Source organism: Stegastes partitus, unplaced genomic scaffold, assembly GCF_000690725.1.
Source record: "Stegastes partitus isolate 25-593 unplaced genomic scaffold, Stegastes_partitus-1.0.2 Scaffold1678, whole genome shotgun sequence".
NCBI lineage: Eukaryota > Metazoa > Chordata > Actinopteri > Pomacentridae > Stegastes > Stegastes partitus.
In genome coordinates this window covers 8,473-80,561 of record NW_007579409.1, presented here as the reverse complement: position 1 = coordinate 80,561, position 72,089 = coordinate 8,473, and the positions used below count along the sequence as shown (strand labels likewise).

Genomic DNA, 72,089 nt, shown 5'->3' with positions numbered 1-72,089 from the left:
AATCGCAAAGAAATAGAGTGAATATAAATGCGACAAGAACCATGACTCTATATGACTGCTTATACTGCTGTGTCCGCTAAATACGCAGGCTGTGTCCGAAATCACCCACTATATCCTATATAGTGCACTATAGTTACCATTTTGTAGTGCTGTCCGAATGTTAACTTACAAATGTTACACCCTACATAGTGCACTCAAAATATCCCACAATGCACCGTGAAAAGTAGTGTACAGCCGATGGTCACTAACCAAGCAATATGGAGCATTATGCAATGCCCAAAAGGAAATGTAAAGACGAACGAAAGGGTGAAAACTTGTCATTAAAATGTAAGTAGGTTCCCATTTATGCTTTGTTAATTTTTATTTTACCCGTTTCTTAGCTACGCAATGAACTGTGTGTTTGTACTACGCTGTTACGGCACAAATCGTGGCTAGCTCGAGTAGTGTCCGAAATGTTACTTTGCCGAGGTGCTCCCTACATAGGTCACGACATAGTTCATTATATGGTGGTGCCTGGATGATTTTGGACACAACTGCCGTTTTTCCAAATTATAGATTGAAGCACTTTTCATTGTGTGCCACAATAGTTGGGGACAGGAAGTGCAATGTAAAGGAATGCAAATTAATTCAAGTTTTTTAGTTTTTTTTACCCCGCTGTTCTGCTTGATTCTCATTTTATACAACTAATTTTCTAGAGAAATAAAAATTTGCAAAAAATAAACTGCCTACCTCAACCGGACTCTTTTAAAAAACACAAAAAAACTCAGCTACAACCAACAATCAAATTAAAAAAAATAAATAAATAAAAAATGGAGGGACTTTTTGGCTGAACTGCAGGCTGTGTTTACTCGGAGCATAGAACTAATATAGTAATGAGAATACAAAGCAAAAATGCAAACAGTAAAATATCTACACTAAGTAGAGCCACACTCTTTTCCCAGTATTGGTAAAAACCTGCGGACACTGCATAAATATGCAACATGCAAAATGTCGAACACAGTGGTTCCATGTTTTTTTTCAGTTTTTGTAAAATAAATAATCAACGAAATTCAACTTCACTTCATTTAATGGCCTTTTCCTGGATAAGATATTTGTTTGAGTTCTGTCTACTTCTAGTCATAGTATTTCAATGCAGGTTGCAAGACTTTAGAATGCAGTTAAAAATGAGCCTACAGTGAATAAAAATGTGACTGGAGCAAATAAACACTCTAAACTACTTGGAGTTCAGAAGGTTAGGGCGATTTCTTCCCAGCATCCCTATATAATAACATGTTGCTATTCATGCCTTGCCTTGACATTTAAACAATAAGCCACCCCTTATTATGACGGAGGGAGTTCATGAAGTGCCATTAGGATATGAATCCAAGTTTATTGTTATTACTTGTTATCCAGCCCATTATTTCATATCTAAATGCCGACACAACAATAGGTGGAAATGCAGATAAAGTTGAGAAGTCAAAGAGACACTTCAAGGACTGAAACAGTTCAGATGTGACGTGTAGGTCAGGCTGCACGCAAGTATAAGATAAATATTTTGTACATTCACAGTTCTAACCCTCTGCTATTTTTAAACCACCAGGAAGTTCCATTAAGAGACATTTTCTGCAAACCAAGTCAGTGATTAAAGAGATTTTTCAGACAAGTCAGGGGCACTGAGGTCACACCTGCAGCACAGACCGAGTGACGTAAGTTCAGCCAGGGGTTTATGGTAACGCGAAGCTGCATTAATGACATTTGAAAGTAAACACAGACAGTAATGGCCGGTGCACTGAACAATTGTCGGTGCGTACCTGGATTGTGCCAGCTTCTGTTGGAGATTTCCTGTTTCTCAGTTCCCCGCTACATTCTTGGGCGATAAGCTCATGCCAACACACACACACAGAAACACACAAAGGGTTGATACACTCCAAAATAATACACCGCTAATATACTATTCCAGTTTGTCACGTTCACTCCAGACAATTGTCTTCACTTTACGTGCTTTTTTTACTGTGCTGTTGGTCTCTTTCTCGCATTTTTAAATGTGTGCATGATTTTCTCCTTGTCCACATGACATGATGTCATTCCTCCGCGCTCTATTTTTACACCACAGATCGGGTTGGTTTGGAGAAACTGGTTTAAATCAGGTGGCTGAGGTGGAAGAGGATTCACACAAAAGAAGGGACAGAGAAAAAAAAAGAAGACATTCAGAAGGATTTAGAACCAAAGCACCCAAACCACACAGCAGAGCTAACCAAAAGCTGAAGGATAACTATGATATTTTCTTATTGGTAACAAATGCCAACAAAAACCAACAACAAACCGATCCTACTACCATGCCTGTGCAAAGCCAGATTCCTCAGTGCCGTAAAACTCAATTATTGTACATATCAATTAGCCTGCACGTATCTGATTCAAAACAGTCCCCACAATTCACTCCTGTTTGAGCTGATTTGCTGGCCTTACGAAAAACACCAGCCTCGACCCGACGCCAACCAAAAGTCTTACCCATAAAAATGTAATGTTTACCCTGCGCGGACAAAATTATGTGACTCTGTGGACGGATTCACGTTCCCACAACGTGAAGCGATCGCACACAGTTTTCCTTGGCTGCCGCGCCGGCCTCAACTCTGCCTCCCGACTCCGGACTGCGTGACACAACTTCATTTTGAATTTCAATGTTTCCATAGTGATCAAACATGGAATTGGCAGCTTGGATGGAAGAAAATGATGTGTTGCTGTACGCGCTCGGGTGTCGTGACACAGCAAGAATATTTATTGCTGAACAACCGACTAAAGACATGCAGCAACAATGTCCTCAGAGCCGGCTGACGTCAGCCAGACCTCATTTATTTTGCTCCAACCTGTGTGGATACTGGCTCGCTTCCTGTCAGCCATTGTTCAGCTCCCATCAGATAACATTTTTTACGTTGTTGATAGCCAAGTATCACTATTGCCTGCTCTAAAGAATTGGACCCACATAGTACTTTGTGTAACTGTAGACTATCTGCATGGTATCTACTAAGTTTGCCTGTGCAGCCTTGAGCATGAACAACAAAAGAGCAGAAAGCACAGATAATCATAACTTCATTGATACTTGTTCGAAGGACGTACAGTGGCACTTGAAAGTTTACGATCCCTAAAAAATATTCAGTATTTTTTTGTAAATATGCCTTAATGCATAATTAGATTTTGATACAAGTCCTAGAAGTACACAAAGAGAACCTGATTCAACAAAAAGAGACCAAAATTGTATGCTTGGTAATTTAAAAAGGTTCCAATATTACACATCTGTGAGCAACAAAAGCAAGTGGACCTCGAATATTAGCAACACTCCAATGACAGTGGACGCCTTGTTTTTTCTCCCAAAATCTGGTCTCCACAACCTGCGATTGTAAAAGTGTATTAACGCATGACTAAAAGAGACCTCAGAAAAGGAGTTTATGATGTCAAACAGGCTGGAAAGGCTTACAAACCATCTCCTAAGAATTTGGACTCCACTAACCCACAGTCAGACAAACTGTTTACAAATGGAGGAAATTTAGGCTACTGTTAAACTCCCCAGGAGCAGAAGATCACTCCAAAAGCAAAGCGTGTAACAGTCCACGAGGTCACAGAACAACCCAAGCTACCTCTAAGCAACTAAAGGCCTCTTACATTGGCTGATAGTGATGCTACCATTATGAGAACAATAAACAATAGAGATGTGCACGGGGTTGTGCAAGAGTTGCAAGGAGAAAGTTATTGCTCTCATAAAAGAACATTGCAGCACATCTGCTGTTAACTAAAGATCACGCTGATAAGCCAGAAGACCTTTGAAAATGTGTTTTGTGGATGGATAAGATAGAAGTAGAACTTTCAAGTTTAAATTAGAGAAAGGAAAACTGCACTTCAGCTGAAGACCTGCATTTTCTGTAGGGCATGGTGGTGGCAGTGTCATGACTCAGACCTGTGAGGCCAGGAAGGCTTGTCAACAATGCAACAATGAATTCTGAATTACACCAGCGAATTCTGCAGGAAAATGTCACAACATCCATTCATGAACTTAATCTCAAGTGAGAGAAAGCCAACGACCCCAAGCACAAGAGTCCTTCTACCGATGATTGGTTAAAGAAGAAATGAGTTAATGTTTTGAAATGGCCATGTAATAGTTCTGGCCCTAAACTTAATAGAAATGCTGTGGAAGGACCTGAAGGGACCATTTCATGTGAGGAAACCTGTCCAAATCCCAGAGATTAATCTGTTCTGAATGGAGGAATGGGGTAAAATCTTTTCAAACAGATCAACAGTTAACAGACATTTAGTTGCAGTTCTTGCTGTAGAAACACTGGAAGCAGCGTTTTGCACACGCCTAAAATTAAATAAATGGCCAAGTATAATATTTTTGTCTCAGTGTTTATTTGGGTTCTCTTTTTCTACTAGAAGACTTGTGTGAAAATCAGGTGATGTTTTACATCTTAATTATACAGAAATATAAAACACTCTACAGGCTTCATAAGCTTTGAAGCAACACCATCAAAAACAACAGGACGCTGAAGTGAGAATAACAGATAACAGACTATCAGTCCTTGCCGTCTTCCAATGGAGATGGATGAGTAACCTCACCCACTCCACAAATAAACCAGCTACCGGTTTTTCCATTAATAAGTGACGAATTAGCAGGACACTGAAAGGAAGATGTATGTCCACTCCACATGGTGTATGGCCTCGGTTTGCGAGGAGACAAGACCACAAAAGAAGTTATTTCATCAACTTTATTAACAGCAGCACCTTTAACCTCGACCGCATACCTCAGTGTGACTCTGGGTGACAAAGTCACATCAGGTGGACTGTTTACATCTATCTTACTATATGTTGTGCTGCCAATGTGAAATATGGAATGAAATAGTTTTCTCTCTGACGACATACAAATCTGTGAAAGTGCAGAACCCTTGAGTGGCCGTAGAGAAAAAAAGGAACTGTGGTAACTGTAGTACAACCAGAGGAAGGTCATTGATGTGTGATGTGAGTTTGGTGGCACTACAAACGATAAATGTAACGTTATTGAGTTTTTTTCAAAGCATTTCCTCTCGCCGTGGTAATTTGTTGACGGTCCCTGAGCTGCACGTAAAGATCAATGTAATTCATAAAGAACGGAGGACGTCTCATTTTGGGGGGAAAAAAACGATTTTGGCCGGTTGTAGGTTGTCGTCTGTATTATAACATTTGGAAAGAGGTGCCATTTGATTTAAAATGTCGATTTGCTTTAGAGTTATAAATGCCGGAAGTTCGAATCTTTGAATATCTTTCCAACTTTACTGAACTCTGGAAGTGACATTGGTAAAAAAAAAATGAAATAATGTGTGTGAACGAGATAATAACTTGTGACCTCAAGTTAATGACGCGTGGGAACGAGATAATTTAACCAAATAACTTGTGGCCATGAGATAATAACATGTGGCCATGAGATATAAAGTCTAAGTGTGTGAATACTTTTTATAGGTGCTGCATGTCGTCACTCAGTCACAAGTCTTTGTAGAACACCTTAGTGAGGGGGTATCCCAGAAAGCCCTGCTCTGGAGTCTCTAGTTTCAGCTCCTCGTGGCCTCTTGATCAGAGATATTATTTATCACAACAGTGTTTATCAGCTTTCTGTGTTAACCCAGGTTTTCTTCTTCTGTGTCTGCTCGCATAAAACGAGACATTTGACGTTTCTCCTGCACAAAGTGAACTGATGGCGTGCCGTGTACTTCAGTTTTTTGATAAATCGGAATGAAAATGTAATTAATTATTCTCTGTCATAAATTCTAATACAATCATTGATTTTTTAATCCGTGTCCTGTTTTCTGTAATGCCAGCAGCGTCATTATGTTCTCCAGAATTTGCTGTCAAAGTGAGACTACAAGTAGAGTAAAGCAGACTTGACAGCAAAACAGGACCAAACATAAAAACAGATTCATGACTTGTCTGCATCACTAACGTAATATTTGTAGGATCCTGTGGCAGTGCAACAAGTGTTTACAGCAAAAGTAAGCGCCTCCATATTTAAAAAAAAAAAAAAGAAAGAAAATACTGATTTTTAAACCCCTTAATTGTTCCTGCCTGATTTTGCCTGATTTCTCTTTTATTTTTAATAACTTTAAGTTCATCGCATAGGGAACTATGTATAATGGCCTAAATTTAATACACTCGCTGTAAGGGAAAAAAATAAAACTTCGAATTAAGATTTCAGGGGCATCTTTTCAGGGTGAATATAGTGTTGTTGCTTTTTTTTGTTTGTTTGTTTGTTTGTTTGGTGATGAAAGATGTTCCAGTTATTTTTAAATGCATCTAAAATGTATTTTAAAGGTTTGCCTGGTGCTAAGAAAAATAGAATGGGGACCTTTAAACGTCTAAATTTTACGCACAGTTTATAAATCATTTTGAGAGCTGCATTCACAAACTGTACATGCTGGTGTTAAATAATGAGCACTTTAGCAGTCAGAGACCAAAAAAGGAGATGCTACTGGGACAAATATGAAGCTCATGAATGCAATTTAAGTGTCTGCCTTTACAAACCAAAACTAGCTTTAACCTCAAATTGTTATGTATGATTTCTTGATGTAAAAAGACAGTTTGTGGGGAGAAATTTTAAAACTACAACAACTTGAAGCTGTAAAAATCAAGCTGTCAGTCCACAGCTACCTCTCTCCGCTGTCAAAGACCACCATGATGATTTTCTATTTCAAAGCCTCCAACAGGTCATCAACATTAACAAACCAACACCTCTCACCTCTTGCATCTAAAAATTTATGTCTAAACCCATCTCTGATTTTTGCTAAAAACTCAAGAGATAGGTTGGCAAATTTGAGCATTTTAACAACACAACCCAAACTTGTGGTGACGTCTTCAGCCAAAACCAGAACTTCCTCGCGAATCTGTGCCGACATGCAGCTCCGTGCAGGAAGCGAACGCTATAGTTTGTGGTTTCCTAGGGAGTGGTTCGTGTAAGAAGTGGAGTGTGAGTGTGTGTGTGTCGGTTCTGTCAAAGAGTTGTCAGCGGTCCAGATCTCACCACATTACTCATACCAGGCATTCCTTCATGTGTTCACCTCACTGTGCAGACACACACACACACACACACATACACACACACACACACACACACACAGTAGTTTGTGAGAATTCCTTGTGGTCAGCCAGCGTGAACTTGATGTGGGAAATAACTCGAGTGAGCAGACTGTATCCATGTCTTCCTCTACATTTCTGCGTGTTTGTGTAGCTGTGATTTTGCCATCTTGTTGCGTATTCTTTACAATCTGAAATCCTGACCCTGTAATCACGGCTCTGTCATCACAGTTTTGGTGGTTCAACGTGGCGATTTTCATTCTATGTTTAGAAAGTTTATGTGCGTTGTATTTTAGGGAGAGTGATTATTGGACTGTGAGAAATCAAGTCAAGTCGATTTATTCTTAGAGTGCGTTTAAAAACACAAAGTTCTTTATCGAAAGTGTTTCCTGATTATAGCAAAAATGAATGAGATGTATGTATATTAGCAAACGAATACAACAAGCAACTACTAATGATGAATCATTAGATTGAGTTTAAAGATATCAGTGGAGGAGGAAGGTTTAATAGTGAGCAGTAAACTATTCCACAGTTAAGAGCTAATAATGCCAGTCATCCCTAGATTTTACCTGAGAGCATAGGAGATGGAAAGACGTGATTGGTCAGCAGGTCTGAGGGGTCTGGAAGTGGAAAAGGGGGCTGAAGAGCTCAGAGACGTAACCGGGTGCCAACATCAGCTCTGTGCTTCAGCAGCGGCCGATGAATAGAGGCCAGCAGGGGGGAAGAGTCCTACATAGTCAAGAAGAGAGGAAATAAAAGCACAAACTGTAACACAGACAGGAATGATTCCAGAAATCAGTTACCCAACTATGCTGCAGATCTGGTTGTTATTACAGCCCACCGTCCAGTTTCAGATTTAACTTAAGGGTGAACACAAAAAATGACTACTTTGGCACGTCTCTGTATGTAACACATCTGGTTTAAAAATATGATCATATTTTTCATCTTCAAATCAAATAACACATTAATCAATTGTCCGCCTCTCACGTCGGCCCTAAACTTTATTACAGGAAGAGATAAGACGTATGAGCGAGGAGGAACAGAGCACACAAGCACCACGACATGAGTGCAAACACGCAGGTGGACACACAAAAAACACAGATAAAGACGCCTGTGTTGCCACGATGTTACACAAAACAAACATTTCTGTGGCTCTGTTCTTGTGTCAGCCTGAGTAATGAAAGGCATCTCATCAGCAAACTGCTTCAGTAAATATCAGCTGTTTGTTTCTCCGCAGTTAGAACGTGCATTCGACAGCGCCCCCGTGTGGTAGTTTTAGGTGGTTTTCTCCAATGAAAAACAAAATGACTAAATCCATGCAGTGACGCTTACACACAGCTGTGAACCAACAGAATGACTACATCTTAAGTCCCTCGACACCAAAAACCTGCAGGTGTGTTTGAAAGGCGCAAATCATCAGTTTCTACTTTACGACGGTGCTTGAACTATCTGTGATGTGTGGACCAGTCAGTGAAAACAACCAAAGCTAAGTTTAATGTTGTGATATTTGATTTAAAATCATTTTACTCTGTATATATCATTCAAGAATTCGCCAAAAAATAAATATATGCTGTAAAAGAAGCCGTTAGTAGCATCACTAAAATTCTGGGAATTTTTTTGGCGAACTTGGCTGAAATACGGGCTGTGTTTGGACTGGACACAAGTATGAACAATAAAAATGTAATCAGTAAAATATCTATGGTACATAATCATTTTTTTCATGTTCATTCCAGGTTTTTTTACATTTTTGTAAAATGAATAATCAAACAAAGTCAACTTTCAGTTTCTCTTTTTTTTTTAAAAAAGATTTATGGCACTCTAACTTTATAACACTGTAGAAAACACATTCATGAGTTTTCCCTCCTTCTAGCCATTGTTGTTCTGTTTCCGTAGAGGTATTGGACTTTATTTAACAGCTAAAAATGAGCGTACATATAGTAAAAATGTGACAGGAGCAAAAAACACCCCAAAACTGCTTAGAGTTCAGAGGGTTAATTGTTTAACATCTGATGTGATCTTGTCTTATTTCCACCAGCAGCTCAAGCAGCACACAGAGCTGAAAATCGCCCCCCCCCCCCTAAAAAATCGATTAATCAGTTAGTGATCACAGAAAACCAATTCACAATCATTCGGATGAATTATTAACTGAACTGTCTTTTCCTCGCTAATATCAGGAATTCTAAAAGTAAATCTCAAATCTGTATAATTCGTACCGTGATGCCTTTATGGTGAGCAGGATTTCAGATTCCCTCTCTTCTTGCTGTAGGTGTGAGTCCAGCGCGACGTGACGATGGCAGACAGCTCTCACTGCTTCTACTGCCGCGAGGACCTCGGGGGGAAGAGGTTTGTTCGTAGTGAGGGCAGGCCGGTGTGCGTTCGCTGCCACACCAAGTTCTGCGCCAACTCCTGCGCCGAGTGCCACCGACCCATCTCTGTGGAAACTAAGGTGCGTTATCAAGCTCAATGTTCACTTTCAAAGTATTGTATCTTTTTTTTTCCACTGAAGAAAACCTCTCTCTCTTTGTCTCGTCCTCCATCAGGAGCTCAGCCACAAGGGCCGATACTGGCATGAGGAGTGTTTCCGCTGTGCAAAGTGCTACAAGCCTCTGGCCAAGGAGCCCTTCAGCACCAAGGATGACCGCATCATGTGTGGGAAGTGCTGCTCCAGAGAGGACGCTCCTCGCTGCCACGGCTGCTACAAGTCCATCCTGGCTGGTACGACCTTCACATCGAGTTTTTGTCCTGTTGGCAGAGAGGCATTGTGATGGAGGAGATTTGGAAAAAAGTGGCCCATTGGTCAACTTTGGTGATTAAAGGACCTAAGACTCATCACCAAAGAAACTCATTTTCATCAGAAAATTCTAGTTTTTAAGCAAAATAAATGTGTGTCTCCAATTATGGTATTAACATTACCATAATAACTTACTACCCCAACCCCCTCCCCCATCCCCACTCTCACCCCAACCGGTTGGGGCAGATGGGCAACTTCCCTGAGCTTGGTTCTGTCTGAGGTCCCCCTCCCTAATCGGGTTATTTTGGTTCCTTCCCACTGTTGCTGACCACTTACTGTGTTAAGCACTATGAGATGACATATGTTGTGAATTGTGCTATATAAATAAAATTGAACACTTTTGCAGTCTGTAAACATTGTTAACACTTAAAACTGGGATCAGTGGATGAAAAATGTCTCTCTACGGGTTGTTTTTAGTCAGAACTAGTACTATTGATCCTTTTCTTGTCTCCTGCAGGCACAGAGAGTGTGGAGTACAAAGGGAACTCATGGCACGACGAATGCTTCACCTGTTTTAACTGTAAACGACCAATAGGATCGCTGAGTTTCCTCTCCAAAGGAAATGACGTTTACTGCAGCCCCTGCTACGACAAGAAATTTGCCAAACATTGCGTCAGCTGCAAGAAGGTAATTGCTTTCAAACATGGAACCCACATATACAGTTGAAACCAGAAGTTTACATACACTGTATAAAAAGACACATAACCTTTTTTTTTCTTCTGACATTAAATCAGACTAAACTTTTCCTGTTTTAGGTCAGTTAGGATTACCATAATTATTTCTATTTGCTAAACGCCAGAATAATGAGAGAGAGAATTTTTTTATCACTTACTTCAAAGTCAGAAGTTTTGATACCCTAAGAATACTATGTCTTCAAGCTATTTAGAAAAGCCCAGATGATGATGTCATGGCTGTGGAAGCTTTTGATAGGTTCACTGACGTTTGAGTTAATTGGAGGCACACCTGTAGATGTATTTTGAGGCACACCTCAAACACTCTGCGTCCTTTTGTGACAATATGGAAAAATCTAAAGAAATCAACCAAGACATCAGGAAGAGAATTGTGGACATCCACACGTCTGGCTCATCCTTGGGTACAATTTCCAGATGCCTGAAGGTTCCCAGAAAGCTTGCAAGCCTGAGAACACCATCCCAACGGTGAAGTACGGGGGTGGCAGCATCATGTTGTGGAGGTTTTTTTCTGCAGGAGGGACTGATGCAATTCACAAAATAGATGGTATCATGAAGAAAGAACATTATGTGGAAATATTGAAGCAACATCTCAAAGCATCAGCCAGGAAGTTAAAGCCTGGGCACAAATGGGTCTTCCAGATGGACAATGACCCAAAGCATACTTCAAGATTAGTTACAAAGCGGTTTCAGGACAACAAAGTCAATGTTTTGGAGTGGCCATCACAAAGCTGTGATCTCAATCCTGGAGAAAATTTGTGGGCAGAGCTGACAAGGTGTGTGGAGCAAGGCAGCTTACAAACTATTGTGAGAAGCTTGTGGAAGGAAACCCAAAACATTTGACCCAAGTCATACAGTTGAAAGGCAATGCTACCAAATACTAAGGAGATGTATGTAAATTTCTGACTTTGAAGAAAGTAATAAAACATTCTCTAAAAAAATCCTTGCTCTCATTATTCTGGCGTTTAGCAAATAGAAATAATTTTGGTAATCCTAACTGACCTAAAACAGGCAAAGTTTAGTCAGATTTAATGTTAGACAGTGAGAAAAAAAAAAGGTTCTATGTCTTTTCATACAGTGTATGTAAACTTCTGGTTTCACTTGCAATAAATATAATCACATTTCCTAACACTATCGGCATGCTGCTCTTTCAAACTTTGTGATTAGACTCGTTCTTTTACTTTTACTTTGTTCCATTTAGTGCCTCAAAGATACTCAAATAAAAGTTCAATCAAACAATATGCACATACAGGATTTAATTTGATGGTAATACTGTTGTTTCCTTCTGTCTGCAGCCTATAACCTCTGGAGGAGTGAACTACCAGGACCAGCCGTGGCACGGTCACTGTTTTGTGTGCAGCTCCTGCTCAAAGCCTCTGGCAGGGTCCAGTTTCACCAACCACCAGGACCAGGTCTTCTGTGTCGACTGCTACAAGAACTCTGTGGCTAAGAAATGCAGCGGCTGCCAACATCCCATCACAGGTTGGCTTAAATGAACACTGGATATTGTCAACAAAAGGAGAATATTGTGCCATCACAGAGTCAGATGATATGATACCAACACTTTCAGTTTTGCTGCTAAGACTCAAGCAGGGGGCTTTGGATCAGTAGCTGAAAAGGGGCCCAATATGGGAGCTTTAAGACAAGAAGAAGTTCTTCTATAAACTGGGCAAACTTTGCTAAGGCCTCATTTTTCAGTCAAGATTTTAAAATCAACATATTATGCAAGTGGCAAATACTGCAGCTGCCATTTATTGTGTGATTAATATACAGTACAACGGCTGCCAACAAAAACAAGATACTTCAAGTAACTAAAAACCACTTTAAGTAAAAATGTCATCAGTAGGATATGGTTGCATTATATTTCCTGATTTTGCAAGTTTGACTGAATAAAAAGGGATCCCAGCCTCGAGTGTTGACTTGTTTTTTGGTTTGCAGCGTGGTGAGGCTTTAATATGAACACAATGTTAGAAACAACATTTTGAAGAGTTTGGAGTCACTTTAAAGCTGTGCTGCTGATTTAGCCCAGAAAATAGGTCACAATTACAGACCGACTCAGTGTCTAACTCTCCTTTTCTCTCTTGTCCTCCCAGGTTTTGGTAAAGGAGTGAACGTTGTGAACTACGAGGGTAGCTCCTGGCACGAATACTGCTTCAACTGTAAGAGGTGCTCCCTCAGTCTGTCCAACAAGCGTTTCGTAGCCAAGGGAAGAGACATCCTCTGCTCTGACTGCGGCAACAAATAGCGATGGACAACTTGTTTTTATTTTGTTTCAGAGTGATTTATACAACCGTTATGACAAAAAATTTCCAGGCTTTTTTTTTAAAATAAAGGCCAGTGTCATCATTTTAATATTCTGTCTATTATCTAGTTGAAATTCTGGGAGATGAAACATTAAGTGACAGTAAAGATGGGACCAAAATATAATTTTTGAGAGCTGTTGATTGCTTTCTGTGGTGCTGCACACTGCTGAGTGATGCTAAAGACAAGATTTGTCCTCCAACTTTGAAATAAGGAGTTTGAAAGACAGCGAGTGTGGCAGTTTCCTGTAGGAGACTTACATGACATAAAATATGATAACAAAGTCCATGTTAAACTATGCAACCCAGTGATTTTAACTCATTTGAGCAGGAGATAAATGGCTGACTTTGCTGTAAAACTAAGAGCATCTTGTTGTGAGTTTTCACCTTCATGTTTTACTAAAGAGTTAACGTCAAGCTACAGGCTACCTTGTATTTTTAAAAGCTGAAAAATCAGTGCTTTTTACGTTGCAGTTACATAATATAAATCTGAAAAAAATACGTGAATTATGATTCTTTAAATTGCACTTTTCACCTCTTTTTATAACAGAAAAATAACTAATTATGTTAGTGGCTTTAACGTCTACTTGATGTTTTTCTACATTTGAAAGGTAACATCATTCTGTGACCAAATAATCAAAATCCTTGCAACTTTTCATCGCTATGCTTGATGTACAGTATGTTTGAAGTAAATAAAACTGTATGGACTTTTACTAATTGCTGTTGCTCCAAAGCAAAGGGAGGAATAAATACCAATTTTGGAATATATGCAAACTGCATGCCTTGATGTGTTGTTGTAATGGAATAAACTTTCTATAAAACGGAGAAATGCATTTGTTTTTATTGATTTCAAGGTTCCATGTTGACATGTAGAAAGCTGCCATTATTACCACGTCTTATGCAGGTGGGGACAGAAAAAATAAGCATCTGAAATGCATTGTCTTGGATAAAAGGAAGTTTAGCACAAACCTACTCTGAAGCCTGCTGACATAAAATTGTTGTTCTACTATAAATTTCTAAAAGATTGTTGGCATTGTCTTTGTGTTACTCATTTTACACAGATAGTTTAATTCCACAAGGAGACGGAATGGTCTTGTATATGATCTTAAAACAGTGGTTTGGCTCCACATGTGCAGACAGTGTTTACAGAAAGCAGCACATGTTTGACAAATCTAATTACCTTTTAGCTTATTGCCTTTATGTGGAATTCAATTACTTCTTTTTACATAAGCTATACGGTTCTTGTCCTCTCTATTTAGCTTTTCTGTCTCACCTGCAAACACACGCATAACACGAGAGAACCAATCACAGTCAGACAACATCGGTCTCCGCTTCACAAACAGTCATACCGCCTTTATTTACAGAGACGGGTTAGTAATAAATGCTTCATCCCAGAGGTTGAAAGCAGTGAAGCACTAGGAAGCCAATTCTTTGCAGCATTAATAGTTGCTGCTGAGAGTCTAGACCAGGATTTACTTTTGGAGTCTTTTCAGATTATCTTATTGAAGGTAAGTGCTTTATCAGTTCTTCTTTGACAGTTAAAGTTCAGTATGACCACATGTTGACATGATTAAAACTAGAAATGCTCGTTTCAAAAACAATAACTTCATGGAATGAGAATATTGTGTTAATTGTCTCTATAGTTTTTTTTAATACATGAACACAAGTGTGCTTTAGTAAAATGAAGTAAATGAAAAGTTCATTTGCAACAACAGATAACTCCATTTTTGTAGATTTTCAGAAAACTTTTTTTGTTGTTTGCCTGAGATAATATCAAACTGAAGTCGAGTGGATTTGACTCAGCAGAAATGACAAAAATAGAGATAACTTAACTTTGATTGATATTGTCTCAGGTAGACGATGGAGAAGTGGGTTTTCTGAAGGTTTGTGAAGATGGAGTTATCTGTTTTTGCAAATGAACTCTTCATAGATTTATATACACACAAATCTTTAAACTTATAGTTTCTTTGCTTGTTTTTGAGGCATTTTAACTTTTGTGTTTACTTGTCACATGTATTAAGGTGACGTTTCTCTTAAAAGCCTACAGAATTTTGTTATGTTTCTGTTGTTTAAACAATTGGTCTAAACTGAAAAAGAGCTGAAAAGGAAATGTATCTTTTTTTCCAGAATTGTGATGGTTTTCTTTCGAAAGCTCCTGATGGTGTTTATCACCGTGTCACTGCTGAGCAGCTCAGTGGAGCCAGGTAGGAATCAGTGCGGAGAATATAGTCATTTAATTTAATGGAAACATGAAGAAAACATATTGAAAAGACATTCTAAAATTTGACGTCATTCATTTTTCTCTAGTTAGTTCATATTTATGGTTATAAAAGGAAAAATACAAAAAGAGAACTGACAAAATCTGACACTGGCAAACAGTATCACATCATATCCAAAAATACATTTCTCTTTTCAGGTGAAATAATGTTCATTGTGTTTAAGATTACTACTTGCACAGTGGAACCCACAGTAGTGTGAGAAAATCACTGTGTTGACTATAAAAAAGTCAAGAATAACTAAAGCAAACATCACATACAGTAGTTAAACACCATATGGCTGTAAACTCGCTGTAAGCAACAGATGAAAAGGCTGAAGACAATATGAGAAGGTAAGACAGCTGTGATACTGTGTGCAGTTTAACTGGCTGCCAGCTATTGTCTTTTAGTATTTCAATCTCCTCTTTTCTGAAAAACTGCAACATGATCTAACAAGAAAAAATCCATGAGATTTTAAAAAATGACTTAGCTTTTATCATTCACTATTTGACTCTGTTTGGTGGCATTACAGAAAACCGAGAGCAAAAATCACCCTGAACCTGAAAGTATCTGAACTCTGAGACAGTACCGAATTCCCCAAACCTAGAAAGGTTCCAGTTCCCTTCACAAAAGTTCCTGTTGACTGTGTATTGTCTGTTTCTGTAGTGTCTTGGCTCAGTCTGTGGGGGAAGGTGGCTGACTTCACCTTTGGCTGCAGCCACTGGAGACTGAAGCCTCAGGTGTTCATCCCTGCCCTGCAGGAGGTCACTGTCTGCCTCCAACTGAATCTCCAGGTATTGATGAGAAACGTCCTTTTCCAGCTACACTGTTGGATAATTTATTGGGACTTTTCGGTTGACGATATGATACAGATCTGTAATATTTCATCAACCACATCTAGGCGCAGGTTTCCTCACCATGGACCGCCTTCATGTACCGGCATCCCGAGCTTCCACATGCTGAGCTGGGTTTGGGGGGAAAGTCGGACAACAGTCTTGCGGTGTGGCTGCTGGGTCGGGAGTGGACTACACCTCAGCTCAGTCTCCAACCATCACAGTGGTACTCACTGTGTGTGACCTGGTCACACAGGAAAGACAGACCCTCCCTCTATGTGAACGGAAACCCGGTGAACATCAGAGCAGGTGGGCTTGATTGTGTTCAAAAACCTACGTGTAACAAACTCTACTTTCCTACTGTTGTCTATATTAGGGTCAATCTATTGAGAATCATTTCGGTGTCAGTCTGCACTGCTGGTCATAGATGAGGTGTTTCTGTTGACCAGTTGTTCAAGCAGCCTTAAGATGTCCCACAACCGATTTTAGCGTCCAGACTGGTGACATTCTTGTGCTGTACTCACGGTTTAGTAAGTTTAGGACAAATTTCCACTTTGGTGGGTGTTTGAAGTTGTATTCGACTCATACCAGGTCGGACCTTAGTGGGATGAAACAAAGGGGGGTCCAGCAGTCCAGTCATTTTTCTCCTGTAATTAATTCTAATATCTGAACTCAGGGGATCCTGGGTATTAATACACTAATATGTAAATTTTCCACTTTATATTGAATTTATTTTTTACTTAAGTAGCATGAGGCTAGGGATTGTGGAGGCACTAAAAACTGTAAGCAGTTTGGTGTGTCAGTCACAGTTGCAGGCAGCGAGTTCTTGCTATAGGGGGCAGGAATGGCAACAGCTCATTGGTTTTCAGAGAAAAACAGTCAGCTTAACACAGTTCTAAACCCAGGTGTTGTATTGTTACAGTGAAATTAACCATCTTTGCAATATTTTGAGCTGAAAAACTAAAAGACACTGTGGGGACATGTGATTCATTTTTTGAAAAGAGGCATAATTTGGGACCTTTAAAGACTTCCTCAGGTGAAAATTCATTTTCTTTTACCTTGTTAACATGCCTATGTGGTGTTTTCTGGATACTGGAGGATTACATCATGAGTCAAACAAGTAGGAACTGTGATGGCTGAGGCTTTTTTTGCCTTGAAACTGCAGTTTATCAATGACCGTTTCAAAACACATGGCTCAGATTTCCAGGAATTTATACGTAACAAACCTAAGGAACCAGTCCTGTTAATTTGTAGGGTGGGGCTTTGTGTATCATTGTTCTTTTTCAGCATTGTTTTCCACTTTAAACATTGCACCACATTGTGTAGCGCAGAGTAGATTAGTTACAGAGTCGTAGGTGAGCTGGTGTGCTCCAGCTGTAGTTAGTGGGGATGAGTTCCTGGAGAGAGAAGCAGGGACTTCATAGATCTTCCCATGCTAGATGAACCAATAGAAACTGGACAGAAACTGTTCAATATGTTGTTTTGATGCAAAGAGATGAGTGTTAGGGGGTTTAATCAATGACTGGAGAGGGATTTACCTAGCTGTTCATCATGACTGAACTATTTAATTATGACATTAAAAAAGAAACTGTATTTGATGCGTATTGGTCTCCTCAAGCACCAATCTCTCATCTGGGATTGACAGTAGTCTTGTGTATCGTTACACAATATTAACTGAATGCAGGCGATATCTGCAGTGTAGCAAAGGATAAGGACACATGACAAGTCCACTTGTACGACTTGTAACCAGCAAAGTTTTTTTGCACCTTTATATTCAATCTGAGATGACTCCACTGCCTAACTGACCCCTCCAATGTGCCACGTCGCCCCATTTTCTTCTCTCATAGCTCAAATTTGGGATCCTTCTTCCCTCACGTCCGCCTCGTGCTGCAGCCTGGCTCCCAACGGATCGCTCACCTTGGGTACAAGTCACACCTTCGTCGATGGGAACATCCAGATCCTGCCATTCACTGTGTTGGGCAAAATTTCTCTGTTTCGGATGTGGGGGAGAGAGCGCAGCGAACAGGAAGTGATATCGCTGAGCTGTACAGAGGGGGACCTGGTGAAGTGGGAGTGGGACAACTGGGACACTCAGATCTGTGCACCGCTCCCCGATTCCAGCCTGAAGTGTGGTGAGCCAAAGGGAAACACCTTTTACTTCAAGTGTTTTTCCAGATGTTCCTGCTGAAGTTAAAAAGCTATTTTTCAAATTTTATAAACCACATATTTGCTTCAGCCCCTGCGGATTCTGCAGGAAGAGAGAAGTAGAATATTTTCGCCCTTTCCTGCCTCCTTCAGCGTTTACACAGCAGTCAATGACTGATTCACTTTCATGCAGTTAATGGTCCGTCGCACTCATCAAGCATTTTATAGCTTCTTCCAACCTTAGTTGTAGCTCCGTGGCTGCCTTTGATTTACACCCTCATCCTTCAGATTAAATACTGACCACCTGTCATTTTAGCACTTAAGTAAATACAGAAGTCATTCTATGATCAATTACATTAAGAGCAGAAGCATTAATCATCCAGCTGTCATAGGCTGCTATTTTCTCTCTGCAAAACTAAATCCTGCTGTAACTTCATCTGATAAAAACAAAGCATTCTAATTACATCTTTTAAATTTATATTTCAGACTTCTAACAAGAGCAGAAAGCCTGTATGAAATCATATTAAATATTATCTGCATGTCCACATAAGTAAAGGTAAAAAGAAAAAAACAAAACAAAACATTTATTTCAGACTTGTCTAGATTTTAATTTACTTTAAGCATATCTGATATTTGAATACAGAGTTCAGTTTGGATTAAAAATGTCTTTTACAAGAATATTAATATGTTATTAATCGATGCAAACAATGCATGGACCAAGTGTTTCTGCAACATAATTGTTTCAGTATCAATTGTGTGTTATGTGCTGAAAACCAAATTCCACTTTTAATTTGGAAACTTTGGCTCAACAATTGACTTCACTGTGAACAGGCGAGAAACTACAACAGAAACTACTTCAGTTGGCATCATAGTTTACATTTCATATCTTTTTATATATCACATTTATTTTTATTGTAAATTGGTCACACTAGAATTTAAAATGGTTTTCGGGTTTACTGGTCATATTAAATCTTCATCAGTTTTCTGTATGTTAACTGTTACTGTTTTGATGCAGTTTCACTTTTTCTTTACTTAAATTTACCAAATGGCATTTCACCCTCTCTTTGGCAGAATGGTCCATTTACCATGTGGGACTGATGTTTGCCATCATCCGTCATGACAGTAAAAACACTGAGCTGTACACAGCCAGAGAGATCGCACATCACTGGGTAATACGTTGCCAATATTTACTGTCAAATCTGACCGTCCATCCATTGTCTATACATCACTTAATCCTCACTAGGGTCGTGGGGGGCTGGAGTCTATCCCAGCTGCTTTAGGGTGAAGGCAGGGGACACCCTGGACAGGTCTCCAGTCTATCACAGGGCTACACTTAGAGACAGACAACCAAGTACACTCACATTCACACCTATGGACAATTTAGAATCACCAATTAACCTCAACATGTTTTTGGACCGTGGGAGGAAGCTGGAGAACCCGGAGAAAACCCACGCTGCACGGGGAGAACATGCAAACTCCACGCAGAAAGATCCCGTGTGTCCACACCGGGACACGAACCGGCGACCTTTTTGCTGCGAGGCAACAGTGCTAACCACTGATCCACCTTGCAGCCTCAAATCTGACCTAAACATTGAAATTATGATTGCATGTCCATACATTTCAACCTTGGTGTATTAAGACAACTACTTTATCATTCATTTCTTAATAAAATGTTGCTTAGTTATGGGCCTGTTGAATTGTACTGCATTATACAATACAGGCATTACAATGACTTTGTTCTCTGTAACATCAGTGAATCTCTGAATCTCTGTAACATCCGTAACCTCGGCTGCTTGTTCTTCTTGCAGCTCAGAGCCGTGCTGCCGGAACGCATCTACTTACACACAGTGTCTGTGTTTGAAGCAACCAGGTAGGAGAACATTTGAGTTTACGACACCAGTATGACTCTGTGTATTTTGTAGTAAAATTCCTTTGAATGTCACTTTGTGTCACATCAACTAAACCTTGTTTAACAGCATATGTCAGAGGGAAGAGGGCGAACCAGTGAACCGTAAGCTGACTGAGTTTCTCTGATCTCTTACAGTAGAGGAGACCTTGTAAAAACACATGACGACAGTCTGGTAAGCACATTGGAGCTTGACTGATAGATTAACCGAGGCGATATAGATCAGCCTACACTACTTTACTGCAAATATGGCTGTGCAACTGTGTATATTAGATTACTAGATATTATTAGATATTAGAAATATCAAAATGATGTTTGAGGTAGTTTAGAAACTTTTTCTACATTACAGTATCTTTAACATCCAGATTAAAGTGGTATTCATAAAAAAAAACATTTATTTCCCATCATCAACACAATTTCTCTTGATAAAATCTATTTAGAGTACAACTTCAACTGCAACTAAACTAAAACTGCATTTCCCAATAAAATATTGTGTCTTATATTCTTCAGATCCGGTGGGCACCTGATGTCGACAGGTAACGGTGCAGGGTGACTGTTTTCTAAATATTGTACACGAGGTGTGGCTACTAAGTAATAACACTAATGCATTATTCAACTTATTTAATTCAATTTCATAATTCAAATCACAGCAGAATTTTAGGCCTCAAAAACACTGAAGTCCTTCTCCAGTCTCTGATATAACCTCAAAAATCTGTCCATCAAAGTTACATATCTAAACATAACAAAAAAAAAACAAAACAAACCAAAACAGGCCAACATGTAGCTCTACACTGTTGCCTCTTTATTAGACTGTGTGGATATATCTTCCAATCAATTCAAAAGAAGAAATTATGAAACCACCACCCTGCAAAATGACAGGACTGGTTCCTTACGTTTGTTACATATGAAAGCTGGCTACACCATCAGGGCATTTTCACACATTTGAAAAAAATATTTAAAAGCAGAGCTTTAAATGCTTCATAGTTCAGCTGTTAATGTCCATACGAAAGCCACAATCTTTGATGAAAGGCCACAAGAGTACACAAGATAAAATAACTGAAAACCGCTGCTATGCAGGAGAAATATGAACCCGCTGTGCACCACTTTAACTCCGTCTCTCCTGCAGGTTTCACTGCCTGGTGTATATAAACGTTATACCCAGCAGGGACGTGGTAGATGTTCAGAAAGAGATGTACAGGGATCTGAACATCCCCTACACTGACCCCAGTGGTGTGCTGCAGCTGCTGGCTGACTCCAACAGCATTCACACCTCACCTGTTGGTAGGAAATAGTTCTCCACCGAGTGCCATAGGATTGTGAAACGTGTGCACAAAAAGCGACTAAGGCTTACAACAGCCTTCCATTTGTTTCCTAGAAAGTTTCGCCTGTGCCACCACCAGCCCTCCTGCCACCGCAAGCTCCTCCACAAGCTCCTCCACAAGCTCCTCCACCAGCGCAGCCACAGCCAGCACCGTCACCGCAAGCCCTGCAAATATGTCCGGTCAGCCTGATAGTTTTGTCCACACCACAGCTTTGTACTGATGCCTTCTGGAAATCTTCTAATTTGTCCCATTGTCTTCTGCAGAGCTGTATTTTGAGGTCAAGATGAATGTCTCCATAACGGGAGACCATGACCCAGAACAGATCCTTACCGCCTGGGTACGTCTCACAGAACAGCTCATATTTTTAGACTGAGAAAACAAAGATAGGTTAAGAAGTCCGAACAATAGTGTAATATACATGTATGTAATAGTTTGAGTTGCTAAACCTCCAGAACAAATCACACTAAAATCCTCTTCACAGCTCAACTCAAGTCTACCCGACGACTCCATGACAGTGCTCGACCTTCAGTTTGAACGATTTATTCCAGTTACTATTTCAGCTTCCGCACATCATCCTAACCTGCAGGGAAACCACACTACTTTTGGTGGGGTAAGGAAATATAAAAAGCTCTCAGACTGAATGAATCTGGTTCGTTTCTAAGGCAATTGCCAGTGATGTGAAAGCTCTGTAATAAGCTCTGTGTGTTTTTACCAACCTGGTGCTTGATACGATAATTCAAATCTTTAAATCGCACCATTTTCATGTCAAAGAATTTTTGCTATTTGATTTTTTTTTTGCTGCAGAATTGTACTCTTACTCTGGTTAATAGGTAAAAACATAAAACACAAATGCTTTTGTGGGGGTCAACAGACCATTAAGAGTAGGAAAACGTGACATCTTTGAATACTACTACTTAGATAAAGGTGATACGGTGTGGTGAAATGCAGATGCTTCACTGGTTTAATAATTAATTTTCAATTCAATTTAAGTAACTTAAAAGCAAAACCTGAAATCTTTATATGTTCTGTCTTGAACTGAAACAGGGTTTTACCTTCTCCTGTGTTTTCAATATTTCCCAGGTGTCTGCGTACAGTGTTTCAAGGTATGTACCATGTGGCTCTACAGATTTTCACTTGCATTAAGAACATAATAGCAAGATAAGCGTAACAGAGGGCTTCCTTTTGTACGTGAAACTTGCTTCACTTGCATTTTGTCTTACCTTAAATGGACCTTTTTTTAATTCTTTCTTTCGTGTAAAATTATTTTAGTGTCTCTTATGTAAATCCATCCCATTCGTGCAACCTACAGTTAATTGTTACTGTCTGCAGAAAGAGCTGTGTCTTCCAGGTCGAGGTCATGAAGCCGCTGTCAGACACACAGGAAATGGAGGAGCAGATACGACAAATACTGCTGACGCCTTATAACAACGGATCCATCTCCATAGCGACCGAAGACATACAGATAGACCGTATACGTAAGTGAGGGTCAGGTTCAGCAGCGGATTACATGGTGAAAATTTGAAAAACTGAAAATTTCTCTGTCCACTTTGTGTCACTGTCTGGCTGCTTCAGTGATACTGAAGTGCAACACAGAAACCCACCAGACCCGGAAAGGCCTGTTTACGTGGCCCGAAACTTCAGGAGGGAAAAATGCTGTTCAGCCATGTCCAAAAAACCCCGAACGCAACGCCACCCGACACTGGTGAGAGCTCAGACTGGTAATCAGGAGTAAAAATTAAAGCTGATCCTATGTAGGGCACACAAGAGAACGATTTGTGATTAGTCATTATTGATAATCTACACATTTTGAATGTAGTTATGAAAACGCATAACCCACAAATACAATCCACAGAAAAAAAGAAAATCTACAAAACCCCAGTGATGGAAATGCTCTTACTACTCAAACATTCTTAGAATAATTTTGTCCTACTTCACGCAGAGGTCTTGTTTTTGTGTCTCGAAAGTTATTTTCAGAATTGAGAACATCGCTGGACGTGATCTGTGCAACCTGAAATGGCACAGAGAGCGCAGTCACAAATATAAAAATTATGTGTACAAAAAAAGCCACATTACTATTCACTGACTTTTCAGTAAAAGCAGTAAGTCTTGAACCGTATTAAAATTCTACTTCAGCAAGCCTTACTCAAAAAACATGCTGAGTTAAACAAGAACAACAAAAAGTTACGAGAGGACAAATGATGAAAAGTCTAGTGATCACCAAAGCTATAACATCCTGACTGTCATCACTAATTTTCAAGGCAATCTGTGGCAAAGATTTATTTTATTTATATTTTTATCTTAAGCCAAAAATATGAACTTAATAGAACCAAAGAAAAGTCAGAGGTTCCCCAAAGTCAGGAGTTTTTCTCCACTGCGTAGATATCTGCAGCAAATTACATGGAAATCCATTCAAAAGTTAAGATATATTAAACCAACCCTACTGGCTTGGATATAATATTTTCTGATATTTAGATCTGAAAACAGCTCTGGTGAAGTTCACTTATCGCTGAATCCACATTGAGAGACATATTTATGTATTTAGCTGGTCAAAACATCAATAAATATGTGTCTACCTGAGCACTGATTGCATCCGCTGGTATATATTTACTTGTCTCGTCTGTGGCGCTGTGTTCAGGACTCATGCTGTGTGCTGACTCAGAGTCACACTACTGACTGATAACTGTGCTGTAAAAGCATTATCAGGACCTCAGTGTCACTAATGAGCGGAACTAAATCATAGGTGATGCGAAAAATCAACAGCCTGACAGCTGTTCAAGGTCTCAAATCCATCTACTGCTCATTTTCTGCTTTATGAACAATGGCAGATTCAATTTTATTTATGTATTTTTTGCCACGTCAGACTGTGAGAATCAAAACGGTGACAGGCAGCTGAAATTGCAGCTATAGGTTTATGAAAAGTAGCAAATTTCAGAATGAGGAGTAGCTTATAATATAAATACCGGACAAGGAATAACTTAATTTGCTAAATATTCTGTTTAAAAGGCAGATTTGCTAAGCCTTCTCCCTCTGTCCATCTCCTGTCTGTCTGACAGCAAGCTCTGCATTGGCACCCACTGGATGGCTCCAGACCTGGAAGACTGCTCTCTTGTGGTGGAAACTATCTCAGATCTGGACCACATAGCAGTCGTTACTGGTTTGTTAACTCAAATTTCACTTCACTCGTCTGCCCACGACCAAATTTAGCTGTCAAATTAAAAAAAGAAAACTGTCTTATTGAAACTTAATAATAGAACACCCAAAACATACAAGGTGTGTCAGAAAAGTTCCAGGACTGGTGTCGCAAAAGATATATTTCAAATACAAACTACAAGTTTTTCCCTTCCAAGTAGTGCCTCTGGAGTCTAACACACTTCCCCGGCCTTCTCTGCCACGCCGCCATGCACTCCTGGAAGGAACCTTTCGGGATCCCCCGCAGCTCCATCGTAACAGCCACCTTGATGTTGTCCACGTCTTCAAAACGTGTCCCCTTGATGACCCCCTTGAGATTGGGGAAGAGGACAAAAATCACACGGAGCCAGGTGGAGTGAGTAGGAAGGCTGCACCAGCACGGTGATGTTCTTCTCAGCCAGGAACTGTCGGATGCTCAAGGCGTTGTGAGCAGGCGTGTTGTCATGGTGAAGCAGTCATGACTTGTCCTGCCACAACTCTCACCTCTTCTTGCGCGCTGAACGAAGCAGGATCTCTTTGTAGACGTGCTGGTTGATCGTCTGAAGGGGGAAACTAGTTTGTGGTTTGGGTTTGAACTATATCCAGTCCTGGAACTTTTCTGACACACCTTGTCTGCAAACTCAGTAACGCTTCTAACACAAAGCCCATTTTGACAGTTCCAGATGAGATTTGTTTTTTTTTCATCAGCTGATATGAGGATATTTTGGGCAGTAAAGCACTAAAAAAAAACTAAAAATAATTCCAATATCAAAACATAGAAGACAGCAAAACTACTGGCAAGTTACATGACAAACACAAAGAACAAACCCAACAATAAGGACTAAGAAAGGCAGATTAGAGGCAGATTAGTGTGTACTAGAATTAAGGGTTGTGATTAGATATCTTGAGGCTGTTGCACCAAAACACCACTGACCATGGGAATAAATATCAACCTTGCTAAAATGCATTTAACTTTTCCAGCAATTTTGACTAAGAAGGCTGCTACTCTCTCTTTTACCTGCTACCTTGTTGCCCAAACACTTCACCTCATAAGCTGCATCGTTTCTCTCCAGACAACGCTCTAGACGTGGTGGAGATGATTAAAGATCTACTAAGAAATCAGTCCACTCTGAGCTACCAAGAGCTGGACAGCATTCTCAACAAGCTGGAGGACATCATCCACGTCAGTCTGGTCACAGAACGCCTCGGCCAAGCTCTCATCAACATTATTTCAGACATACTGGAGTCCAAGAGTGACCTGGTGCCTTTTACGAACACGTAAGGATGGAAAGCTGAATCAAAAATCCGAATGGTGGCTTAACTTATCTGACATCAGTGGACTAAGCTGTTCTGTGTTTTTTCTGTGAAGTATTCTGAATATAACAGAAGCAGTGGGAGACAAAATGGTGGGCTATAAGAACTCCTCCACCCTGGTTGCTCCGGTGGTTGCGATCTCGGTCGTGGATGTACCTCCTGGACAGTTTAACAGCCTAACTTTTGGAGTGTCGTCTGATCGGGCAGGAACAAAACCTGAGGTAGCCGAACAACTGACGAGTGTCTTCAATCTGTCAGAGTTCATGTTTATTTGATGCCAATCGAGCAAGAAGAGTCATTGCTATCACTTTTGACTCCTCTGACAATTGAAAATAAATCTACTTTTAACATTATCCACGTAGTTGTTACAGTCCAATGTGACAAAACATGCTGCGAAATGATATAAGCATTTAATAAAAAGCATATCTACTGCAGTTGATTCTTCATTTTCTATATAATGATCAATTCTGTAAGATGTCAAAAAGATTCCAACAGCAACTTAATAATGTCTTATTTATGGTTTCCAACAATGCATAATAAAGAAAAAGCAGCAACTGCCCTGATTGAACAACCTGGAACTAGAGAATGTTGGACATTTTACACAATTTTAGCTTGAAAGATGACAAAGTGGAATCAATACTGAAAATATTTGCTGATTATGTTTCTCACAACTGATTAACTGAATAATCAACTCATCTTTTATAGAGCTATGCTGTTTGAAACTTTATAAAATACACTAGCAACAGGTGCCACTACTTCAAAGGGAAAGATGATGGAAATAAAAATTACTACGTTGCAAACTGCAGTTCGAGCTTCTACAGTTAACACCATAAACATTCAGTTTTCCTCCTTTCTTCTGGTTCAGTAGGGATGTAATAGAGATGGAAACACCTCTTCCACACTGTCTGAAAATCACATATTGTATATTTTGCACCGTCTTCATGGCTTGTACATCATTTAAACACATTTTCATTGTGTCTCTTATCTTTGGTAAATTTAAGATCTCCTTTAGAATGTAAAATAAAGTTTCTAAAGTGTCTAATATCGGCAACAACTTGAAATTCTCGCTAAATATTTTGTCTTTGCTCTGTGGGCAAACATGCAAGTTCATTTGTACTAATTAATGGAACCTAAACCTCTCCTACAGTGAGCAATGTTACTTCAACCCTATTTAATTTTTTATGTTTTTACATTCTTCAGTCTGCAATGAATCTTGGAAATCTGTTGACCAGTGCAATTAATCAAATGACAATGATTTAGCCTGAAAAAGAAATAAAAAAAGTGTCTTTATGTTGTAGATTTTTATCAACAGGTATCCTTCAACGGCACGGTGGCTTTCATCTCGCTGCCGTCTGTCCTGCAGAACAGCTTCCCAGAATATGGCCTGAACCCTCCAAGGGTCCAGTTTCAGTTTTATGGGATCCCGCAGCTCTTCAGGGTACTATTTCAAATCAATCGTCTCCCGACAGCAGAAAAATGCTCCACTCTACATCTTTTGTTACATATAACATATATTACTTAAAAACTAGAATTCCTTTTGTGCAAACAAACTGATCTTTGACCTACATCAGTGAAATCAGTTGTTTATTTTGTTGTTACTTTCAGAGCAGCCAAAAGGGGCAGATCCTCAACACCTTTGTGGTGTCAGCCAGTGTGACCAACGCGAGCTCTCCAATAAAGGATCTCACCGAAGACGTCAAAGTCATGCTCTACCATCGCATACCAAACCCAGTAGGAGAGGCTGTCCTTTAATAACACGCTGCTGCCAGTATATTTAATCACTGTGTTGCTCATGCATTGATTAATTCATGCATTTCATTGCCTTCTCTGTTAAAGCTTCACAAGAAGGTACAGTGTGTTTACTGGAACTTCAATAAATACGGTTGGTCCTGATTTAAGCCATCACCCCTCCAGTTTTACAAATGCTGGATGAGCTGTTGGTTATTAAACGACCGTGTCCCCATCCAGACGGACACGGCGGCTGGGATGATCATGGCTGTCGAAAACACAACAACAGCAGCTCTGACTACACAACCTGCCTGTGTGATCATCTCACACACTTTGGAGTTCTTCTGGTAAATATATCTATATAACTACTGTACAATATCCTGGAAAGCAAGCTTTTGTGGTAGTAATAACAAAATAGATCATGGAGGGAAAAAAAGTGGTTAAACTCAGATGTAACCAGCAGAGGGCACTCAAAGCAAAGTGCTTCTGTCAATACGCAACATTATATACATATATTAAAGATCTGGCAAGACATATCTTGACAAATTAGGTTTAAGGGGGCTTTAAATCCAATTATTACAGAAACTGACGCTACATGTATATATGGTATGTAGTCCACATACTGTGTAACAAATGGTAAGGGTTGCAATTATCTAAACTCCTTTGTTTCTGCCAGCACATACCATAAAAAGATCAAACCAACTACACAGTAATCTGTTTCACAACACATTTCTTGCCCGTCTCAGCCTGACAGCTCCTATTGAAGATTTCCCACTAATGTATACACTTATTTTTACAAAAAAAATATGTAAGTAATCTCTAAGTAACAGCTGGGCATTGTAGTTGTTTAGCAAGCAATACTCCAAACAAGAGGAATTAGTGGATTTATTGGCAGTGGATTTGTTTGTATAGCCATGGCACCGGAAAGCAGTGCAAGTATGCTGAACTGAGTAAATTGGAGTGTCCATGTTTGTGTTAATGAAGTCATGTGTCTTAGTGCAGCAATGAGGCTCACTGATGTGATGTGAAGAAATATATAATATATTATTAGACTTAGGGCACACAGGCAGTAACTTATTAGTGGGGTTATGTCATGACCAGGTATGTTTTCTTTACTGGACTTGATGACAAAAAAAAAAAAAGCAGTTCTAAACTTGTCCTTTTAGCTATGTTGCCACCAGTGGTGCCTAATTTGAGCATTTCACCAACTACAGTGTAAGAAAGCTGCAGGTTTGTGCTAGTTTGTACTTGGCAGCAGGAACAAAAGCGTTCAAGAGCTATTAGTTGCACCGATAAAATAATAAATAAATACAGATGCACTCCTGTCGACAAATTAATGTGTGCATGTGTCTAGGATATGTCCAAGACTCAGGTGGACCCGGCTAATGAGCAGATCCTGACCATTATCACCTATCTCGGTTGTGGAGTCTCGTCATTGTTCCTGGGGATCACTCTTCTCACTTACGCGGCTTTTGAGTAAGACTCCAAGAGCGGAGTTGTTATTTCTTAAATGTGTTCTACTTTTTATACGCTGACTGTGTGTACATGAAGCCTGGTTGGTTCGTTTGACTGGCTACAGCCTTGTGAACACTAATTCAGATAAAGCTGAAAAACAACAGCCAAAGATAATGATGAAGCCTCAGTGTCAAAGTTGTTTTTTTAATGTTTGTGTTTTTCGAAAGTGTTACCAGTTAATGTCACCACTGAGTGTTTCTCTGTATGAGCATCTGCATTTACTAAATTATCAACACACAAAAAAGTATCACCATTTCCAATGACGTTAAAATGATGATGCACCTTTGTCTATTGTGAATAAATAAACATTTCTTATCTAAAGTGTTCAATTTAATCTGCATCTAACTGTTCAATTTCCTGCACTGTTCTTACCTCGGTCTTGGATTCAGAAAGCTTCGTCGAGACTACCCCTCTCAGATCCTCATCAATCTCTCCCTGGCCCTGCTGGGTTTGAACCTGGTGTTTCTGCTCAACTCCTGGCTGTCCTCCTGGGGTCTGTATGGCCTCTGTGTGGCTGTAGCTTCCACCATGCACTACTTCCTGCTGGCGTCCTTCACCTGGATGGGATTGGAAGCCGTGAACATGTACTTCGCCCTCGTCAAGGTGTTCAATGTCTACGTGCCCTCGTACATCCTCAAGTTCTGCGCTCTGGGATGGGGTGAGTCACGTATTCGCATGGCTGACTTTCTGTTAGAAGACAAAAAAAAAAAAAACTGTCCTTAAAGCACATTAATTATTATTTTCTGAGGCTATGACATGAGGTTTTAGAAGTATTTAAATTCATCCTCCAGGGCTTCCTCTGGGAATCTGCATCCTGGTGCTCATTGTGAACAGAGAGGCGTACGGCAGTCACCTCTACACCGACACTCCTTCTACCTTTGAGCTGTTAGACAACTCTGACAACTTGTGAGTTCTGGCCTTGTCTTATATTCATTTTTGATACATCTTTGAAATAAAGGGGTTTTAATCAAAAGTGAGACAGAAAAAAAATCTATATGGAGTTGGCTGCTGTGAAATTTTACTCACCACTTGGTGGTGTTGCAACACTAGGCATTCGCATATGGTAAAAAAAAAAACTACATGCAATGGCTGCTTCATTGCTTTGTGTGACTACAACTATTACTTTTTGGCCCTATTATGGATATATTTGAAGTTTATTCTATCAAGCATCTTGTCAATAATAGCAAATAGCAACTAACTACATGTGACCTCATGCAACATACAGTAAAAAGACCTGACATATGGGAACATTAGCATGATATTTAAATATATTTCCTTGTAATCCATCCACAGTATTTCCTACATTTTTAGATCAAGTTGATGTCAGCTGTGCCAAAATAAAAGATGTGACATGTCATCAGAATTATGATTGGCAGCTCAAATGCTTTTAGAGTTGTTGGTACATTTCCAAAAAGTGGAAGTCTACTTTTTTATGGGAGTTACAGTGCAAATACCGCCACGTTTCTTTGAAATATTTCAAACGTCTATTCCAACTGCAGTGTGGCAAAGAATTTGTAATTACAGTCACAGTGACCCCAGTATCTTCCGTGCTCTCCTTACAAATCTCTTTGTGCCTTACTCTCCACTCTCCTCTTTACTCAATCCGTGCTCCCTCAGCTGTTGGCTCCAGGACGATGTTGCATTTTATGTGTCTGTGGTTGCCTACGCTGTGCTGATCTTCCTCTTCAACATGGGGGTAAATAATTCTCATTAATGTTCCTACATAAGTTTAATTTTACTTCACGTATCCTGTTTTGTTCCTAACTGGCTTTAATTAGCACATTTTCACACAGGATGTATTAACTAGACAGCAAATATTTTGACAATACAATCCCAGAACGTGCTGCACATCTTATTTGATTTTCATCTCTACTCAGATTGACCAGGATTTGTAGCTCACGAAGTCTCGTACATCTCAGTATAACAATATGTAACCTATTCGACACCAAATCCCCCATTTGAAGGTGCGTTATTAGTGTGCATACTTGTCCTGTAATCAAACTACTTCAAGCCTTCTTCCTCTCTTCTTTCTCCCCTTAGGTCTTTGTGGTGGTTCTGATCCAAATTCGTCAAATGCGAGTCAACAGCCCGGCAGGGACCCGGAGCGGACTCATGCACGACCTGAAGGGAGTTGCCAGTCTAACCTTGTTACTTGGATTGACGTGGACCGTTGGCTTCTGCACCTTCGGACCAGGCAGGATAGTTATGCTGTACCTGTTCTGTGGACTCAACACCCTGCAAGGTTCTTGTTTCATTTCTGTACAGAGAGAATTACTGAAAGGTGCTAATAATGTCCAGCGTGTCATAAGCATAGAGAGAACATGCATATTTATAGTATGCAGAAAAACACATTAGGAATTGAATTTTCTCTAAGGAACTAAAGTCATGAGCGCCTTTTGCTTTTTTAAAAAGTGTGACTTAATGTCAAACTTTTCAGCCTCAATCTGTCGAAGCACAGCAGCTGTATTCATATTTTCTGACTTCTTTGGCTTAGTTAACGTGATTACAGACTCTGCTAAAGTCCTTATGTTTGTATCAGCAGATTTGGACATCAGGGCTGAAATTTTGTGAAGTTCTTCTTTTCACTTACTTGTGATACCATTATCATTTTCTGCAATACTGGTTTTTATTATTGATTGATTTATTTTTTAGGCCTGTAGTGCAATCTAAAATGGCTTCTAATTTTATTTATTTGGGTACCCATCTTTGCCTTTTACTACTTCTAGGTTTTTCAGTTTTTTTTAAATTTATTGCGTCAGTGATCTGTGCTCCTAACTTCGTTTTAAGTGCATTTTAATTTCTGTTGATGTACTAACTGAATGACAATGAAGTAAAGTAAATTTACCTACCTACCTATTCTAAATTACATTTACCCACATGGATCAGAAGTCAATGCTCTTTTAATTTATAGTCTATTAATAGTATTTATTATTAGCTAATAATCAACTATTATGAACATGCAGCATTCATGAACAAGTCCACAATTTAATGGAGGTTGTTGAATTGGGCTTGAAACAATCCTGCCAGCAAGACTTACTTTTTTGTATTCATGTCTTAAACCTCCATTACTGTTTTTTTGTTCTTGTAGGAGAATTCTAGTGTGTGTGTGTGTGTGTGTGTGTTACTGTGTTTATGTATTGAGTGATGGTTTCCCAGCCACTCGTGCAGTGTTCCTCAACACCCAACCTCACAATCACAGTTCAAAAGAAACTCAGATAAAAAAGAAAGAAATCAAACAGACAAATGATGCAACGATTTCACAACTGCTTGTACCTCAACTGGCCTCTGTAATAATACTTTTTCTTGGCGTCCTAGAGTGATGCAACCACCACTGTTTACTTCTAGAGGTGAAATGCCCGGCTCAAGCGCAAATTAAAAGTATCTGCTAAGGGAAGGAATAGGCGCAAGCTGAGAGCCGATCTAGCCTCCCAGAAGCTCACTGCTTTATTTCACTTTCTTGTGAATTTCAGGACTTTTTATCTTCTTCTTCCACTGCCTGATGAAGGAGAATGTCAGGACACAGTGGAGGATTCACCTCTGTTTCGGACGTTTTCGACTTGAGGAGCACTCTGGTATACTCATATAATCACTCAAGCTACTGTTATGGAAACTATTTGTGAGGCTAATGATGTGATAGTTAAACAGCCACACTCATGATCTATCAATTATCTAAGTGGTACAATGCAATGACTTTGAGTTTGTGTTGTTTTCAGTGGGTTGTGAAAGTAGAGTTCTCCTCATAAGGTCACTTACAAGAAAAGTAATTACAATAAATGCAACCTTGGGCTTGATTTTTATTACCTGTGTCTGGCACTGTCCTCCAGAGTGGAGCAACTCAGCATCAGTGGGAGTCCTGGCTAAACCCAGGACAAATCCTCCGAAAGCATCAGAACCATCGGTGCGCTCGGTCAAGTCCAGCTCCACAGACAGTACATCAGCTTCCTCCGACTCCAGCCAGAGAGACACGTTCTGCAAGAGACCGAACCTGGGTGAGAAAACAAAGCATAGTGCAAAACAGCACAAATCCTGGCTAAACTCTACAAATCTGTCAGTGCAGTTGCTTAAAGCAAGATAAACTAAGTTCTCAATGATAAAAAATTACGAAAAAATAAAAGCAAAACAATTTTTAAAAATGTTTTGGGGAAAAAAAGAAGTCAAGGTCTTGGCTTCAGCTATAATCCTTTATGAAAATAAAAACACATTCGGGTGGGATTTTGTTCATTCTCTCGTGCCTCTAGCTTTGGTTGACATTGAACTCAGGAATTCCTTGATCCTAATCTATTCTATGACATTTAAGATTGCAATTAAAAGTTATAATTCATCTCGCTTAGATTCAGCCTCCTTCACACGAAATGATAACAGATTTAGTCAGACATCACAGTCCCTCGGCTGCCAGAATCACAGTGAAGGTCACTGCTTACATTAATGAGACAGCACCGACGTTAAATAATTACAAGACTTTGTAATTAAGCCAGTTTAAACACAACTAAAAGGACGCAATTGTTATTCCTTTAAAGGTTCCCTTCGCCATCTGACAGCTTAATTTAAGTTTAACCCCAAACTCTCTGGCACACATTCTCAACCCACATATGCGAAATTATCAGCAATTCACACCTCTAAATTGCTCACAGGCATTTAATTGTCTTGCAGACCTTTTTGTGAATCCCCCGGCTCTTCCTCGAGTCCAGAGAAGCCCCGCAGGTACAGGAGCTGTGCCTTCATACAGGGGGATGAACCCAACACCTGGCTGGAGGAATCACTTGCTAGACCAGCAGGAACAAAGATAAAACCAAGGCATGCATACATTTGCTTACACGCACATGCAGAAATGCAAAAATTAACAATGAAAAGCTTGAAAACTGAAACAGCCGCCGAAACACACTGTAATTCAATGCAGGACACAGATGTGTAATTCATGCAGTGTAGCGCCCAATTTAACTGCAAGGCACCATTGTATTCCAGCTTCATTAGATAATTTTTTCATGCAATTCTATTGTTGTTTTTGTTTTTGCTAAATATTGTAAAAGAGCCTGTAATTATGAAGACATGAGCAGTTGCATCAGTTCCAAGGAGGAGTTGGTTGCCAAGCAACTGGTGAGTGGAGCCATGGTGACAATGAACCGTGGTACCACACAGTTTGTGTGAAAAAATAATAAAATTTGAAATTTAAGATGACAAAAGTCCCACTGTGTTCCCTCTTTGCCTAATTTCTGCCAGAAAAGGGTTCTTCATGTTAAACTACATCCTACAATCATTCCTTGATCACTTCATCAAAAGATCACCACAGTTGCTTCATGTGACTGTGACTGCTATTTTGTTCTTGCAAATTCTGACACCTTTGTTGTGATCAACATATGGTCCCTAGTCACGTCTCCAATTAATGCCATCTCTGCTGCTCACTTTATGGATTCAACAAATATGAAGTGTTTTTAAAACTACTGCAGTCTTGGGTCAGTATGTTGTATATTTTAAATGTACCCCTGATAATGACTGGGGATGGTCTATAGCAATGCATACACTTTACAGCAATCTATGCTGCATTAAATCCCTGGGGATATATCTGCTGGTTCCTTCACTCTATACTATTTATCTCACCTTCACATCTGCATGAAAGGCTGGCAACAGCTACTAGTTGTGTAATGTTTCAGAAAACTATCTGATTTTGTTGAGAGGGGAGTACAAAAGAGGTGTTAATTAAAGCCAGCGTGTAGATTGCACATGCTGACTAACAACTAATGTAAAGGATGTCAGGCAGAATATGTAAAACCATGAAGTAATGCTACAAAAAAAATGCCCAGATAGAAAGAAAACACAGGATGATCGAAAATTTCAGACTAAAGCAAAAACGATTTGTTAGCTTCTCTTCTTGTAGCATTTTAGTTCATTTATGTTTTCTGTACACCAGCAATGCCAAGTGCAGGGATACGGGGGCAGAGATTTTTTTAGGAAAAAACATAAACACACAAAAGGGTAACAGAAACTACAATACAGAATTTGAAACTTTAAATTTGATACCATATTCTGGTTGTTCAGCTGCTGATTTAACGTCCCCCCTTGGAGCACACTGGACTTGCTTTGAATACAACTACAAAAAAACTGATTAAATGTAGTATGAGTTTGTAAAATATCACACAATGCTGAATGACAATAACAATAAAAACAAAATCCCGCAAAATAATTACCTGTTCATCCCCATACCAATGACTGGTTGCATAATTTAGTTGGTACATTAACACAAATTGCACTGTTGATGCACGAGCTTCAGGCTACAGGACGACAGAGGGATAACCCTGCTTAATTCTACTTGACAGGACAGAGGAAAATGTTCCCCCATTTTCCTCCCCTTCGCCTTGAAGCAATACATTTCCACCCACAACTCATTCAAACTGACTCCTTCAGTGTGGTGCATAACAGTAGGGTCCTGTTTATTTTTCTCAAACACCTACACAAACTGAAAACTCGAGTGTTATACATAAAACAAAACTAGAACTACTGCTAAAAGTAATCAGCAAAATGCACAGAGGAACAGAGAAATCAAATTTCAAGGGGAACTTGGGATGAACTTCGACCGCTTTCTGAGTTGGCGCTCAAGTGCTAAAACAATCCACCAGCTTTTTTGGAATCCAGAGACCAGCGTGGATTCTGACGAACTGCTGTTTGACCACGTCTTTGACAATCTGGTAAAAACCGGCTTCGATCTATAAAAAGAAAAATTACAGCATTATGCATCTCAGCAGTGAAGCAGAGCTGGAAAACAGTCTGACAGTTGCCGAACGCACGGCACATAATTTTTTAGCTTTACACAGGTCTTGTGGCACTGAGAATTTGCGCACCTTGACACTGTGGTAGGTGGGAAGCTCCAGCAGATAGGCATGTCCACCCAGCTGTGCAACTCGGAGGAAATAACTGTAGAGGGCTCTCTTGCAAAGTCTGCTGGAGAAGGTAGGCCCGCTCACAAAGGGAGAGCTGGGAAACAATAAATTGCACAATGATAACCACTCCACCAATTGAAGCTTCTCTATATGCATATTAGTGCATTCCAAACATTCCAGATGATCTCATAAGGCAGATGATGGATTTCTTTGTAATGAAAGGTGCCTTTTCTTTAAAAGACACCTTTTTTTTTTAACCTCAACATTTCTGGTCAAAGAAAAATACTTGTGTCCTTGAAGATCTGACAAATATGTTGAATGAATTTTCAACCTAAGAACAAATGTTTTTAAAGTTTTGAGCCCTGCACTGTCTTTATTCCATGGGTTTTTTTGTACTTTAGGTACAGACATTATTTAAGGATATATTTTGGAATATACTAAATAAACACCTCCAACAAGTCAACCTGGATTAAAAGTACAGTGGACTAATTGCACCTTCTTGTCCACACATGTTAATACTTGCTGTGCAATGATTGTAATGAGCAACAGTGAGGGAATTTGTTAGATGATGTCCCTTCAACTATCCACTTTCAAGAAGAAAATTTGTAAATGTGCAATGTGAATTCATTGCAGCGCTGCATTTACCAACTAGGATACAGTCTCTGCCGAAGAGCATAGCTGTGCTAAACATAAAAATGTGTTTGGCCAGGCAATTCTTTCACACCACTGGGGCAAAAGTGTGGCTGTGGTCTGAACAGGAGAAGGCAGGAATCCCCACAGGCAGCACTTACCACTGCCACTAACACATTTCTTAAGGGAAACTCTTGAGTGGAACCCTGGGGAGGGGACCAGTGCTGGCTATACAGATGGAATTTGGAGGAGCTGTTGAGTGTGACAGCTCTGAAAGGAGCTGACATTAGCAGATGGCTCATATCAAATCATTTTAAGGTGTGTTCCAACACCATGACACTGTCTACTGCCCACGATATTCCTCGTCAAGACATGCTTTGTTTTGGGTTTTTTTTGTTATCTTGCATGTATAATGGATTCTTGCTGCAAGAATTCAATAGATGTGGGTGCGAGCCGAGGTTTTCAAGAAACAATTAATTGCTTCAGCGCTGAAAGCCATAGCTAAAAGAAGCTAGGAGTAATTGGCATGCCTCTTCTACATCACTAAATTAAAGAATTCTCATGTGACACAAGCAAGACCTCCTTTTATTTCCACACTATAATTTGGGAGATTTTTTTCAGAAAGTGCTCTTGCCGTTCTTTCAATTTCTCTTCACATCCCACACACACTTGATGTCCTGTATTACTTTCCTTTGAATTAATTTTGTCTATTTCTGCTTTTGTGTTTGGAATGTGCTCATCCTGCAAACCTAAAACCGTGGCGTCGCCTAAAACTAATAGTTCAAGCTGCGGGACAGAAGCTGAAATAGTTGGCAACAGTGCGAGAGCCAAACGGGATCTCACGTCTATTTTTGGCTGTAATCTCCGCTCAAGGACAACACAGCCTCCAGTGAGAGCCACGTCTGTGCCACACTCTAGCTACTGGACATCAGCAGTTGTCTGCAGCTCCAGAGCCAAGAGATGGCAGGAGCCCCAGGCCACACAGAGGCTGTCAAACTAGCCAGCTGCATCACACTCTGCCAACAGTTCCACTCTCTGTCTCTGGAACTGGCTGCGGGAGTGTAAATGAGGTAAGCTGTAGTCAGGTCAAGACTCTGAAACAGTACAGAATATTACACCGGTAGCACATTTTTGATTCAGGGACAGGTTACTGACAATTTCTTCACTTCCTACACTTAGGGGAAAAAAAAGACTGATTCCTTTTTACAAAGCATATTACCCGTCAACGATGCAGCCCGTTCTACTGTCTAAGACTTCAATATCCTTGTCTCCGAGGCACCAGTTGATGCTGAGATTGTCGTGCTGCGGGGAGGCTGCATGAGGTCCCACGTAATCGCCGCAGAGCAAGAGGATGTCATGTTTCTTGTAGGGTGAAGGCAGAAGGGCCTCCCATCCGTCGCCCAGCCGCTTGTTGGTGATATCAGACACTTGCTCGTTTAAGATCTTCTGGCATCCTAAATACAAACACAGGTGAAAGAAATTCCTTTACTGCTATGCTCAAAAGCTTCGGTTTACCAATCTCACAAAGTATTCATGACGGCAGTAGAATTGATATCATATGCATTCAAAGTGCCAGTCATAACACCACCTTCAGCTTATTTATACTGTGACCTAAACAGGAATTAAAAGAAAACACGTCTCATCACTATCTTGCTAAGTGTCTGTACATTCAGTATAAAACTTAAGGAGAACTGGGTATCACATGTTTCAGAAGACTTCCTTCTCACACTTCAACCACAAAGAACGCACATTAGCATCTTTCTCCACTCGAGCCAGCTGAGAGGATGCATGTAAATGGATATGTCGGAGGTTTTTAAACAAAAATAATCATGACGCATGGTTTCTGAATAGTACTGTATCAAATGGACCACATTTAAATAAGAATTCAACAGCTGAAAGGTAACAAAATCTACCAACCAGCACCTCGCCCAAATTTAACTACATCTTGTTTGGTAAATTCAAGTATATAAACACTCTTTCTTTCTTGGTTGGAAGCAGGAAGCAGCTGGCTGTATCTTTACATTTAGCACACAGATACAGTCAGGTCTTCTCGTAGATCTCTCAAGGCAAGAAATCCAATAAGTACATTTACTATAATGTGGAGCTTTGAGGCTCTTTACCTAGCACCATGCTGGTGATGTAGAGCGGCTGAATGAAGTGGCTCAGTAATGCACCCTGAACCCCAGTGACAGTCCAGCGACACAGCTTGTCACTACCGGACATGCAGCAGACTTTGGCACCCAATAAACTTGGGTCGAGGTAGGCCGCAGGGGTCAGCAGGCCTTTGGCGTGATACTGCAGCTTCATAGGGGTCCAAGCATTGTTTGCCGAGCCCCTACACAGGACATTAAGCAAAAAATTCTGAGTCATAAGTGCATTTACTCTGTCAGTCTAAAGACATATAAACCATATGTTTTAAACTAGTGCAATACAACAGTTTAGTTACAAAATATGATTTGGATTACATACAAAGTAAAGACGTATAATATTAATTAAGTCAATTCAACAAATTTCCAGTTTGTAGGTTAGTAGGATGATACATTTATCAGAAATCAAATCTATAGTTTGGGAACAAAAGCTTGAATTTCAACTACACCAAGGCATTTTGCATTTACACAGAGAAATTTGACTTCAAACAAATATGGAATGAGTCAAAAGAAGAGACTAATTAAAAGACTTCTGTACATGAAGTTGAAGTTCTTAGCGGCTCCTTCGGGACACTGATTGGTGTAGAGATGCAGGCTGATCTTGGGTTTGAGCTGAAGCTGGTGGCTGTCTGCACTACTCTCAAAAATACAGTTCTCCTTGGCCTTTGGATCAGCTTCAAAGAACAGCAGAAGCTGTTTGTACAGAAACCTGAACACAAGCCAGAAAACACAATTCTCACATCAGCACTTTCAATGAACCAGAGGCACCGTCGGTGAGTGAGCGAGCTGATCAAGGATGCATGTCGTGACTTCATCCTGAATATTAAAGAAAAGGCAGCATTTATACATTTTACTGGTTTGTAAAGTTATTAAATTAGGACCTGGGCCATTTCCCCATTCCAGCACTTTTGAGAATTCAATACTTAAATGTGAGCATTCTTGAGATTTGCATGAAGTGGTTATTTCATTAGTTTGTACCTCAGGAGAGCTCGTCTGGCGATGATGATGGCGTGGCAGTCATGGACCATCATCCCATTGTAGCAAAGCCACTTGCTGCAGCTTGAACGGCCAGCTCCCACCGCCACCACCTTGTACTGCTCACAGGGACAGCCCGCTGTATCCAACACCTCTGTGGGGAGATTAAACTATTTTTCCTTCCAATGTATTGTTCATGGTAGCTTTAGCTAACAGCGAGTGCCAGAGACAGAGATACAACTGACACAGAGAATGATCCGCCGAAGGACAAAAAGGATTCTTAGGTCGTAATCAGACAACCCTGAATAAAAATGAAAAAGCTCTCAAGGATCAAAATGACGGTATTGTTGATAGTTCTGTTCTGAGCATGGAGCCACATTCTGCTAGTATACAGCACTGTTCCTTAAATCAGTATCTTGGCTGTAACATGACACTTTCTGCTGAATTAACTTTACATCATAGCTTATGTTGGGGCACCATACAGTCCAGACCATAATAAGTATTTGGACAGTTACATATTTTGCGCTCTTCAAGCGCATTAAGTTTGACCTAAAATACATCACTACATTTAAGTGCCCCATCTCACAGAAGAATCGTGTGGCAGATTTATAAGCCAAGTCAAACAAAATCGTCACGTTTAATATTTTGTGGAAAAGAAGTCTTCGACTCCTAGATGCCGACAAAGGTTTTGATGCATTTGGATGAATCTGAGGACACATAATACTCCTGTGCACCTCTGTATTCATCCTGTTACTTCTGTTAGCACTTTCATTTTTTATAATTTCTTTAATAGCTGCTTTTTTTTCTACTTCTTCTTCCCACTGGTTCCTTTTTGTATGTTATTGTGAACTCCATGGTGGCCTCTCTGTTTCTGAGGCGCACCAGGGGTCTGCATGTAGTGGTGAGTCCTCATACAAGCTTTTTGGTCATAGAGGCCCTCTCTTGACCGTCTGACAAGAAAACACGCACGCCTACATCCTGGAGAGCATTCTTGACTCGTGTGCAGTCATAAAAAGGTTTTTCTTCAAATTACTTTCTGGCGATCCACAAGAAATCTGCTCTTCAGCCTACCAGGTCATTTTCCATTTTCTAGCTTTTCTTTGCGTCCCTGATTCTTTAGAATGTACTTAACTGTTGATTTTGGCAAACCAGCCACCTTTGATCTCTCTGATGCTTTTCTTTTTGTTTCATTTTTTTGAGCATCATTCCTACATCCTTTACTTGCATGGTCACCTTTGTATTCCTTGTATTGACACATCAATCTAAGAGGAAACTTTCAATCAAATCTGAGCCACATGTAAGGGGTTTTGTGCATGACCTACACTGTGCATCACACAGCAGTCCAAGACACATTTAGTGTCCAATTAGCTTTGAAGCCTTACAATTTTGGCACTTAGTGCTAAAAAGTGTAATTTTTCTCAGACAGTTCTCCCTAAACTGACTCACTCAAATTATTATCCAATTATGTATACCCATATACTTCAGGTCTTTTACTGCTTTAATACCAAAACATTAAAGCAGCCCATCAGGTACAATGGAAAATTTTAACCGTATCACATGTGATTTCACACACATTTCCTTATAATTGAGCATGACCTTTTTTTCATGCTTGGAAATTCTCATAATGTGGACTCGAAATGAGCGTGTCCAGCCGTTTAACATGCTATTGCAATAATGACCTGTCACTGCCACAGGCCCAATTTATGAATTTCTAGACACTTAAGAGTTAAATGTTTTCTTTAGCAGTTTTGAATTATACATAAAAAAAGAGCAAAAACACAGTGACATGAATCAACATTTAAATAAAGTATCACATTTTCAAGGCATATCTAGGGTGTACAGGGAGCTTACCTGTTATCAAGACAAATGCTGCCATGTGGCTCTTACAGCCGTGGAAGTCTGAACATATTTTCAAGAGGCTGTCAAACTTCTCGCTGCTTACAGCTGCCATGTGACTCTTGTGCCAGTCAGTTCGCCAAACTGAAAGGATGATAAAAGATGAAAACCCTGAGACGCCTATATAACGAAGCATAGAGTAAACTCTGGACATTACTGTGTCAGCGGTGCTCTGAGTGCCCTTTCAAATACTTGTAAGAAGATGTTGCCTTGAATACTTTTCTGTACTATTACACTCGCAGTTGATGACCGAAATATTTGCGACTCTTATTTTTTTATTGTACACAATTCAGAAAGCATTTTTCGATATTTACTCGGAAATTTTCCCTGAGGTTTTGCTCTCTAAAATGAGAATAAAGTGGTTGAGAAAAATGTCTTGCATTATAGCCTGTCGCTTGCAAAATCCTTCAATTCAATGTAAGCAGCAAAGAATGACACCTCATTCACCTGTATGCAGCCGCAAAGCTATAGCAGATTTTCTTTTTTCAATGTCATTTTCTGAAACTGATGTTGTGGTTGCTTTGCCCTCTGCTTCACTTTTTCCAGGGATTTAGTGGTGTGACAAGTCTAGCCAAGTGCACTATGATGAAGCAGACTGTCACACACTTACACATACCTGCTAAAAATTTAGTAACAGAAATTGTACTTCTAATAGTTAACCTTGTCAAACACTCAACCAGTTCATAAAGTACTCTAATTTATACGTTCTGGAGGGATTTCCTTTATTATGCTGGGATGCTCTGAAATTGGTGTACTGTTTGGAGACTGACCTCTTTTTAAATCTAAACAAGTGGCTTTTAACCTTTTTCTTGCTGTCAAAACAATCAAATAAAACTTCTGCAGACTTTGACTACGTTACTGTATTTTGCAAACTCTGCAGCATATGACAAAAAGCTCTTTCAAGCTTCACTGGAACAGGTGCTAGAAAATGGCTGATGACTATGTTGTCCTGACTTTAGCATGGACTTCATTCTAAGACCAGCCAAAGAGCAGCTTTAACAGAGACCAGTGATCACAGGGTCCTCTGAGTGACTGTCACGCCAGCCGTCCAAAGGAGGAGACGTGTCCGAGTGCTGTGAAGGTGTAACTACAGCTTTTAGGTAGGAGGACACAGTTCGTCACCTCCCTTTAGGTTGGCTGGGAGCACCAGACTGTTAGCAGCGTTCGAGACTAGCTGGTGGCCGATGCAGAAGCTGAACATTTTGAGCAGCACTGCCCTGAACATTCATGATTATTACCGCTACGGTGGGACTGAAAGCACGGACTGTATTTTTTCCTTTCATGTGACTCGTACTGCACCTTCAGTGCTCGTGCTCTTGTCCTTGATCGGGTCCATCACAGGCTCTTCATCTGAGAGTATGCTCTCAGGAGTCGACATACCACAGAGAGAGAGGACGGCTTGGTCATCATCCGATTCTTCAACCTAAAAAAAAAGACAAAATCATACAAGTAAATACTGGGAGTCTTCTTTCGACTTTGAGCTTACATCTTGTGCCATCTTCTAGTGCAGACTTAGGAAAGCATGTTGTCTTCAATACAAGATTAAAAAAAGATAAATAACTCTGCCGTGTGCAGCTTAAGTGACAAGGTGGCTGCAGATGGTTAAGAATCCCTCCACTTAGCTGGATAATGGTATGACGCACTGCTGTACTTGCCAGTCAAGTAATCTGATGTTCATTAGCACAGATGTTGAGATTTCGCTTTGATGTTAGACTTTCAAATATGGTTTAATACCATCATTAATTCCCTCGTCATTTTAATTTGCCTGTGAAGGACACCTTCTTCATGAACCAGAGGAGAGAATTACTTATAATTACTTTATTCCCCCCCAGGTCATACGCTGAGTGTGATGGACACTGTCAGGATCTCATCATTTGCAATCACATCTTTAGGGAAAAACGCAAACAAAAAACAAATATGTCTTTACATTTCTTATACTATAATTAAATTTCCTATACTATCTAATTGCACTACTCTACATGACCCTGCAATTCACATTTAGGAATAGATTAAATGTTCTGATTTGACACTTAAACACATTTAACGTATAGCCTTCACTATGCAGCAGGCGTTAAGTTTCACATTTAACTTATTTACCTCATTTTTCAATGTCGTGTCAACAGAATCAAGTTTATCTTTGCACTTGGGGATGGAAGGCCTCATCATTCTGGGTGTGTCACCTCCTTCCAGAAGTAAATGGTCCCCAGTAGCATGTGCATTTTCCCTAAGAGAGGAGCAAACAGAAACCTCGAGAAAACTCAATCACTTGAAATGTCTGGATAGATAGAAATGAACAAGTGAAGATGAGCACGTCCCACAAAAACACAACTGTAGCTACAAAATTAGGCAAGGTGTCAAATCAAATGTGGCTTTTTCACCAGCAGATGCAGTTCTGAACACATTTTGGCACATTTTCCTTCAAGTGCAAAAACCCGCTGGATTGTAAGTGCCAAGTAGGGAAGAAGGGCGAAGGCTGGGGTTCAACAGCAAGGCATCATTGCAAGGCTCACTAGTGCCTAATAAGCCATCTTTTCACCTGCATGCTTCAGTAGAGGCGTGAAAGAAAAGCTCCTGGACTAACAAATGAAATTACACTGTTTCCTTTAAATTAGAGGTCTTCAGCTGAAAGCTTCTTTTATATTTTTGGGGGGCGGATGTGTTGGTTTTTAATTCAAGGTGGATTTTTGATCGCCAATTTTATAAAAGAGAGGATTAAAAAAAAAGAAAGAAAATCACTGAGGTTGCAACGGTTCAGAGCAAAGCGAAACACATGACAAGCCTTCCAACCAAATGAGCCACTGGCTGGACTGAAACTATGGCTGCACTGATTAATGAGCTTCAGTAACTGACAGTGCATGTGTCCAATTTGCACTGGACACACAATCGTTTGCAAACTACTCACCTTGTTAAGAAAAAGCCAAACTGCTGTTGACAAGGTAACAGTTAGAACTTGGTTTTTACTAACATCAGTGAAAGACTGCATTCCACTTAAGTGAAATAGAGAATTAGTCACAGCTATTCCAGTAGAGGAGTTAAGCGACAGTCATGCAGAGCAGGTATGTAGCGCCACAGCTGTATGCAGACAACTAGAGAAAACTATTTGTGAGAATCCTGAGAAGAAGAAGCAGGAACAAATGAAAAAGAAAAAAAAAAAGTCCAATCTCCCATCCAGATAAATGGAGAACAAGCGAAATGTAGGTTGTTACTGTAGTGCTATTGTAACCACCTTACAAAATTGCAGCCTTTTCTCATTACCTCAGCTCAGCAGCACTGCCACAAACCGTTGCATCATCCGTCAGGTGGACCTCGGGATGGGGAAGATGCAAGCCCGGCTCACGGTCTGCCAGAGACTGAAAACTAGCAGCACCTCTTCTCGGACTGTATTTAAATGCTTTGCGAGCCGCCATGCCTTTCACGCAACCTGTATAGGAATTGTATTTATGTTAGCATGAGGGCTGCTGCGCTTAACTGTCAATATAATTAGTATGACATACAACTCATTATGCAGTGTTAGTGGTGAGAACATCCTAGCTGTTTGGATAACGAAATCATCTGCATGCCACAGTTGCCAGACATGAATTTAAAGATGTGTTTATATCTTACAGCAAGACAAAAAAAAAACAAAACAAAAACATGTAATAATCCAAAATGGATTGTTTCTAAACAGACAATTAATTGAGACCTTATTGGACTTACTGCATTCATACATGCACCCTTGTAAACTGAATGATACAGGTTGTAGCTGTTTTTATGCATTTTATACATAAATGAACATCAGTGAACCCACGATTCTGCCTTGACAAGGCAGTGTGTCAAATGTACAAGATTTTTACTGTTCTTTTATATCTTGATGACAACTGTTACTGCCAATATTATTACTACCAGCACTGACTTTCACACACTAAATGTTATATCAGCAAAAAAGCAGCATTAACCCAAGAGCTCACATACAGTTAGCTAGAGTAAAATGTCAAGATGGGCAGGAAAACCTACAAAAAACAAAAAAGAATACGCAAATACTCAGATGCAGCTATACATTTGACCTGGTTTCCACTGTGCAAAATAGACCACAGTTTTTCTTAATTTGCAGTGACCTGTGGCAACGCCAATATCGATCAATTTGACTGTTCCTTTAATCAATTAGCCGCCCTCACAGGTCAAGGACAATCAAGGCACGCCCTTGCTAGCCAGCGGCGTTAGCTAAGTGAGCTAATAGTTAGCTAAGCTAGCGAGTGTATTCAAACGTCTCGACTTTGGTAAATGTCCAATCAACGCCAAACAACTACAAGTAAGTTGTGTCGTTTTAAAATTTGTAAAACAGAACTATTAATTTCACCTCGACTAATCTTCTTTGTTTCAGCTAAGGTATGCTAACATGACATGCTAGCGTTAGCATGTTTCAGCTACGACGGACAGGCAACAGCGTCTGCTCCAGTCCAGTTATTCTTGCAGAAAAAAAAAAAAAAAACGACAAACGCTACATCGTTTCACGGCGAGTCTGTATGAAACTAAATGCGTACTTAACACTATAACTCCAAACCACGTTGCTTAAAGCTTACCTTACCTCGTCGCGTGTTTCTCAAGGCGAGAAAGGAAGAAGTGATGTGTCAAAGCTGTGTGGAGCCGCGGAGGAAATGTGAAGGTGGACCTGTCAACTTTGGAGGTAAGTGAGGGAAGAAGACATCAGTGCGAATTGCAACTTTATTACTAACACATATAATAATGCAGTCAGTTAAAATAATAATAAACTTGCAGCTTAATATTTTTATTTTGACTCAAACATGTATACACCTACCAAAGCAGTGACGTGAGGCCAGGGGAGGCATCACGGAAAGAAAAAAATATATGATGATAATATAATTTAAATGGTTATATTTATCCAGTGATTTGTACTATAAAGTATCTAATTTTTTCATTTAGCCTCATCAGTTTTGACGATTTTAAAATTCAAAATCGCTAAATTTCCCATTCAAATGCTTGGAAGAGACGCCGGTGAGGCAGCGGCGAGCTGAGCCTCACTTGGATTGCGCAATCCCTCACTGCGCAGCCTGCCTGCAGTGACAGCGTGCTGCTGTCTGTATGTCGCCAATAACACGGTTCAAACACATTTAATATATGGACTGGTTTTCCGTGGTTTAGCTGATGTATATAATAATGTACAGTGTTTTTGTTACCAACTGTGGTGAGCGATCATAAACGGCTGATAAGAGGTTCCAGGTGAGGCAGGCAGTTCTCTTGCCTCATGGCAGGGGGCGCTCTGATCCCAGACATGCTTCTTGTGACTGTGGCTGCAGAGCGGTGACAGTAAGCTAGACTAGGTACGGTGTCCAGTTAGCAAGTCAAGGAGACTTTTACAAAAAAGCAACGGATATTTTGTCCAGAAGGAGTGGAGCATGGACTTGATTTAAAAGTAAAGGTAAGACCGCAATAACAAAAAAGAAAAGATAAGAAACATGCGTTTTGTGGGCTACAGCTTGTATGTATAAAGGATGCAGATATGAAACATAACCCGTAAACTGCTGCCAATCAAATGGCAAATATGCTCCTGTGTAGAGTGCATATATTTGTAAATGTGATTCTGATGAAGTCAGTGCCTCACCAGCCATGAACCTCACCTCAAGTCACTGTACCAAAGGTATACAATGTGGACACCTGATCTCTCCTGCCATATGTGACTATTGTCTCACTCCTGCATCATTAATATTCAGCTAGGACAGACTTTATCAGAGGATTTCTCCAACATTTCGAATCCTGGCTGCAGGATTTGCTCTTTTTCAGTCACCGGAGCATCACCAAGGGGTGCTGATGATGGCTGAAACCCAGGTTTTGGATGGGTTTTAGTTCAGGGCTCTGTGCAGCTCAACACCACCAAACTGGGAACAGCATTTCTTAATGGACCTCACTTTTTCCATGAGATAATGTCATGATGAATTAGGATAAGGTCTTCCCTTTTATATGCCAAGATCTGCAACTGAGAGACCCAGCCAAAACCACAAAATCATTCCCCCAAAAACATCCTCACGAGTCCAAAAATGTAAAAAAGACCTGCTTGCTTTTGGACACGTACTGTGTATATGCACATTTAAAAACATCTATGAACCAAAGTGCTGTACAATCAAAAACAAGACACAGTAAAACACAAAGACTGACAGAAAACCCTGAATAAAAGACAGTCAGAATATTATAAGATTCAAGACAATGAAGGATGAGTTCAGTGTGTCAAGGTCTCATAGGATTGAGTGCCAAAGACAAGAGGTGGGGTTTAAAAGTGACTTGAAGGTTTCTAAAGTCTGAGCACTTCTTACATGAAAACGTAAATTGTTCAGAGATTAGGTGAAGCCAGTTTTTTTGCCTCGATATCTAGCATGTGACTGACCTCAGTGCTCTCACCGGGGTATGGTGATGTAGGACTTTTGCTAAATAAACCTTAAAAACAAACACTTAAATCCTAAAAAAATCAATCCTGAGATTGACAGGAAGCCAGTGGGAGGAGGCTGGTGCTGGTGTTATGAGATCACGCTTTTTTTTTCCCTGTTAAAAGGCAAACAGGCACATTTTGTACCATCAAGAAATGACTTCTCTATGCCGGCATACAAAGAATTACAGTAGTCTATTGATAACTTTTTCAAGGTATTTAGAATAGAGAAAAACCTTCACCTTGATGAACAGTCTAAACAGACAAAAGCTACTCTGAACACTGAGCTGAAGAAGTCTGTTGAAGATCAGTCCAAAGTTTTACACACAACAAAAGATCGATTGTATGAAGTCAGAGGGCCAAGAGTGCTGTGTCATCCAGGTCAACAGTTCAACCAAACATAACAATCTCAGTTTTATTTCTATTAAGACTGAGAGAGTTTAAATCATTTTGTGTTTTTTAATATCTTCCCAGCAAAGACTGCACTGAGTATCAACTTATATTTTTACTGGCTGATTGATTTGTATGCCATTTGAAGATTCATGATGCACAAGTGTAGGTATCTGTGAAGATTCTTAGTCCTCCAGGTCATGGTTATTCTCGTACTTTAATCATAACTACTGGACCTGCTTGGGTTTCTTGAGGCGTTTCACCTCTCATCCAAGAGGCTTCATCAGTTCTGACTGACTAGGAGTTCTAGATGCTTGTGTTCTTTAGGAGCCATTAACACTTGAGTTTCAGGCCCTGTTCACACGTAGCAAAAACAGTATATTACAATATTTAAATGCGTTTGGGCCTTTGGTTTACACGTAAACTAAGCTACAAGTCACTGATAATGATCAGATCTAAAATATCCGGACACAGTGGAGATTTGGAAAAACTCCGTCTTTTTTATTTCTTTTTGCCTTTATTGCCTTTATTGGATAGGACAGTCAAAGAGAGACAGGAAAGTTGGGGAGCAGAATGGGGAAAGGGGTTGCATGAGTGGGATTTGAAGCCATGGCCACTGCATCAGAGACGATAGCCCCTGTACATGGGTCGCCAGCTCAACCAGGTGAGCGAAAGCGGCAGCCAAACTCCATCTTTACGTTTGCATGTAGACAGAAGGAGACGGAGTTTGAGGTCACAGTATGCGACAAAAGCGTCATCAGCATCATCTGTGCGACCATGTTTACAGTTTGGCTACTGTGATAGAAATTCAATATTTTCGGGTATTTTACTTGTTTTGTTCTCTAACACCGCATTTAGGAGTCGCTCCACTTCTCTGTCGGTCCGAACAAATGACCCTCATTATCGTTGAAGTAACAGAAAGTACTTTGTGCCATTCGTTGTTGTGTTTTTTCCAGGATTCTGATTGGCTAGCATGGCTGTATGCTTCTCATTACACTGCCCCCTATAGGTTTGTCATGCTTATAGCAGCTCTTAATAACATGTTTATGTGGGTTTGTGGAAACGAAGACTTTTGAAAATGATGTGGTGTGAACATTATTATTTTTGAAAACGTAGATCCGTTTTTGTAAATACCTGGCTATGTGTAAACATGGCCTCAGTTGCAACTGGGGGTTTGTTGCTCCTCCCCCTCGTTAGGCCAGTCATTAGGACTCCCCCTGCCACAATAGGGTTCGTTAAGGTCTTTTGTGGCTAGGTGTGAATGTGGTTTCATCTTCCTGGGGAGAGTTCTTAAGACTGAATTGTAAACAGGTGAGAGGTGATGCCTCAGACCTCCACCTCTGTTAAGTGATGGTCTTTCCAGTTTGACATAGATGGCTTCTTTGACTCCTCTCTCAAACCATCTGTCCTTCCTGGCCAGGCTTAAAGAATAGAAGTATCTGGAACTCCCAACTAGTCAGTCAGAACTGATGAAACCTCTATGATGAGAGGTGAAACGTCTTCAAGAAACTGAAGCAAGTCCAGTTGCTACGATTAAACTACGAGAACAAGTGTCGGTATTTACCACACTAAACATGTCTGTATTGGTGTTAACAACTATGTTAATAGTGTCCACTTTGGTGGATGGGCATAACATGATGGTTAGACACAGATATGGAAGCAACTGAAGCATGAACTGAAAATATACAACATGAAATCAGAAATGTCCACTCATGTCTCCTGTGGAGTTGAGTAAATATCATAGTTTCAGATCTCTGTTTACACTGTGATATCTGTGGTGAATGTCGTCATTTTCGGTGGAAATTAGATTGAATGTGGGAAATGTGAGGAAATGGAAGGGCGAGTCTGTCATGTTTTATGTATAGACACAGTAAATAAGCAAATAGGTAAAGAATGGTTTGGTGATTTCTATGAATTTTAAATCTGTTGCGCTGCTCGCACACACAGGCCCACTCATTCATATCAATACAAACAAATACGCACACCGAAGCTCCCGCGATGAAACCAGTGTGCAGTAGTTAAAATTAAATTTCTGCCTCGCTCACACATACCTCCCTTCACCACCTAAGTGTGCGGCGTTATTTGCAGTAGAGAAATGTTCCCCAGATCATTGTGAAACTCAAGACTGAACTCTATTTCCCTTCCCCTCACCTCAAGAGAAAGCCTTCATATGTGTTCTGAGCCAAATGAGGCTTTCTTATGAGGGTGTGTGTTTATGTGTCAGTGTGTCTGTGTTTCATTTGAGACTGTGAAATGTTAAGTCACTCCCATCTCAGGAGAGCCTGCTGAGGCGCAATGGAAACTATCCCATGTGTCATCTTCGTTTTAAATACCACCTATTCCCTCCCTGACTCCCCTCTCTTTGTCTCTATCTATTCCCCTTTCTCTCCCTATCTACGTCTTTCTTCTCCTTCTTTTTTTTCCTCTTCCCTTTTACACCCACGCACTCGCTCACAGGCTGAGAGACTTCCCTGTTTATTTTTTAATGGGAAAAAAAAAAAACACAAAATGAAACCGCGGTGGCATATAGAGCACCACAGAGCCTGATTCAATTTTTTTTTTTTTCTCCTGCTCAGGGACACTGTTTCCCAAATACATTGTCACAGTTTTTGTGTTGGAATATGGACAAGCAAAACTGTGAAATATTGAGCCTGTTGACAATTTTTCTAAACATATGTCATCGTGTGCATGTGTGCGAAAGTGTGATCGTGCTGGCGCGCTTGCATATGTGTGTCTGTGTGTCAAAAAAAATAAAAAAATACCACTCTGCACTGTTGATGGGCATTGTTACTGATGCTTCGCTGTCAGGAATAACACTGTTGTGTATTAATTTATGTTAATTAGCACTGGGAATGAAAACCTGAATTTAAACCAAGATTTTTTTTTTTTTGCTCTCCATCATGTGTGACTGCTAGAGTACATGCAAGACTTTGTGTGCATGTATGAGAGCATGCCTGCTGATGATTCCAGTATGGATAGTAGACATATCTGCAGTCGTTAAATTATGTATATCAATATGTAAGCTCATCAACTTTATGCTTTCTGTTCAAGTTCTTTTGAATTTGGCAGGGCTCTGGAGACCGTCCAAGACTGGAATATCTCAGCAACTATTGGATGGATTCTCACGCAATATTGGTGAGCCTTGACTTTTACATTTTTTTAGTAAAATATCCTTGCGAGTGATTGATTGCTGTGAAATGTGGTATGCTTCCTTAAGTAGTCATAGCTGAGTACTACCGTCTGCTTGAAGTCCATCTGCAGTCATTGATTAAAAACCCCCAAACTAGTTTGTGTTCATTACATACAAGGTGTGTCAGAAAAGTTTCAGGACTGGTGTCGCAAAAGATATATTTCGAATCCAAACTAGTTTTCCCCTTCGAAGTAATCCCCCTGGAGTCTAGCGCACTTCCCCAGCCTTCTCTGCCACGCCGCCATGCACTTCTGGAAGGATTCTTTTGGGATCCTCCGCAGCTCTGTCGTCACAGCCATCTTGATGTCGTCCACGTCCTCAAAATGGGTCCCCTTGATGACCCTCTTGAGCTTGGGAAAGAAAAAGAAAAAATCCCATGGAGCCAGGTGGGGTGAGTAGGAAGGTTGCACCAGCACGGCAATGTTCTTCTCAGCCAGGAACTGTCGGATGCTCAGGGCGTTGTGAGCAGGCACGTTGTCATGGTGAAGCAGCCGCGACTTGTCCGGCCAAAACTCTCGCCTCTTCTCACACACTGAACGAAGCAAACGCCACAGGATTTCTTTGTAGACGTGCTGGTTGATCGTCTGAAGGGGAAAACTCCTAGTTTGTAGTTTGGGTTTGAAATATATGTTTTGCGACACCAGTCCTGGAACTTTTCTGACACACCTTGTATCTAGAAGTTTTCTCCATAAAAATGATCCCTTCATGGTGCACCTGCACCATTGCTTCCTCGAGAATGTGCAGATCTATAAAGTCCTCGCCTCTATGTCCACCCACGACGCTCCACTCACTGCAGCTCAAGCACACCAGCTCACCTACGACTCTGCTCAAACACTGTAAAACTAGTCTATGCTACAAAATAGGAAGATGTAATCTAGGAGTAACTCAGCGACACATGTTCAAACCGAAAAATTATCCTTAAGAAGAATAATCATTCGGAAAGGCCCACCCTGCAAATTGATGGGATTGGTTCCTTAGGTTTGTTATGTATGAAACCTCTGAAGTCTAAATACGTGTTTTTTGTTTTTTTTTTCAAGATTGTCATTGGTACTAGTGCACAGGAGCAAAATAGATGAATGAAATAAATTTATGTTTACGTGGTTTGGGAAGGAGCCATGAGAATCTGCCAATCTCTGGTTTTATTGGTTCAAGTTTGTGCTAAAATGAAAATACAGTGCATGTGCAACTTTTTTCCCCCCTTTATTGCAGTGAACACAGTGATTTGTGTGGAGTGAGGTGAAATTTGAGTTGAGCATCGAGCGATATTGAGCTGAGCACCGCGGGGGCATGCGAGCACGAGGGCGATCAGAGCAAACAGATTCGAGAGCGAGGAGCGAAAATTTTCATCGTCTGCAGTTTCAAGGTGAAAATGTTTAGCCATGGTGTGGACTGCTTTTTTTTTTTTTTACCCATGCCATGTGTTCCAGTATATAAAAACGTCATATGGACATTTCAAAGAGGTTTTAAAAAAAAACAACTAATTTTTCTCCCGAGGAGCTTTTGAAAAACACAATATGAGCATTATGCCATTGTTAGCATTCAGCTCATACTGCTGAAGGTAAAGCTTCCTACAGCTGCTGGCATGGTTGTGGACCTTTTATGGTATACCATTTATGATAAATGTCCCATTTTCTTTTATCTTATTCACAGTGAACGTCGCTAAAGCATGCCATGTTTACCCTGTGTGTGTTTCCTCCCAGTGTTCCACTCACCAGTTGACCTTTGTGCTCTTTGATTGCATGTTTTACTGTGCATAATGCGCATACGTGAAACAGCAGCAATAAGTGAGACAGCATACAAGGTTTTTTAAACATTATTTTATTCAGATGTTTATATTTAATCGGCTCCAGCCCCTCCGCGACCCCAGTGAGGATTAAGCGGTGTATAGATAATGGATGGATGGATGGATATTTAATCATTTATGGCAGGCATTTACGAAGAAAGGTAATTCTGAAAATCAAGATACAATTTTGAAGATAGTGAACATTTAAAAGCATGTTAAAAATCCCTCAAGATGTTTGGAGTTTACTGCCTTTTATAGGATGTTAATTATCTATATCATTTCTATAGCTGTAACATCTGCAGCCGATTCAGTCTCGTTTTAGTCGGAGCAGAAAGAAGACATCAGACATGGCGCACTCCAAAAAGGAAAACTTTGACATACTCGTACTCTCATTCACAGTGAACTATGTCAAGACTTTCTGGTGAATAAAATATGAAATTTGCAAAACTGAAATGTGAAACTGATTTCCAACTGGGTCACCGTACTCTATGCGCAAGTGAACAGGGATAATTGGACATTCATATTCTTTTCCTAAATGAATTTGACAGGCCTTTCCCCAGGCTCACCACTAGAGGGTAAAAGTCCTTTTCTCACCCACTCTCTCGGTTTATTTCTGATACTCACACATGACCTACAAATCAGTGGCATCAGTCAGAAGAGAGGGAACAGAGGGAGAGGGAGCGCAGGGGTTTAGGATCCAGCTCTGCTTTCCATAAGCGTCCTAAGACTAAAATGCCGCCTTTCTACTATCCTGCAATTTTCTTTGCAGAAGCGGCGTATTTATTAGTTACACTGACTTATAATCAAGCACTTCACTAAGCCAAAATGTCCAACGGATGAGCAGTTATTTCAAAAGAAAAAAAAAAAAATGAGGACATTGCTTTTTCAGCAGGTACAATAAGGACAATAAGAAGCAACGTGGCGGCTGCTGCTGTGCCAACATTTCAGTTTCACATTACCAAAACCTATTGTCATGTTTTACCAGTAGCAAATGAATGTAAAGGCTGAAAGCTGTGTGCAAAGTGTCAGTCCACAGTATTTATGTTGGTCAGACCTCTTTTAGTAATAGTAGCACAATTGAATTTGCTCTCCACTTGTATAAATGTTATATCTTTGAGTAAAAAGATTAACATCACATCAGATATGAAAGGTTATCAGTAAACTATCATATCTGATGCGAGAGGTTATCAGTAACCTAAAGTAATGCTGTACCTCCCACAGATAAATGTCATGTGTGATAAAGACTCTTATGTGAAAGGTCTGGGTGTACGTGTGCGCATGAATTTTACAATGATGTACGTCTGTATATAGAGGGCAAGACATGTGGTTGTGTGCACACTTGAGCAACACTTGTGTTGTGTTTTAATCTCAGGAAATGCATTGCATTGTAGGAAAGATGCAAATCATGGTCTTTCTGAATGAAACTACGTGTTTTTGAGGTGCTGCCATCCAGCTGTGCAAAGCAGAATCTTAAAAAAGGAGACAGTTACTGATCTTAGGATGCACACGCAGTGATCCAGCTTTGCTAAAAAGAGAATGAGATCACTGATGCATATGAACTTAATCAAGGAGGAGGGAGATAAAGTCACAGCCAAAACTGATAAAGTAGTTATTTTTGTTGTCCTTCCACTCATTTAGTTTTTTTTTTGTCTCAGGAAAAAGCGAGGTTGGGAGTTGATAAGGAAACTGTATGTGTTTTATTTTTTATATAGAGTAGAAGACCAATGCTACTCAGCACTCCTTCTTTCTTTATCTCCTATAGTCTCCCCCTCACTGCCTGTAGCTGCTTCATGCATCTTTAAAAGATGAGAGGGAGGCTCCACTTTCTCACGCCATGTATGACGAGGAGGGAGAAAACACAAGAAAGATGAAGGAGGAACAGTAGGTAGCAGCATGCCAGCCCACATACCATACACTCACACTGTACTACAGGATATTTATATAAAACTTAATCACCCTTTGTCTCTCTTTCTTTTCTGTGTCGTGAGGTATTCCCCAATTCCTACCTCCTCTTCCTCTGCATTTCATGCCGCTCTCGGTGAATCTCATCAGGATAATTATTCGCGCACAGGCATCCAAGGCACGAGCATCTGCCTCTCCTTCTGTTGACCTCCCCCTGCCTCCCCCTCATTTTTTCCTTTTTTTTTTTTTCTCCATCCTCCTCCTCCTCTCCTCTCTTCTCCTCTCCCTTACACCTTTCACTTCTTTTCCCAGCCTCATCATCCGTCTTCTCTCTCCTCTCCTCTCCTTCTGTTCAAGACATTTATTTGTTAACTAGAGCATCTCTCCCATTTATTAGCCACTTCACTGTCTTTGCAAATCGCAAACATACTCTGCATAATAGAATAACTGGTGCAAAGGGGGGGAACAAAGCAGAGATGAAATGTGATGGGGGGAGAAGAGCAGATTTGCAGGGAATGTTAACCGAAAATACGCCTTGAAGAGTTGGACTAAATATGCAGATATATTTGGGAGGTCATACCAAAAATACTACAATCAGAGACTCATTCAAACGTTCCTTGTAGTCCTTTTGCTGTGTGTTATTTTCCTTTTTCCTGCAAATACAGTCCAGACGAGAGGAAGTAACAGTAGCTATAGGATACGCTGCCGCCACAACAAACCATATGATGTGCGCATTAGGAGAACATCCGGCTGTATCGTTTTACATTTAATCACTGGCAGGTAAAACCTCTTATCTCCACAATGATATTTTAAAGAACTAACATTGTTTTTTTTCCTGATGACTGAATGAGACTTCCAGTCCTCAGAGGCCCACCAAATCATATTGTTCTGCTAAAGTGAAGACACGGCAAGGGGAGTTATGAGGTTTACATAGTAAAGAAATAATGGCTGCCACTGTTAAGCTGCTCTCTCTATATGCTTTTAAATGCCTTAATGGAATCAATATAGCAGCAGAGGTGTGTAGACAGCTATCACAGGATCACACAGCGCTTTCCGCAAAGCATACGGTCAACAGATGCTGACCTTGTATTATCACATTTAAGATGATAGATGCGTCTGTGTAGGTAGGACCAACATATTACTAACCAGAGGCACTGCCAGGAATCCAGGAATCACACTAACGTGAAGTGACTCCCACTTAAGAAACCACATGTACTCTTGCTGGCCTGAGGTAAAAACACATCCCAGTCAGTTGCTCTCTTGACCCAAGTCAGGTGAAGTGCAAAGGTGACGTGTCTACGAAAGAGCGAGTGACGGCATCCATCACCAAGCTGTTAGGAATTTTTTGGCTCATTGTCCATCAGTCCACCGCTTTAATCCAGATTGAACTGATGCCCACCAAATGTTGTTTAGACTTTTATGGTCGTCAGATGATGAAGCCTGAGGTTTTTGGTGGGGAGGTTTTTCTTCTTGTGACACTGTGAAGCTGACATTTGTAACTGGTTTATAACCAAGTACCTTCAAAACCTGTGGCATCCCTATTAACATTAGTCACACATAGCCAGACTGTTCTGTAGCACTGATAGCGTCGTGCAGAATGGTCGGACATCACCTCAGAAACACTGTGGCTTGTTTGTATTTTTATAAACCAGTTACAGTCTTTTTAGGTGGAGCTAAGGATGAAGCCACGGTGTGCCTTGAAATAGTGCTAGACAAACTGTTTTGGTGGAATTTCCATTCAGGTAGGCAAAAACAACCTCCAAGAACCAGCAATGGTGCATTATTGCACACTCCAATCGTTTGGCAAAAGCTTAAAGAACATTTTAAGTGTGGTAGGTTGCTGCTGGGACATTGTTGTTTCTCGTGGTGAAGGGGTTCTTGTAAATGTTAATGGTAAGATAGCAAAAAGGGAGGAGAAAATTCCATGAAATGCACGGCCAGTGGCAGGCTTATACCCACAGTCTGCATCTCGTGAGTCAGTCTATATCAGCATTAACTGTACTTTGGATTTCGTGCTTATTAGCAAATGTTAGCATGCAAAGAAGCTGAAATTACATGGTGATCACGATGAACATTATTCCTAATAAACATAGCATATTGTCCGTTTTTACCATGATTTTTTTTAACCATAATTTTAGCCTTTAGCTCAAAGCACTGAGACCAAGTACAGCCTCACAGAGCCACCAGACTCTTACCCTGTGTTGTGTCATTACATACCACAGCTGCCCTCACAAAGTACATACTGTTTCATGCAGTATGCAAACAACTGGGACACAGCACTTTGTCATAATTATGTGCCTTAAGCTTTTGACTGCCTTGCTCATATATTAATTGCAGTCTGTGGTATGATATGAGCTGTTCGCGTGCTTTCGGTGGCTTAAGCCTGTTTTGTGAGTGAGATACGGTGATGTATGTAACGTACCGTCCGCTACACAGAGGACTGTTGGTCAGAATTACCAGAAAAGCATGCCGGCTTGCATACTGTAAAATGAGAACGGATATAGGACATGATGTTTTTGGCATACTGCAGTCAAAATAATATGTACTGGGACCTAATAAATCCTTTAATAGTATACTATTTAGTATGGTAGTAGACATTGGAACGCATCCTTCGTCTTGTTTTGTGTTTATCCTATCAAGCCACATCTCCTAATTTGTATCTTTATGGCCAGACAGTCGACCATATAATGTATAATTAGAAGGGATGACAGCCTACAGATCTGTCCTGAAGCATCACTGTCTTCACCTTCTCTACTTGCTATATGTCCTTGTTGCACCCACTGCATCTGTTAGCACATTTCTATCACACATGCTGTGCTATATATAGCAAAATGGCATCTGTAAGGAGTTTTCTCCTCCGTTATGGTGATTTTTTTACCAACTGCAAAAAGCTTTACAGAGGGCTTGGATGTGTATTTATAATTTTTTACTACAAGTAAGATTTATGGTCTTTGTAAAACTCAACAAAAGTTGTTGATTTTAGTGCTAAAATGATTAGATAATGAACGATTTTCACAAGTAATTAATCATTACAGTCATGTATCCAGAAGAATATTTAATGGGTTCAGCTTCAGCTTCACAAATGCAAAAAAAAATGTTGCTTCTTCTCATTTGCATCAGTGTTGATACACTATTTTTTTTATTTTGAACTCTCCACTATTATCTAAACCTGATAATTGGCTAATAGTGAAAATAATAAATGTACTTATTGTAAATGACATAATTAGCTGCAGTCTGAAACATTTATTACAGATGCTTAGCAGTACATAAAACGAGTATATGTGTGACAGGACAGTAGTCAACTTAGTCACACAGACTCATTTTTGTCTCCAACAAAAGACTTTATGATCAAAAGGAAGGAGGAGAATGGAAAAAGGAAAAAAAAAAGAAAAAGCAAGTCACTTAGTTAATGTAAGGCCCTGCTAATCAAACATCTAATTCTATGCCCATAAAATTAATAGAATGGAAGATAACATTGCAGAATGGGGGAATCTTTCATGCATAAGCAGAGAAGATTTACATTGCACTGTGGGTGAAATGTGGGGGGATGGGAACTCCTCCTCATCGCCACAGCAGGGTTGCAGTATGCATATTCAGATGACAAGGAATGCATACAGTATGGCATACTGTACACGCATAGAGGCTTTTCAAGGGCAGGCACAACACTGTGCTCTATAGTCTACAATCTATATGTCCTCAGTCTGAAACTCAGCAACCATGCAAATTTAATGTAGGTTTGATCCATATGTAACAGAGGCCGGTTGATTTGTGTCTTTTTGAATTTCAGTAGCTCACGAAAGAACAGTTGGCGAAAGTGAGACATGTAGGCAGGGGCATCTATAAGACATTGCCTTGGTTCAGACATATCAATTAAACATCAATGGCCAGCAGGGCATCGTTCGGACTGCACTCAAGCTACTGTAGATGAATCCCAGAAAAAATTCTCATATTCACCCAAGACTTCACATCCAAAAATAGGGCTGTGTTGATTAAACATAAATGAGTATGGGATTGTTTGATGAGTTTTTGTGTGCGCGTGTGCACCGGGTCTTTCCCCAGAGCGGTTCTGTTCTGTTCCTCTCCAAGGTGATGCCGGTTACCATGGCAGCAACACTAGCTCTGAATCTCTACCTCTTCCTCCCTTTCCTCCCTCTTTCCATCTTTATCTCTCTTTTCACGACACTCCCATCTCTCGACACTCTCTTCCTCCTGTTCTTTCTGCCACTTTATTTTTTTCGGTCTCTTTTCTTTCTCTCTGCAGCCTCCATCGCAGTAAGCAGGCCACCAGCCATGATTTGCATGGCACAGTTGGTCCTCATCCAGGCTTTCTCATTTCTGGCAGGGAGATATATGGAAATTATTGAAATGTTACACATATCACCACAATTCTATCCAGCAGGTTCCCCCTAAATATGCTTTTAGACTCCTATATCTTCAGCATTCATTTGACTTTTTCTTGACCCTACTTTGTTCCTCTGCTCTGCTGTGTCTTACAAAGGAGACACACAGTTCAATAAATATCCATATCTACCATCAATACATAGATTGAAATGCATGGACTGCGTATTTTGCATGGAACACTTTGTATTCTATTCAAATTTCTGTTTATTTTCTCTTTCTGTTTCCTTCTGTGTGTATTTGTTATATACATGCGGCATCCACAGCATTTCAAACGCAGCCTTTCTAGCTGCGTCTTGATTGAATGTTGACCGGAGTTTTGCTCAGTTTCTGTGAAGCAGGACATCGCTTTGCATATTTCCTCAGCAGTCTTCATCGCCCTTCATCTTCTCTTTTCCATCGAGTTTGAACAATCAAACAATGTGCATCAGAATGAAGAACAGAATGGGGAGAGAGCAGTGTAATGTAGAGGAGTGATTTCCATTCCCAGTAGAAATCAATAGACTGAGATCTAACATCTTGGGAACGTGCGCTTGATGCAGGTGTACATACGTGCGTGTATATGTCGCTGTGCAGTATGCATATACGTGGACCTGAATGTCTATTTCAATATGTGTTTATCATTAAATGTAGTTTTATGTTTTAGTTTGTGTGTATCGGTGTGTACGTGTGCGCCTAGAACTGATAGCCACAGCCAGAAGGTAATCAATACTGACTGTAAATGATGGCTATTATGGGACCAGGCCTGTGGTGGGACATTGCAGTGGTGATGTAGATGGAGCCTGCGTGAGTGTGTGTGGAGTGCGTATAGCGCTGGTATTTGATCCTGTGTGCGAGCGTGTCCTCCAGTGCAGGGCAAACAGAGAGGGTGTGGTTGGTGGGCAGACAGGGTCCCAGTCTCAGTCCTGGGTGTACGATAACAGTAATTCAATTGAGCTGGCGAGCGCCGGCCTGTGGGATTCGCTGCCTGTGGGTATGTTTGTGTGCGTGCGTGAGTGTGTGTGAGCGTGTGTTTTAGTCATTAGGCAACCTGATCCTCCTGGCTCCCTCCTCAGGTCTGAATGAATAAGTGATCAAGGTCTATAACACTGTGTGTGAACCTGTGTGTTTATGTATGTGTGTCTTTTGTGTTTTTACTTTCATCCTACTTCCCTCCCTTTTGTCCTTTCCTCATCCTTCCTTTTTCTTTCCCTTTTATTCCTGTGCTGTCGTTTATCCTCCTTATTCCTTTTGGCCATTTTTATTCAGTTTTATTACTTACATTCTTTTACGGATATTTAGTCTTTTTTTGTTTGCATTCTCTCACTTTTGTTTGTGTCTTGCCTTAAGTATTCTTCTACAAAGGACAACTTTAAATCCCTCATCACAGATGAGTAGTTCAAGGGCTGTTGGAATGCTGACATTTCAATGATACTTTCAGGTCTTTAAATGGTGTCATTTTGAGTTTTTTTTTTTTTTTTTAGAGGGTTACATGAAACAAGGTACCAACTCATATCTAACTTTCATGTAATTTCTTGAAAGAACCTCTAATTTCACCTTCAAAGTAGCTACTAATGCTGCAGGTTGACATACTTTTGCCACTCACAGATATGTAATATGTAATATATCTATATGTAGTAATATATGGAATTGCACCGATCAATTATGATTTGGACATACTACACCAACACGGAGTCCGATCAGAGACTACGCCGGCGGCTACCTGAGAGAGAAGGAAGCGCAAATGGTACGAACGTAAAACAAAGGAGGAGGAAGAGAGCCGGGATCCATGCTAGGCTAAAGGTTAACCCCTCCAGACCAGCAGTACTGTCGCTCCTACTCTCCAATGTCTGCTCCCTCGACAACAAGCTGGACGAGCTACGTTTGCTGGGAGAAACCCGCGGACAGTGGAAAGACTGCTGTGTGTTTGCTTTTACAGAAACATGGCTCCATGACACCATCGCAGATGGTGATGATGATGATATTTTAGATCATATTTATGTTGAAAATTCCAAAAGGTTCACAAACATCCAAGCACCATTGCAGTCACTCAGATATTCTTTGGGATGATTTATCAAGATGTTTAAATATCTATTTCAGAGACACTCCAGAATATCCATACAATAACAAAAGAAAACAATCAAAAATGGAAATTTAAAAATGTACTCAAGTAAACAGGTGCCATTGGTACCATTTCTTCCGAAGGTGAACCGACCTTTTCACTGTTCAACTAAAAGAGAGCCACATAACAGACCACGTTCATCCTTCTATTCGTCATTTTGATTCCCTCCTTTTTCCCTGCGTCTTTCCCCCACTCCGCTGAGCTGGTCCTTGGCAACCGATCGTCCTCTCCGGGCCAAACACAAACAAATGGCAGCCTCCCTCTGCAACAGCACGATGCACTGACACACACATGCATAAGCATGGCTGGACATGGCCCGATCACGCACCCATGAGCAAGCAGATGCACATACAGGACTGTAGATGCAGTACGCCTGCACATATGTACCAGCATGGATGAAAGCTCATGTGAGCAACCATCCATGCATGTGTACGGCGGACTCATGGCCACACGCAGAGAGACAGAAATACTGTATGGACACAAACATGCAATCCACTGCACAACCCTGTGGTGTTATTTTAGCATAATCCTTGGTTTAATATGAATCCAGACCTATTTTCCCAAGGAGATGCTGCCATAGCCTGATTTTACTAGGACAAAGTCACTTAGCCTAGAAACACACACACACAAACACACATTCAGGGTGGGATCAGACTGTGTTCATGCCAACTAGTCCCAGATTGGGCGCTCATGGTGACAATGTAATGAGTGGAGACCAATATGTTGCCTGCCTTCCTGCTTCCCTGTTTTTTTTTTTGTTTTTTTTTTCCTGCCTCCCTGAGCGTTGGGATCCCTTGTTCCTTCGTTCCATGCCTTGGAGCGTCTGACACACTCCCGCTGTGCCCACTTATGTGTCTCCCTCTACTGTCATACAGCGTCACTCTGACATGTCGCTTGTCTGCGAAGCCTACTTATCACAAAAAGCTATTCCTGCTGCAATGTCAAAAGTGTGTGAAGCATATCCCTTGCTGTGTATTTACATTCAGCAGCTCAGAGTTTGAATAATGATCTGACTTAGAACATTGTGTCTGGGGTTAATTATTGCACCGCGTCGACTGTATGTCGCTGACTGTGACCCTGTTTGGAAGCTGAAGATGAATTTTGCAACAAGCTTAAATCAACTCGCCTTCACTCGTTCGCTTATATTCAAATTACACAAATTAGTAACTGAACTGTCACAGAGAAGTAGCTGAATAATACAAAAGACCAATTTTTCAACATTTCTATAGACATCTGATTAAATGCTAAATACAAAGACAGTTTGATTCTTAAAGCATCAGTTTTTTAAATGTTGGTTATGAAGTAATAAACAACAGTAAGAGTCTACAGTGAGACTAAAGGCTCTGCTGTGTTTCAGTAATAAACATGAAGTGATGAACGGAGGTGAACTGGGAGGGCACTGAAGGTGTACACAGGGGATACTTTGAATATGCAAATATGAGAAAACAGTGTTTGTGTGATAATACCATTTGTTGGTCATGTAATAAGACCCCGTATTCCCTCTACAATCATGCAAAGCAATCAGCGCAGCTAATGGCTCTCGTGAGATGCCTGCCATTCTGTTATAGATCCACCATCTTGTCTTGTAGCAGCAAACGTCGTAGCTTGACAGCACTATCTGGTTTTCTCCAAATGTGACGAATGTAGGGAAGTGGTTGAAAGCACACACCCAACCCTTGCATTGTTCTCCCTTTTTTTATTCTCAGTGGCCCAGATTGTGCACTACAGGCTCTGCACATTTATGCTCTGGCCTCAGATATTAGCAGCTTCCCAACGCTGCCGCCGTGAACCACCAATACAGTTTGCTTTTTTTCCCCCCATTTTTGAAGAAGCAAATGCAATCAACAGACATAAAGAATAACTTTTATCAGATATTAAATATAGATGAAAAATAATATGGAGATGGAAATTGCAAGTTGGAAGTGCTTTGATATGTTTTGAGATCCCTCTGTTGCTTCGTAGGCATCAGTTTGCTTCATTTTCAGATGTTTAGTGACTTGTATGAAGGGAGTCATGGTTGTTGAGTGTTAGCAGGTTGGAAGAAGCAAAAATCGTCAATGGCTGACAAATCCTAATACTAATTCTTCACACATTATAACAGGTTAATGGCAATCTGAGAAGTGTAGCCACACTGTGTTACTAATCGAGTTACTATCAAAGCTTGTTTCTTGCTATGTGCAGACTATAAATGTGCTTTAACCGCCAAGGGGCACCATTGTGCCAACATATTTTTTTACTTCTCTAATTTAAGTGAACAATTAAAGTAATTATGGGCCCCAGGTCTGTCACAGCGTGTAACTATTGTTCCTCCGCCCTCGAAACACAAGTATGTCTTTTGTGTCGTTTTTAAACAATAGCTGGTTGGTTCAGTTGGTTCAAGCATGATGCTGCTAATGTTCAAGTTGTGTGTTTGATCCCCGTTTGGGCCACTGATTGTTTTTTTTTTGCACTGTGCAATGTTTCCTCAACATTAATTAGTGTTTTTTTTGCCCTTTACTCTTGCCTGACTGATTCTGCTTTCCGTAGCTTCAGACATGTTACGTTTAAGGGTGGTGTCACCCTGGATATTCAGACAGGGCGACAATTTCACTGTGCTGCTAATAACTGTGTACCAGATCTGGTATTTTATTGGTTTGTACGTCATTATTTATGTGTTATTGGTGTGAACAAGCAGCTGAATTCTTTACATTTTTTATGTGTAAAAAGTAGAACTTGGTCTCAGTTGAAAAATGACAGATTTACTGTATATTTGTGAGTGCTTAGAATAGCTAGAAATGACCACGGTAGCTATTTAGTAATACTTAAAAAAAAACTAAAATAAAATCCTGCCTGGAAAAAATGTATCTTGCGCTCTTTCCAAACCACTGTCATTCAGCCACCATTTAATTGAACTATTCTTCATTGTTAATTATTGTGACGCTGTGGCCTTGTGGTGATCTCCTCCTGTATTTTATTACTTGAAACCAATGGGGCTTGAGTGACAGATTTGACACTTTGTTTCCATTTGTATTTCTAACTACTGCATTAAATAATAGCACATTTTAAGGATGACGTCTGTGAAGCCAACCCCTTAACTTATCAACTCTGTGAATGCTTTGACTCTAGAATTATTGGGCACATGCTATTGTTGCTGCAAGAAAGTCTTCATACAGGATGCACAGTATGGCAAAAAAATGTTATATATATACAATATTTACCTCTTACAGCAGAATACGACAACCTGCCTAGCTTTCAAAACCAAGATCTCCCAGCTGAATGGTGCATTCACGTTCACATGTTCGCTTGCTCACATGGACGAGGTGAAGTCGCACACACCTTTCTACCGTCCTCACACCCCCTTTTTCTTTCTCCTCTCTCCCTCTCACTTTGTTTCATAAATCTGTCTGATGTGGCTTTCGCACAGAGGCAGATTATTGCTTTCCAACTAATACCAGAGACATTTCATGCTCAAGTATGAGAAGGGATTTAAGGACAGAAATCTAATCTACTGTAGAGTGCAATGATGAAATATCAGTGTAATATCTACTGAGAAGCTTGGGAAACCTCAATAGAAAGTCGGTGCCAGATATGATAGAGCATCTCTAATCCTATCGTGTTCTCTCTACTACCTTCTTCTTCTGCACCACTCTTTTTCCTTTCCTTTCCTTTCCTTTCCTTTCCTTTCCTTTCCTTTCCTTTCCTTTCCTTTCCTTTCCTTTCCTTTCCTTTCCCACGTTCCCCATTCTAATCCAAACATCAGAGCAGATTCTGACTGCAGTAGCAGGTGTAATCTTAGGGTCCCTCTGCAGCCTCTCTGTTGCTATTTATGGCACATATGCACATGCAGCAGCCTGGGCTGAGAATGAAGCCGGGATTGGGAGAGCCTTGAGCGGGGGGGAGGAGTGAGAGCCGCTTGCCTTAGATGGAAAGCGATGGTCTATAATCTGGTTGCACAAAGCTGTCGATGCTTAATTTTGGTCAGGCTGTGTTGGATGGAGCTGATGCGACGGACATTTTTGGCTACACACGAGGAGCAAGAAAAAAAAAATCTAGCATCTAGTCTTAAAAAACATCGTTTAAACAGGGTCAGACAACATTCCTCTGCACCACCAGTAGGACTGTCTACTGCCTAGCATGCCACATTATCTTCACAGCTCCAGCCAGCCATGCATGTGCCTTCACCAACCCAGGAATGGGAACAGCCCTATCAGCACTTTGTCTCCACTCAGTTGTCCTGGTGGTGTGTGTGTGTGTCTGTGTGTGTAGGGGGGTTGATTGTGGGTCGACATGTTAACAAAACACTGTGCATCCCCCTCTCTCTGCTCCTCTGTCTTTGTCTCCACTCCTCTGCTGCCCTGCTAGTGAGTTTGTTTGTGTCCAGCCAGCAGTCCTGAGAGTGAAAAGCTTCATCAGCTGAATTACTGGAAGTTAGCTGTCTCAATCAATTAAGTCTTGCTGGTCGGGACACATGGCGAAAGCTGTGGAGCTGCAGTTCCCTTACATGTCCTCTTCCGCCCTGCCGTCTTGTCATCCATCATTTAGTCTCCTTTCTTTCTTTTTTTTACGTCTTTCCTCCTAGCGCTCCGTCTTTCCTAAACCCCTATATAGCTCAACCTGTCCCCTCTGGTGAGCCACTAATCCACATACATATGCAGCAAATTGCATTATCCATACAGCACACACGTGTCACTCCTCCTGCGCTGAGACATTTGTTTGGAAGTCAAGCCTTCGGTAAATTTGCTTCTACTCATCTAAATACAGCTATAGCACGTAATGGGAGGGAAGAAGGAGCAGAGGGAGGGGAAGGGTATAGGAACACAGAGACCCCGAGGTCTGAGATAAGCAGTGATCCCTTTCTTCCATTCTTCACATCCTCTAAAAGTGCTCGGAGTATCCTCAGAGGGCCAGTGTCATCCACACTATCACACATACACACAAACACACACACAGTCCTGCAGCTACACTGTCATGTGGTCAGCTTGCTCCTATATAAACCGGCTGCGTGCTTCCACCTGACTTGTGGTCTTTCTTGAAAACTGCAAAAATGGGATTGTTAATAAATGGCATGTAAACTAGCATAGACTAGCTTGAGGAATCGGGTCTTTTTTTGTATTATTTAAAACTCTTCAAACCCGGCAGAGTTGATTTCTGGTTAAAGCTCTCAGCATAGATTGTGTTAAGAATTGGCAATATGATGATACGCAAGGATGCATAGTTAGTGATTCTGATAACAGCTGTAGGCCAGCTCACGACAAAAGGATTATCATAGGATTGAAAATACTGTATATACAGTGTTGATTCTGTCACTTCCACACAATGATGCATCAACCTCAGCGCAGCACGAGCAGGAAGTGATGATGATTTCTTCCCTTAAAGAACATACACTCAGAACTTATGTGGGTTTTCCAGTGAAAAAATGGCGCTGTTTCTAGAAAGAGATGCTGCTGTTTTGTCATTTGTTTGTGGTAAACTAAACTTCACTCTGCTTTGTTTAAATTAGTTATTCAAAATAGCCACATGGTAGAAGTAAGAACGTTCCTGTGAAGCTATCCTCTAAACCATTTGGATACTTCACCACTGTAAAAGGTCAAAATTCTAACAAACACATAGGCCTATTCACAAAAACACTGCACTGTGTTAAAATGTTTTTATCCATTTGCATTGGAATCTGTAAATAATAAAATTACTGCCATGAAAAACAGACATGTAACTTTGCACTGAGGCAACTGCAGCATTTACAGTAACTTAGAACCAACCACATGTTGCCTTATCTTTTATTTTTTTTACTTGCTTAGGTAATTAGGTTACATACTTGCATAACGCCATAACTACAAATACTGCTATTCTGAAACTGCTTTACACAAGTCAAAAAATAAAATGAAAAATCCCTTCTGATGGCGATGGACTCATCCCGTTCACGGCTGATTTCTTTCTAATAATTTCACCATGTAAATTCTTAATTTGTGTGCAGCAGCCAACCTGTGTGATGCGCAGAAAAGCATTTCCTTTTTAAAAGCCACCATATTATCACAACCTCATTCAAAACTTCACTGACATTTTGTAGCGGTAGTTTCTCAAGAGCAGAGCCCACCACTACAACCCTGAAACATGATTTTCAGAAGACAGAATTTTATGAATGTGGATAATTATGATGCACTGACAGCCTCACTGTTCATAGGAGCAGCAGTTTTTTTTTTGTCACGAAGCAATCACTGCGCAACTGGTGAAATCCAGAAAAAATTCAGCTTTTGAAATTACCATAGTGGATGCCAGGTTGTCTGAGAATTTGGAAGATAAACCTCAGGATTGTCATTTTTACAAGAAAGGCAGAAAGAAGAAATGTTGAATGAGAGGTTGCATTGAGATGCAGGAGATGATCGAGCACATGCTAGCCATCATGACTCGGGCTCAAAAATACTGTAGTAAGAAAATGGGTCAAATTAGATGTGAGAAAAGGATCTGCAACCAAAAAAAACAAAGAGACAATGTGTGTTCCTCCTCATAATTATAATCCTAATAATAATAAAAAGTGCAAGTCTAGTCACCTTGAGTCAAAGAATGGCACCTTGGTAATCCAACAGTTCTTCATTATGTCTCCTCTCAAGAATGTGTTGACACAATTAAATATAGCCGTATTTCACAGTGTCAACCTGCAGGTGACTGTTGTGTTATTATATGTTGCCTATCAGTTTGCATTTTAGCCTTCAGGGAGATTTACATGATTAGAATGTATTTCTGTAATATGGCATCATGTTTCCGTCCCAGTGTTTTCACCACGGCGTTGAAATTCCTCATCACAGCAGGCTGGCAGGGTGTAGATAAAACATTAAGACATTTGGCTTGTTTAGGAGGAAAATAATTAGCTTGTCAAATAGCGTTTGCAGGTGGTCATTTGGCTTGTTTCCAAGACGACGCCGTACTTACTATCGGCTGCCGTTACCGAGTTAACTCAGTCAGCGGTTGTATTTTAGCGCAGTGTGGGAGCAGAGGGTGTATCTGTTCTATACACCAGAACACAGCAGACCGTAGAGCTTCGCTGTAAAGCCAAAGTTGGCCATGTGATCTTTGTCAGATGAGGATCTCTGGCCAACAATGAGTTGATGTGTGTTTTTAAAGTTCAGGTCAGAGTTTAATCTGAGAGATCTTACGTGGGTTTTGCTGTGTGTTTTGTGCTGCGTTTGTCCATTTATAGACACATAATGCTGTATACGTTTACAGTATTGTGCGTGCGTTCATCTCATGCGTGTGACAGATTTTCTGTATCCTCATGCTTGTAGCAATGCAGATGTGCCCCAGAGAGATAGAGGGAGGGAGAGACGGTCACATGGAAGAGGTCACATGGCCTTACCATGTGCTGCTGCTGGAGGCCTGATGAACCGGCTTCAAACAACAATCCTCTCACTGTGTGTGTGTGTGTGTGTGTGTGTGTGTGTGTGTGTGTGTGTGTGTACAGTGAGTGTGTTTCAGTGTGTCTTGTTTGCATGACTGGCCTTTTTTTGGTTTGTCTTGAGTGGTAAAGGATTATTAAGCATCATTTGTCCTTTGGTAAATAATATAAATGATGTTATATATTATACACCATTTATGATAATGTTCTAAATGTAATGTTATCAGAAAAATAAACGTTCTAATTAGAATTTAAATATAAAGGCAAATAGACTCAGGTTAACAATAGGATACCTTTATGCTTGGATCTGACTTTACAGTATGAAGCCAAAAATGCTTTAATCCTCTGAACTCCAAGCTGTTTATGGGTGTTCTTTTTTTTTTTTTTTTTGCCCTTGTCACATCTTTACTCACTGTGGGCTCATTTTTCACTACAATATAAAGTCTTGCACTTCCAGAGAAACAGCACAACCATGGCTAGAAATAGAGAGAACTCAAAGATTTAGTTTGTGAGGTATGACACCATAAAATAAAATTAAAAAACTGAAAAAAGAAAGAGTAATCTATATGTACAACATTTTTCCAAAATCCTGATATGATAGGATGATATGTTTATCAAAGGCCTGCAAGGTGGCTCAGAGGTTAGCACTGTTGCCTCGCAGCAAGAAGGTCGCCGGTTCGCGTCCCAGTGGGGGCACCGGAATCTTTCTGCGTGGAGTTTGCATGTTCTCCCCGTGCAGCGTGGGTTTTCTCAAGTTCTCTGGCTTCCTCCACAGTCCAAAAACATGTTGAGGTTAATTGGTGATTCTAAATTGTCCGTAGGTGTGAATGTGAGTGTGCTTGGTTGTCTGTCTCTAAGTGTGGCCCTGTGATAGACTGGTGACCTGTCCAGGGTGTCCCCTGCCTTCACCCTGAGTCAGCTGGGTATGTTCCAGCCCCCCACGACCCTAGTGAGGATAAAGCGGTGTAGAGATAATGGATAATGGATGGATGTTTATCAAATGTGCCATTGGGTTTTGGGGTTCAGAGGGTTAATGTGATAAATGAAGGGCACTGAGGAAAAAGAAGTGTCATGCACAACAATCAAGATTTAAGAGAGCCTTAGTGTTATTATTTTCTGACAGCAGCAATGCATCTCCAAACATGCAAGATACCAAAAGAGATAAAGATATAACAATATAAATTTCCCATTTTTGGGGATCCTCATCATTCAGAACGTTTTCATTTTGTCCTCATGATCCCCAAGTGATCTTAGATAAGTTACTCCTCATTAATGGCAGTTCAGTTGCCAATGCATCAGGCACTGGTCCACTTGAGAGGTTAAAACTGTAAACGGCAAAGGTAAATAATTGTAGTATATAAAGTGAAATCAAGAAGTTCCTGCTCTACCTCTAGAAGCTAACAACCTGCAAAACTGTAATCAACTTTGTCTTCTGAAATCATAAGAATCATGTTCTTTATTATAGATGTTTCTGAAGGATGACCAGAAAACACTGCAGCAAGCAGTCAGATGTGTTCAGGATTATTGTGACGTCAAACTCAAACAATTAAATTAATCAGTTTAGTAGAATTTTATCCCGTGTTCAAATCCATAAAATCTGAAACAGGGTTTCCACATCACGTGCAAATGATTAGAACACACTTTTTAGATAGTGAAAGGTGGAACCAGGGGTTTTTGAACCTGTCACATGTAGGGTTTAGTGCTCTCTTTATGAAGCCTGCTATTATGCCAAGACATAAAGGCCTTCAGGTAAAAGGTTGTGAATATCTGTGAGTCAGGGATTTAAAGGCGTCTCTGAAATATTTGACATAAATCATTCAACTCTGAGGAAAATCATCTACAAGTGTAAGTCAATTGATTTCCAAATTGTCCAGGACTGGCTGACCCAGCAAATTCAGCCCACGAGCAGACAGTCTGATGCAAAAATACATCCTCTATGAACCCCAAAATTTCATCACAGCGCTGGTGTCCAAGCGCATGTGTCTCCAGTCAGACAGAGATTGCACTAATTTGACCTACATTGGAGGTGTGCCATGAAAAAGCTTTTGCTGCCCGAAAAGAGCATTAGAGCAAAACTACATTTTGTCAATGAACATATAAGACCAGGCATGTTGGAGTAATCTGCTTTGGACAGATGAATCGAGTTGTTTGGCTGCACCAGCAGTAAACACATTTGATGCAGACCGCAGAAAAAGACCGCTTTTCAGACGGACATCATGCTGACTGGTGTTGGAAATGTTTTGGTTTTGGAGTTGCTGTGCTGCCTCGGGGCGGCTTGCAGTCATTGAATCAAATATAAATTTTGCATCATATCAACCAGGGGCTTGAAGATGTGAGGCCATCTGTCCAAATGTTGAAGTTGCACCACTTGTGGACCTTTGAGCAGGAAAATGATGCAAAGCTCACCAGCATATCCACCATCAAAAACGATCACGTTTGTGCGTCCAAACACGTCAAAAACGCCAACAGTTTGCATGGGATGTACCTGATTTTTCACATGACTACATATGTTAGATGAAGTGACAAGGGGAAAAGTGTATTTCAAAACTGATAAAGTTCAAATGAGTTGGAAAAAAAAGCTTTGGATAATGATGTCCTTAGACAGAATGGATGTGTCTGGAGCTCTTCACACCTCTCTGTGTTTGTGAGAGGCAGATTGGCCCTCTTCTTATTTTGCTGTCTGCCACTGTGTCTCAATGCACTATGTCCAGAGATGAGAGGGGAGAAAGAATCACTGCAGAGAGATGAGGGAGGTGGGAAGGCAGTCAGAGGCCAAGAGGAAGGGAGTAAAAAAGAGGAGAGGAGGGAAGGTCACAGGTGTCTCAGAAGGACTCTGTGAAGAGCAACATGTGTGAGTCACCGTATACAGTCGGTAGTAGAGCTGAGAGGGATGGAAAGAGGTCAGTGGATTCAATAATACACCGTGGCTTGGATTTGTAAAGGTGTACCACAAACCATTAAACCAGGACTCTGTACTCTGTGATTGCTTATTC

The 72,089-nt window shown here is 40.5% G+C and overlaps 2 protein-coding genes across 2 annotated transcripts in view; one reads left to right on the top strand and one right to left on the bottom strand.

The window, feature by feature from the left end:
- LOC103371980 (four and a half LIM domains protein 1-like) overlaps positions 1–13,672 on the top strand; it is a 16,629-nt gene extending 2,957 nt beyond the window's left edge. Inside the window, exons 2-6 of the mRNA XM_008301484.1 lie at positions 9,332–9,511; positions 9,606–9,780; positions 10,314–10,483; positions 11,841–12,027; positions 12,639–13,672. Of these exons, the coding sequence (XP_008299706.1) occupies positions 9,356–9,511; positions 9,606–9,780; positions 10,314–10,483; positions 11,841–12,027; positions 12,639–12,790 (840 nt within the window). The 5' untranslated portion in view covers positions 9,332–9,355 and the 3' untranslated portion in view covers positions 12,791–13,672. The remainder of the gene's footprint in view (positions 1–9,331; positions 9,512–9,605; positions 9,781–10,313; positions 10,484–11,840; positions 12,028–12,638) is intronic.
- Positions 13,673–35,618: 21,946 nt separating this feature from the next.
- Positions 35,619–44,958, bottom strand: adad2 (adenosine deaminase domain containing 2). The gene is made up of 10 exons (XM_008301493.1): positions 44,807–44,958; positions 43,649–43,775; positions 42,851–42,974; positions 41,507–41,635; positions 39,659–39,809; positions 39,219–39,389; positions 38,654–38,868; positions 37,753–37,987; positions 35,865–35,997; positions 35,619–35,729 (listed from the first exon to the last, which is right to left on the bottom strand). The coding sequence occupies exons 1-10, from the start codon at positions 44,956–44,958 to the stop codon at positions 35,619–35,621; spliced, it is 1,548 nt and encodes a 515-aa protein (XP_008299715.1).
- Positions 44,959–72,089: the final 27,131 nt, after the last annotated feature.

Bases quoted from the DNA above. Each gene is read 5' to 3' on its own strand.
- adad2 (XM_008301493.1), bottom strand. From the start codon at position 44,958: ATGGCGGCTCGCAAAGCATTTAAATACAGTCCGAGAAGAGGTGCTGCT. The intron at 43,776-44,806 runs GTAATGAGAAAA...CTCCTCTCTTAG, and splicing joins GGCAGTGCTGCTGAGCTGAG to GGAAAATGCACATGCTACTG. The intron at 37,988-38,653 runs GTAAAGAGCCTC...GTTTGTATTTAG, and splicing joins CATCACCAGCATGGTGCTAG to GATGCCAGAAGATCTTAAAC.